Source organism: Lactuca virosa, chromosome 5 (genome assembly GCF_052849685.1).
Source record: "Lactuca virosa cultivar CGN04683 chromosome 5, Lactuca_virosa_CGN04683_v6, whole genome shotgun sequence".
In the NCBI taxonomy this organism is placed as follows: Eukaryota; Viridiplantae; Streptophyta; class Magnoliopsida; order Asterales; family Asteraceae; genus Lactuca; species Lactuca virosa.
The window spans coordinates 170,936,117-171,008,205 of NC_136430.1; positions in this window are offsets into that span (position 1 = coordinate 170,936,117).

The window sequence follows — 72,089 nt, forward strand, 5'->3', positions numbered from 1 at the left end:
CCCAAGGTACATTGGACCATTCAAGATCCTTGCTAGGATCGGTCCTGTAGCATACAAACTCCAGTTACCACGAGAACTCAGCAACGTCCATCCCGTCTTCCACGTGTCAAACCTAAAGAAATGTATGTCCGACGAGACACTTGTGATTCCTCTCAATGAGATCGCACTAGACGAAGGCCTACACTTTGTGGACGAAACTGTTGAAATCATGGACCGGAAAGTCAAACGTACGAAGCAGAGTCGCATCCTGATAGTAAAGGTCCGCTGGAATGCCAAGCGGGGACCTGAATTCACTTGGGAGCGCGAGGATTCAATGAAGCAGAAGTAACCCCATCTCTTTCCAAGTTCATGATTTGTAATCCATTCTTGAACTCGGGACGAAATTCCCTCTAACGGGGGGATGATGTGACAACCCGGAACTTCTATCTTGTACACTTAGTCGATTCAATCAATGTTAAACTTGTTTTGTTGACTTCTTGTGTTGTTTAAGGGTTCATTTAAGCATTCTAAGCTAGAGTATAGCCAAGGTTGAGGTTAGGAATGAGTCGGCAAGTCGTATAGTGACAAAACCGGGCCATACACACCTTTAGGAGGAGTGTACGGCCGTACACATGGGTGTGCGGCCGCACACCCACCTCATGGCAGCACACGCACTCTTATACAAAGAGTAGACCCCTTCCCTTTCATTCCTTTAACACCTTGGCAGAACACAACACCATTTCTCTCAAGCTTCTTCAACCACAAACCCTCCAGAGCTTCAAAAACGTGAGTAATCCATCCCTTAGCTTGTTGTGCTTGAAGAACCACTTGATCTAAGCCTTGAATCATCGAGTCCCGTCATGTTCTTCATCTCTTTGAAGGAGTGTGGCCACACACCCACATAAGGTGGCCTCACACTCCTAAAAGACCCTCCAAAGTGGGAGTTTGACTTCCATATTTGAGTTGGACATGACCCTAGCCTTGCTACACCTTGGAATTGGCATTTTGGACACAAACTTGAAGGGTGTACAACCGCACACCCCTGTGTACAGCCACACACACCTTTGTGCAACAGCACACTCCTGTGTGTGGGAGCACACTCCTTTGTGTGGCAGCACACTCCCTTGTGTGGCAGCACACTCCTGTGTGTGGTAGCACACTCCCTTGTGCGGCATCACACACCTTTATGCGACCACACACACACCCTAGGACCACAAACGCATTTCTAAGACCCTTAACTTGTACTAACACTAAGTATGCACCTAGAACACTTCATGGATGCAAGTATAGACCTTGAAAACACCTCAAAAGCACCCTCTATCATGAGTGTACTGCCGCACACCCCTTAGGCAGCACACCCATGGCCGCATACACCTTTAAGGTGGCCATACACCTCCCTCATTCAGTCCTTTAAGGTCCTAGCACTTAGTGCGAGTAGTCCCAAGTTCTTAGAGTGGTTCTCCATCACATGTAGTAGGGAAATACCTTCATTCGACTCATTTATGTGTCATTACATGTTAATTAGGATCAAATCGTGTTCAAGGCTTCACTTGAACATCCCGCATTCCGTATCGATCCTTCATTCAATCGCCCGAGATGAGTTCATACCCCTACATTTTCCGTGTTTTTAATGTTTTCAGGGGGGAATACAAGCCAAACTTAAAGTATTTTATTAAGTTTTAAACTTATTAATACAGTCCAATGATTTCCATGTTTAGTAACATATTCAGATATTTTATCCCTTTTTGTAAGATGTTGAGCAAAAGGGAAACTTTTATTTTGGAAATCTAACTTCATAGCTTTCAGAAAGGTTTTTACAAAGCATTTTTCATATCAATTCTAATAAACTATAATGGGTATAGTTTGGGATAACCCTCTAGGCAGTTTTTACCAAATCAGATTTCGTGGATGAATATGTATAAACTATGGCAGACTTAGTTTATGTTATATATTTTCTCAGGAGTATAAAGTACAATTATTCAAGGATATCTATTGTTTTATACTGTTTCTAGCTGGTAAACTAGATTATACATAATTGTGAGGCTCTACTTCAATACTATACCCTTAGGTGTACATGGATAAATCCTTTTAGTATAACCAGAGTCTCCTTGAGGGAGAGTGTGAGATTTGTGAATAGATCTATTCGGGACTGACAATCCCACACCTGAACTGCTAGCTACAGTTAGGCAGGCATGCCTGAGGTGAACAAATGTCATTTAGCTTAACGCCTGAAGAACGTTGTAAAGGTCTCTCGGTCATATGAAGCATGGTTATACGACTCGCAAATAAGTATAAACTAACTTTGGTTTACAGAATCTACTCTTCATTGTTTTATTTTGAGTAATAAAACTACTTTCGTATATATTGATAATAATCAGGGATTTCTACACTTGCATCTCTACCTCTAGGACGGATAACCTGTTTTTAGGGAAAATATAGGATTTTCCTAGGATAACACTGGCATTCTAAAAACTGATGGCTTATTATTCTACTAACGGATATTCATATTCATTCCATGACTCCTTGGATTGTGCATATCTTGTACAAATCTGGAAGTCATGGAAGGAATTGGTTTTCAAACATGCTTTTTATAAGAAAATATGAGATTTTCTTGAGGAACACTTTTAAAAAGAATCAAAGAACATTTTCCTCCAAAACTAAATGCTTATGAACTCACCAGCTTTATGCTGATAGTCTTTCAAAACTGCTTGTATTCTCAGGAAATCAGTAGACAGGTACTTCTTGGATTTTGAGAAGTCGGAGCAATAAGAGTCATGTTTCTTTTTATATTTTACATACTTTTGATGTATTTAAAACAAGTTTCAAACTGATGTAAACATTTTTCATATATGTATCCATTGTATTGGTTGTGTTGCTATGATTGCTATTATACACTGGTTGTGATGCTAAACATGACGTCAACCATTCCCGAACGTTTCCGTCGTTCCGGTTTGGGGGTGTGACAGTGATGCAAGTGAGCGTAGGTTTCTTCCAATACTCAGAACTTATGAGCACTCATGAATGTTGTAGCAACCATTGCTATGGCTAAACATCTTTAGTCATCTACAAGCCCAATTCATGACAGTCTTAAGTCATACCTACTTCCGACGTATGACCGACTGTGGAAGTTTGAATAACTTAGTCATTCGGAAAGAATAACCTAGTTATTATGGAAGTCAAAACATACAAAGTGAAACACAAGAATAATTGAATCCAATATGGTCTCAACACTTATGAGTATAAATAAAACACCTTTTATTCATCACCATATTGATTACACATTATTCTGTTTCGATTTATCAACTTAACACTTGAATTAAAACAATAGTTGTCCCATGCTCCAAGCATGTACACTATGTTTTCTAAACAATAGTCATGCCATACTCCAAGTATGCAAACTATGTTTGTCTATGATCCTTACTTTGTGAAGTAGATCAATTGAACATGATTCCAATGATGCTCATTTCACAATCCCAAATCCTTATCGTAAATGTAAGAATATCAAATTCGTGTCATTTACTGTAAGCTGTTAGATTTTAAACTTCATATGCATTGATCCTGTTGCAATGACTATGCACAAAAGTCACAAAGACCCGACAACAGACAATACAAAGTATTCCAGTGGAGATCAATTCCATGGAAACGAAGTCTCACATTCAAAGTACATTCCTTTGAATATCCTTATTGCATAGAAGTTTCTAACTTTCTCACAGATTCTTAAAATCCAACTCCCAATATGGAAAACATTTCAATATTCTCATTTTGACTATAACTTCTAAACAAGACCTACTTCTTTTCAGAATATGTCAATGTGGCTCTTTCCAAAATTTAACATCATACTTCCAACTGTCCATGAGAAACCAATCTTAGGTAAACCTCAGATTGTATTGCTTAATCATTTCAGTCATATCCGGTTCTATTCCTTTTTCCCCCTTAATGCTCTAGGCATTTTTGAAAATTTAGAACAAATAAATATTATAGCACATGTGATCGACCCTATACCCGAAGCATATGGGACACGATTAATGATTTCTCACATAAAGACATGATACTAGATCAGTCTTTTGCTACAATATTTTTATTTGCCATGTTTTCAAAAATCGACTAAGAAGAGGGATGCCGTAATCATAATCGAAATTTGAGAACGCAATATATATAAAATTCCCTTATGTTGAATCATTCTAACATAAAATTCATATGTATATATATATATATATATATATATATATATATATATATATATATATATATATATATATATATATATATATATTCTTGACTAAGGATGATTAAAATCTCAATCCAAACTTTTAGGATTTGAAATGAAGTATAATCTCCTCTCCCTTAATTATAGCAAAACAACCTTTCCCAAGCGAAACTTTTGTTTTCTATAATTAACAACACTTATCATAATTGATTATGCTCTCACTAGCATAATAATTATTTAGCACAACAATTATGCTCCCACTAGCTTTGACCTATACTCAGAAATCGACTTCTAGAAATCAATACTTTATTGACTTTCATCACCAAAGTTCAGACTTCTGATACGAGATGCTTCGACAAAACTTTATCTAAGCTTCTCAGACTCATACATCTTTCCTTAGATAGCTCACATGTGTGTCTAAAAAATTATGAAGAGGGATGTCGTAATCATAATGTTTAGACCTTTTTGCCATTTCTCACAAGTCCATGTTAGTGTGCCGGTTAACCACATACGCTCCACTAACGAACTTGAGAATGTAAATTTCACAATTGCTATCTACTTAAAATCTACCTAGTGAAAGCGTTCCCTCACCATCATTTTCATGAATCGGAAAGAAACCTTATGACACTTAGATTTTATGGTGTATGTGTTCCTATCCATGGGAATTTGTCAAAACCATAATCACAAGACAAGGTTAGTGACAAACTCAAACTCATATGAATTGAACTCGATCAATCTTGATTTCTTTCCTCTTGGTAGCACAAAGGCCTACCATTACTTCCAAGTTGTTATGCACACAATTGAGAACTCACAGAACTCACATACATAGTCAACTTTACCGGAATAGGCACGGAAACAAGAATTATGTCAACATGATAGGTTACAAACCTCAAGTCGTGTGCTAGCGATAAACTACAGGTTTTATCCTTGATTAACTCTTGAAACTTTCAAGACCTTTAAGACTCCCACTGTCCTCTTGACATATAAGTTTCTATTTTTCAAGAACCATTCCTTGACAGCCAAACAGATATTCAAGAGTCAGTGCGGATTCCTATCAAGATAAACACTTCACATAATTGGTCTCAGTTGGTCTTTGTTTTATCCAAGACATCACAACTTACCAATTTCAAATGTTTAAGAGTAGAAAAGATTTTACTCTATATTTAATAAGTGTTTTAAACCTTTCTTTATGTCACTCAAGGCTACCATCTTGGAGTATAACTCCAAGAATTGTTTTGGAATGGAGTATGATTCATCTTCTTGATTTTAACCATTTCAACAATTCATGAATCCTCTTCTTATCCATACAAATGCACTAAAATGTCCTTAGAGAATCAAATTGTGATATGATTCCATAATCATTAAGATGATCATAAAACATGATACTAAAGTACTCTCCCATCTTTTCAGATTTGAGAAACTTTTATCTTTCTGCCTAATATGATTCTTCCCATTCGCCCTGCCATACATTGAAACTTTTCCAATGTTTCAGAATTGTACTTAAACTTGTAGGTACAACCATATTTACTAAACTTTAGTAAATCATGACGAATAGTCTTATCGATCTTTATGGTGGACTTTGACCTGCACACACCCAGTGTACCCGATCCTTTAGTCTTTCACCTGACTCACATATACATGTGGTCAGGAAATTAGTCTTAACTTTCCAAAAATGAAAATTCTCATTCATCATGCAATACGATCTGCATGATTCCAAGTTTCGGTCCAATTAAAACTTGGGTGATGAGAATCTTTCCTTATTTGGTAAATTTAGACACTACCACAGATGAAAGAATCAAATTCATTATTGCTAGAAACATACAAACATTAACTTTCCATAAATGCCATTGCATGGAGATATAAAATAAAGTAAAACAAAAAATTTTATTTATTCATAAAATGCGGAAAAAACTTTTTCCTTACAATGCAACTTGAAATGGAAACTATGCTATTTTCCTAGCAATCTATCATAACTCCTAAATAGTAGCTCAAGAATCCGATCTTCGAACCATGCGATTGAAATCCATCTTCGCGATCTGATTCAGCATACTCTTCTTTTAAGCTTCCTTCCCTTTGCTTGATCCTGCAAAACATTAAAATGCAACCCAGTCACATCATGTATTAAGAATCAACAATTAAGAACTTAACAGAGTTAGATAGTCGACTTACCTGAAGCAGAACCATACATTCTGACTAAAGATCTTAGGTAGTCAGGGCAGCTTCGATTCCAATGTCCCTTTCTTCGCAATAGAAACACACAGGCTCATCTGATCCAGCACATAGAGCAATCTCAGAAATGGCCTTTCTCTTATGATCATCACTTTTAACCATGGCCAATTCCATCCCTTTAGGAGGAGGAATCATTTCTGGGATGTATATGTCAGCTTGGGAGGCAGACCTTCCAATCAAAGTTGCTTGACCATTGCGCCAAATCATTGTTGATTCAGCAGGAATTAGCAAATAGGTAAGATCTATTAGGGTCATGTCGAGATCTGTCACATAGTAGTCTTTAACAAACTCACTATATGACTCAGGAAGTGACTGAAGAACCCAGTAAATAGCCAACTTCCTTGGGAACCCGACACCCATCATCCTTAGCCTATCAATGTGTGCCTTCATCTCCTTGTGCACACACTAGCTTTCCATCCTTGTGTTTATTATACAATAGGACTTTAGTGAGTTTGAAATTTTCAAGTCTTCGAGCTTGTGAGTCGGGGAGAATAATTGGAGGAGGTGGAGGAAGTGAAGCATGATGTTGTGGGACATCATCTTCAAGAGGAAAGCTTTTTCCAAGAGATTTGGGAAGATCATATTTGTCTGAACCAGACATCTACAATGGGAGAGATTCAAGTTAGTTGATTTAAAATCCTTAATATAACACCTAATATGAAATATTAAGGCTAGGACCCAACACAATATTTTATAACTTGGAAGAGGGATGTCGTAGTCCAAGCTATAGAATATTTGAAGGTAGGTGAATGATGATTCACCAATTTCCACCATGAAAAACGAAATAATATATTAGGTTTTAATTGGATTTGAAATTCCTAGATCTTTTGAGATTCATTGAACTTTTCAATGACATGTTGCAATCTCGAATGTGCCCTTCAGATTTTGTGATTGGGATGCCAAGGATCACAAAACAAGGTGTGAATAACCATGCAAATTCACTTGGTACCCTTAATATTATCACCTAATCAATGTGCCGGTTAACCACACGCTCTCCACCGATCTATGATAAACATTAAGTCACCCTTTGCCATCCTTACTAGTCCAAGTTAGTGTGCCGGTTAACCACACACGCTCCACCAACGACTTGGTAAGGTACAAAGTGTAAATTTCATGGGTTAGCACCAAATTCACATTTTCCTAAAGTAACTAAGATTTGGGATTTATAAAAGGTTTAGTTAATTTATATTCATCATTATACTTTTAATGAGAATTATAGTCCTTGTCCTACCCGTTCAGCTAACGACCCTCCACCAGTCAATGAAGCGGTGGGTGAGAGTGGACACCCATTAAGCTGCCATTTTATAGGCAACAACCTTATACCCCCTTATAGACCGGCTGCGTGAATGAGGCCTACTAACGGTAAGACTGACTTGCTCTTAAACACACATATATATATATATATATATATATATATATATATATATATATATATATATATATATATATATATATATTATTAACTTATAATACTATAAAGTATAAGGGTTGAATTTTAACTTTTAAAACTCTAATGGTTGGAACTAAAGTGTGTGTGAGACTTTACAAATTCCAAAACTTGAGGGCAAGTTTTGAACAATTCAAGAACTTTTGGATTTTCATAACTTATGAGTTTTAATTAAGTATTAAAAAAAACTTTTAATGAAGAGACTCTTGGACATCCATAACTTGAGGACAAGTTATGGAGTCCATAAAACTATTTATGATGAAAAAGAATCTTCAACTTGTGTAACCTATGGTTTTTAATGGGCTTTAAAAGACAAACTTCTGGTAATCCATAACTTGAGGACAAATTATGGATTCCATTAAAACACATCAAGATCAAGAATTAACTAACAAACAATTTGCGAATAATTCCTATGATCTAACAAAACTCATAAGTTCATGAACACTCATATCAACAATTTCAAGAATCATATGAACACATACAAAACTTGAAATTTTGATAATAGCCTTTGAAATTGGATTAGCATAATCATTACAATATCAAAAACATGTTTTATAAGTCCAAAACAGTTTAGTGTAATGATTCTAGACCAATTCCAGCTTAAAAACTCGAAAAACTGCACTCTGGCCTGCTACTCGTCAAGTGCATGAACCTACTCGACGAGTAGGATGAAGATATGCTTGGACTCGTCGAGTCCCCCCATGGACTCGGCGAGTCCATTGTCCAGACAGCAAGATTTTTCGATTTTTCAACAGTTTGCATCAAGTATTCAAGAAAACAAGCCTAGGCTCTGATACCACTGTTGGGTTATGAGCATTTGAACACTCTTATGGTGTACATGCAACCCTATAAACCTTGGATCTATGTTTTCTATAAAATACATGCAAATAAGAATTTCCAAGGTTTACATCCTAACTATCATGGCATGTGGAACTTGAATCATAAAATTACTAGTAGAATGACATACCTTTTAGTAGTGGTTGATTGCTTGAAGTTTGAGAGCCTAGCACCAATAGTGTGGATGCCTCAAATGGAAATCACAAATCACCACAAACTTTGGAAAACTCTTGAGAGAATAATGCACACTCTTGAAATCGGCCACTACTCTTGTTCACACACAACTAATGCCAAATCAAGTGCCAAAGACTCCTTTATATAGTGTGGAGGATTAGGGTTACATCCATGTAAACCCTAATACCCATGACTCTTCCTTTCCAAGGATCCATGGGTTAAAAGCTCCATGGACCATCCATGGACTCCCATGCAAGCCTAGCCCATACTAAATAAGCATTAGTCCACACTATATAAATACAAGAGCCCATATTTAATTAGTCACCTTTTGATCACTAAATTAATTCTTAATTAATTTAAGATCAATACTAATTAAATAATATGATTTCATATTAATATATTATACCTTATAATATATTAATAAATCATAAACATAGTATTCTCAAAAGATTATCCATATAAATTGTTCGGGTGAAGTGCAACCCAAATAGACCATGCCGGGTCGGGTCAAGTGCATCTCAAATATTGTTATGGACTTAGACACCTTATCCAACAAGTTTTTACTTTCAGTTTAGGCACCCTATCTGTTTAATATAATATCTTAGTGTAGGTAGGTAAGGTACTCTTCTTTCTTTATTTTTTTTATTGCATTTGAAGATAATGTACAAAAAATTCGATTGTAACACAAGTTTTTGTTTCTTTTTTATGTTTTTGAACAGGTTGATGATACACCTGAGTACTTGACAAACATAAGAAGGTATATTTGAGGCAACATGTGATTATAAAGAGGTAGTTCTAAGTGAGTTCAATTTTTACAGCTTTAGTGTTTGATGACTTAATGCCATGTTTATGATTTATTCACTAAACCTGATTTAAAATGTTAATTATGATAATTGGAATATAGTTAGGATGCCATGGAAGAAAAAACCATACCCATGCTGCCCTTAATCACTTGCAGATCCAAAAGTGATGTTATAGGGAGAATGGACGGCTTTACCCTTGGTTATATTCTTATATTCTAACGAGTATGATTTTAATCGATTGAACATCATTAGAGGTTTTCTGCATCCCATATTTCGAGCTGTGTGTATATCTTGACCATTTTGCCTTTGATTCTAATTGGTTTTCTACTCCTTATCTTATTAGTGTACACATTTTTTGATAGATGAACGACTACATTGCAATCCCATCCTTCTGCATGATTATTTCATGTCCCGTGACTATGCCATATTAGGTCTCAGCATGTAAGCCTTTTAACATATGATATTATGTTCATGGTGGTTGCTTCATATTCTTCTGAGTTCTGATTATAAAAATTAGCTGCATATTTTTTCGTAGATATAGGTCCAGGACAATGACATATACAGATGATAAAATTAAGGTAAATGTGTGAAGCTGGTTTTCTCTTGGCATTCAGAAGCAACACAAAGCAATATCACCCTGATCAAAATCAAGAAAATAAAGGTCCAAACAGACCTCATTTCCACCACAAGTTGAATAAATTGTAATGTTTTTTTCTTTTGTACAGAAAGCTGACATTGCTGAAGTAAGGTTCAAGGAGGTAGGGATGAGCATCGGTCCGGACCGGACCGATAACCGATTTAGTGGGAAATAGAGAACCAAGAACCGGAATGGTTTTAGTTTCGGTTTCTGATCAGTTCGATTCAGTTCCGGTTGTGATTCATACATATCTTATTTTCCTGTTGATATGTTGATATCAGGTTGTATTATTGAATGTAGGAAAATATACACTTTTCAACACTCTCACAAAGTTGTCTATACCAGCCAAGAGCTTTCCATTTTGTACAGTTGAAACTAACGAGGCGCGCTTATATCATTACTTCAAGCCCAAGAGTGAGGTATGGTTGTGAAGAAATCAACATGGCATTGTTTTAGGGACAACACTGGGTAGACTTGAGACCTGACCCTCCATTTGATGCTCTCAATTTTATACCAATGGAATTTTACATCACATAAATCTTGATGGTATAGTTTTAAAATTTTTACTTCAAAAAAACTTGAATTTGGTAGAAGTTGGATTTTTACTTCACCAAGCTTCTTTAAGAACAAACGAAAATCAATAAACTTTAAAGAAATCATGGAGGCGTTAATGGATTGGTGGAACATGAAGCGAAGTAAATAACTCATATATATCAAATACACTTGGAATCGAATATATTTCTCCTAGGATTATATTGCGTTTGTTTTGATATTATTATAAAGAAATCTTGATTTTTATTTTATTTTGTTGGGTTTTGTTTCTAGCGTTTTAATTGTGGACTTCGATTATATTTTTATGGTTTAGATTAATTTAAGTTTTTTTACTTTTTTTTTATTTTAGGCTTCAATTTTATAATTTTGATTCAAATTATGTTTAGGTATGTATATTTTTCATGATGATCGACTAAGGTGATCATATACTTAGCAACGATTTATATAGCCGCGTAAATTTAAATTAGAAAGAACTTATCACGGTTTTCAAAAATAGTTACAACAAAGTAACTTATCAAAAAATATAGTTAGTAGAATTAAAATGTTAAAAGTGCCGCTTCACATGTTATTTTTGTAATAACAATGCTGCATAATTTTTCCAAGTAAAACAGTAATATAGTGGACTCTATTTCATTTAGTTTTTGGTTCTACTAACCAAAATTATTAGAGGGTAAACTAATTATAAAGCCAATTAACTTCTATAACTTTTTTACCGAAATAATAGTATAGCTTTTTATTTATCTTTTAGTATATCTTATTTTCTCCTGTTATTTACTCATTTAGCAATGTTTTATCTTTATAAGATAATGAAAAAGGGTATAGTAAATACAAAAAAGTTCAAATATATCAAAATGGATGCTTTTTAGGAACTTACAAACATTGCCCCATGAACATATGAGATATGAGTACATCTGATTATATAATTATAAACACAATTACAAACTCATGCCATAAATAATTTCATAATCTCATAATCCTTGTGAATTAGTTTGGATGTAGGTATAGAAACCTATAATAAACAACTAACATGGATTTTTTGTGATATATCGACAAATTCCAGATTTTCAAAACGATATGACAAAGAATTACCACAAAAAAACAACAATGAAAGAACAAAGAAATAGCCGATTATACAAACGACGTGTACCTTTTTAGCCAATTATTTGTTACTTGATATTAGTAATTTTAGTAGAATTACTTGGTTCTAATTTTTAAAATTAAAAATAGTTCGATTATAAAGTCATGTATCGCATGTGCATATTTGACATTAGTAATTATAGCAAGATATACGCCGGTTGAATGGAAATTGATTGTCGCAGATAAAACTCTAATGTTGGATATACGCCAGATATTATTATGATTATATTTATCTATATTTAAATATAATACATTAAATGATTAAGCCGTTTATTTTTATCGATTATTTGATGTATCATGCTAAAAATAACGTCAAAATTGGATTATATTGTCTTGGACATGTACTTTATTAAAGATCACAGAACTTTTTTTTGAATTTTTTTATCAAAAAATCGCAACTTTTAGGTCAAAATCGCTGAAAAAAAATTTTGAAATTTTTTTTTTTACAAAAAAAAAATCTTTATTTATTTATTTATTTTTCAACGAAATTGTAAAAAATGCTGCGATTTTTTGATAAAAAAATTCAAAAAAAAGTTTTGTGATGTCTTGGTATTTTTTTATGCATTTTTATGATTTTTAGGTTTTTTTTAGGGTTTTTTTGTTTTCCAAATAACCCTTCCCTATATATATATATATATATATATATATATATATATATATATATATATATATATATATATATATATATATATATATATATATATATATAGGGAAGGGTTATTTGAAAAACAAAAAAAACCCTAAAAATCATAAAAATGCATAAAAAAAAATACTTAGAGATAACAAAACTTTTTTTTTGAAAAATCGCGGCTTTCTATACAAATTCGTTGAAACAATTTTGAAATTTTTTTTTATAAAAAAAAATTGATTTTTTCAGCGAATTTTAACAAAAAGTTGTGACTTTTTATAAAAAAAAATTCAAAAAATAGATTTGTGATCTCTAAGTATCTTTTTTTATGCATTTTTTATGCATTTTTAGGGATTTTTGTTTTCCATAGAACCTAAACCTATATATATATATATATATATATATATATATATATATATATATATATATATATATATATAGGGAAGGGTTACTCATAAAAATGAATAAAAAAAATACTTAGAGATCACAAACTTTTTTTTGACGTTATATTCTTAAAAATCGCAACTTTTTATATAATTTCGCTGAAAATTTTTTTGAAAAAAAAAACCAAAAAAAAAAATTTGAAAAAAAATTTCGATTTTAATATTTTTTCAGTGAAATCATATAAAAAGTTGTGAGTTTTAAGAATATAAAGTCAAAAAAAAAATTATGTATATATACACACACAAGATACATATTTATACATAGGAATATTTATTTAAAAACAAAAAACATATATTTCTAAATTTTTATTTATATAAATACATAATTTAGACACATTGTTTTACGAATATCTATACATATGTATACTTAAAAAAAGTTTTTTTTAAAATATTAACACATTTTTTAAACATATGTATTCATAAAACTACATGTTTGTAAGTTTTTTTTAAAATATTAACACATTTTTTAACAATTATGTTCTTTTCGTACTTGGTTGAGTGCTTGGCTTTTGTCGTAGACATCCGTGTTTGAGTCTTGTCTTTTACATTTTTTGTTCCAAGTTTCCATGCTTATGGTGATTTACATTTGTTTTTCCAAGTTTCCATGCATATGGTGAGGTTAAGTATAAATAAATAAACAATTTATTATCACATGTTATCTTCTCATTGATTCATTTTAATTGACATCTCACTAAATTGTTTATTCAAAAGAAATATTAAAATCAATTAGAATAATTATCTTAATAAATGTCAGCTATAAATTTGGTTCCTGTAGCAAATCACGCACCAAATTTAATCTATTACATTCAAATTTCAAAATCATTCATAATGTATCTCCAAACTATGATAATTTCTATATCTTAGCAAGTTTTCTCATATACGGTAATCAATTGCAAATATATGTATAGTTTAACCTATTTAATACATTTTACCTCTCAGAATCGGGATTACTTTGTCGTATCTTGAAATAGTTTCTTCTCCATAATCCTCCTCACGTATAGCAGTAACTAATGAAGGTTATATGTTTTAATTACTATTTAAAATGTACAATACAAATCTATTAATGTTTATATTCATCGAACATATACGATTCTACTTTGTTGTCTACATTATTGTTGTAATCCATTCTATCTTTCTGTGTCGATTGTTAGTACAATTTAAAATACAACTTTCCATTCATGTTTGATTTTCTTTGAAAATGGTATTATTTTGCATGATATTCTAAAAAATCAATTTGATTATGAAGTTCGTGGTATGTATGTTTGTAATAAACGCATGTAGATTAGGGTCTTCTTGTGTCTGCTAAATATTATTGGTGGAGGTAGTGGTTCTATTTCAGAATCAATCCTAATGGAAAGCTTGTCTGTTGACCATGGAAAAAAGTCAAAGCTCCGATTTACCATCTACCCATCCCAGGTGATTATCCAAAAATTTCACTTAATGATCCATTAAACACTGAGAATTCAATATAAACCCTTTTTCTTAATTGGGTTGAAATATTGATAATACCATCTTTTGTTTCTTGATAAAAATGGCATTTTTATAGTTGCCAAGGAGCCTTACAACAATTTTGTCAGTAACATTCTCTTCTTCTATATTGACCTTCATTCCATTCATATGGTAAATGAATTTGGTGCTAAATGAATTAGATTATTCAACATATATTTGTGGGAACAGAAAATAAGTTCATTGTTCCTTTGAAAAACTTCAAAATGTAGTGATAAAGCATAAAACTCACCATTGTTTATTAATACATTCTTGCTGATTTTTACATATTCTCCGTCTGTAGGAGCCAACAAACCATTATTGTTAGCTGACTCAAGAGTCTTGATGAAACCTGGTCAGGCTGTTATAATTGAGGTTATATTTAAGCACAACTTTTTTTCTAAAGTGTTATTTATATCATTTTTGTAAAATAAAAGAAGATAAAGTACATTGCTATTTATTGACATGTGTTGAAATGCTCATGCTTTTGAGATTTTTATATGATATAGTATTTCATTTACATTTTTATAAGTTTGATTATATGTAATTTTGGTTAAAGAACGAAGAGCTTGTGGACTAAAGATTAAATGTAAGAGTAAAGTAGAAAGTAAAAAAGAAGTTTGATAATTAACTGTCAGAAGGCAATTTACAGCCTAATGATCCAATAATTCGGTTTTCTCTTTCATTCAACGGAGTGTTTAACCACGTATATGAAGATTTTTTTAGTTTGGGATTTGGTAGTGAATTTTAGCGTTTTCTTGGCTTTACGATCATATTAACATTTTATCATTTCGTTTGCTTAGTAATTCGATGTTGAAAGCATGAATCATTACATATCAGACATGTTACGTTTTTTTTAACGTTTTGACATAATGTTGTTATTGAGGTTCATTAATGGCTCTGCCATAACTACAATACCCTTCACTTCCATTGTGTTTAATCTATTTTTTTTTGTTAATTTACTGGAAGTTCATATGACTAAGCATGCTACTTTGCACAAGGGTAAATCGGTAAATTGAAAAAAAAGCTCATTTGTCTTTTTTAATTTTTTTTTGTTTATTTATTTTTATTTTTTAGATTTATGTACTCATCACATCTTACTTATATGTTTTAAAACAAGTATTAAAAGAAATAAAATTAGGATGCTAAAATTGTATCGATATCATACATATATGTTTTAAAAACATTTTGAACCAATAATGGCAGCTAACTATAATTTTGAACATGGGAAATATGGGAACATGGCGCTTTGGTCCTTTTATTAAGTGCAAAAGTACATTGCTAAGTACAGTGCTATTTCGGAGAAAAAAAATGAAAAATAGGATGTTATTTCTAGAGTTTCTGCAATTATTTCAATTGTTTAAGTACTCCCACGGAATCTGTAGCAAAGAAACCCAATTCAGAGTTCACTTTTTCATGCAATTGTAATTTTGAAAAGGGGAAATCTTGGAAGGGTCATTTTGGTCCTTTTATTATGAAACAATGTAATTTTTTAAAATTTTTTTAATTCACATAATTGCTGAATTGCTTTAACACTTCCGGTTTGCACATGAATTGGTTCTTTTAGACTATACTTAACACTTTCAAATTGTTCCTGATTTTTTTTGTCATAAACGAATAGAAAAGAAAAGGTTTTTTTGTCTTTTTTTTTTCCTTCATTTTTGCACATCTTTCTTGTTGGGATCCTTATTGTTAATAAAAAATGTGTTGTGTTTAATCTCTTTGTTGTTAATTTACTGGAAGTTCATATGAATTCGCATGTTAAAAAAAATACTTTTAATAAAAAAAATCAACATGTAGCCCTTGGTCATGTCGACAAATTCATAAACAAACATAAAAGAATCTATAATGATATTATGTTATAAAAACGAAAGTGATCCCATAACAGAATCTTACTTACATGTTTTAAAAACATTTTGAACCCATGTAGGTTACACCTTATATTAAACTATTTTTTAAATAAACTCGTGTAGTACACTAAACAAAAGTCAAGCACAATCGCTGTCAAATGTTGGTTTGTTTTTTAGACAACTATTGTTTACTCATGGACAGTTGTATGTTGCATTGTCCAGAGTTAAATGCAGAGACGGATTGGAAATATTAATTTTTAGACAACCATTGTTTACTCACGGGTCTTACACCCAATCTCTCTCTTTTAATAAATGAAACCTTAACCTGCCACATGTCAACTTTCTACACCATATTTTTCCACATGGCTTTATTTTATGCATCATGTTTTCACTTTCCCTCTCATTCCAAAAACTACTTCTTTTCGGTTTACAACTTTCCATCTCAAAAGCCTAAAAATAAGCCATTAGCTTCGACTCCACTAATGTAGAAAATACCATTTTTATACATTTAAGATATTGTATAAATAAACTTACATAAAAAAGCCACTAACTCCGGCTCCATTACTGCAAGACTTGTTGTTGGGCTGCAAGAAATGAAAGAAGTCAAGAACTACATTTTTATACATGGATAAAATGTTTGAAATAGTAACATACTTTTATTATTATGTTAATTATAACATCATACTTTAATTTCTTCATATTAGAACATTGTACTTTGAGAATGCTACCCACTTGAAAGTATAATATTGCAGTTAAAAGAAATGAAAGTGAGATGTTATAAACCTAATAATTGTGTAACACCCAGTACATGTATTATTTACATTTTGGTCCCTTACATATTGAATTACTGCTTTTGGACCTTATTATTATGGAATTTGGAGGAAGGAGGGACCATTTCTGCCAACCTTAGATTTTGGAAGCGAAGCCCGAACGCGGGGCGTTCCCCTGAGGAACACGTTACGTTCCCGCGTTGAATGCAAACCCTAATTTTAGGCTTTGGGACTTATATAAACAACATTATGATCCAAGCCCTGGCCTCCTTACCAGCCTCTCAACCTCATAAAACCCTAGATAGCCTGCTTTTCTCATTCTTATGTGTGTGTGGCCTTGTGAAGCTTGTTTTGGAGCTTAGAAGCTTGGAAGAAGGAAGGAGAAGCTAGTGAAGAGGAACTTGAGTATCTTGAGCTCATAGATCCGGGATATCATCATCATTTGGGACTCTTTGAAGGTATAAAGTTCACAACTTTCCTCAAGTATGCTTAGATCTAGTGTGATGATGTTTTGGACGTTTTTAGTCCCAAGAATGGATCTTTATGACTCATATTCGTTTATAGGCCTAGGGTTGCCACCCTTGATGATAATGGTGTCCCTACATCAGTAAAGTTTCGATCTTTGAGGTCTTAATGGGTTCATGGAAGAGTTAGGACCACATTTATGGAAGTTGATTGCTATTCCTTGAGATTTGGACTTAAAGGGGACATGCAAAGTCACCCACTCCGTGAATTTATCATTCTAGAGGTCCTAGATAGCTTGGATCTGTGTTTGGATAACATGGCTTAAGCATTAAGTGCTTAATGGACCGTTTTTGAAAACAGGACGCGAACGCCCTGCGTTGGTCTTGGGAATGCGCTGCGTTCCTACTAGGGCTCGCGATCTGAACCAAGGAGGAACGCCCAGCGTTCCACGAGGGAACGTCCTGCGTTCGTTGTGACTGTGGGCCTTTTTGGGACATTTCCTTAGACTAGTTGATTATGGACCTTAGTGGATTATCCTCTAGCCTGATAATGGATTTTAATGCATATTGGAGTTGAGCGAAGGCCCATATGAGAAGTTGGGCCCAATTTAGAAAATTGGGCCATTAGTGGGCTTGGTGAGAATATATGGATTTGGGCCTTCATGTTATGGATTTGGGCTTTGGTCATGGGTCCATTTAGATCAGGGGTAAAATGGTCATTTTACCCTAAGAAGGATTGTTTGGATTTTGACTAAGTGTTATTTGGTAATGATAGCTCGGGGAGTCGTGGGAGCAGCCGATAAAGATTCCGTACCGAGAGATTTAACAGCTAGCTTCGTGAGGTGAGTTTTCCTCCTAGGAACGGGTCTAAGGCACCAATGCCGACCCATTTATGTATATTAGCGATGTCGGGGTTAGCCCGATGTAGTTCTATGTTTCTAGAGTTCGGTCCAATGCCGGGGCAAGCCCGAGGAATTTTGTATGCTTGATATCTTCGTGATTCTTGCATGTGTTTGTTTATGTGTTCCAGACTTCGGTCCGATGCCGGGGCAAGCCCGAGGAATGTTTAGCTTATACGTTATGTGTATGTACTCTGGGCTTCGGTCCGATGTCGGGGAAAGCCTGAGGAATGTTTATATGTTTATGATATGTGTCTATGTTATATGCTTGTTGATATGTGATATGTATACCGGACTTCGGTCCGATGCCAGGCGGGGCCCGATGTCGGACTTTGGTCCAATGCCGGGCGGGGCCTGATGCCGGACTTCGGTCCGATGTCGGGCGGGGCTCGATGTAGCGGGCGAGGCCCAATGTATGTTATTATGTGATTATGTGTATGATATGTGGTAGTTTGGGGAGACTCACTAAGTTTCGTGCTTACAATTTTTAGTTTTGGTTTCAGGTACTTCCGGTAGCAAAGGGAAGAGCTCGGGATGATCGCGGTCCACCCACCATTTGTTTAGCCTGGGATGTTTTTACTCTGTTATGTTAGACATATTTTTATGACATTTGAGATACATGATCTATGGTTTTTATATGATGTTTGGATAATTAAGGTTTATCAATGATTTAAAAATGAAATTTTTGGACCATATTTTTTGGATGTTTCAAGTTGGTATCAGAGCCTTGGTTTGAGGGATTCATGCACACTCTCGGGTATGTATGAACTCAAACTAAGGACTTGGTATGAAAATTTTCAAAAGAAAATCATTTTTATCAAAAGAACTTTAAAAAGAGAAATGAATTTTGAAAAGAGAAAACGTTGTGGTGCACGCAATCAGCCAAGCTCAAGTAAGTACTCCCAAATTACCCATACAAGTTTATGTTATGATATGTGTATGAGAACTGCATGCTAGATTTGATGGGTTTTCAGCATTCTAACACTCCTATGGTGTACATGCAACCCTAGAAACCTTGGATCTATGTTTGACTATGATACATGCAAATAATTATTTTTCCAAGGTTCTTATCCTATCTAGCATGGCATGGGGAACTTGAATCAAATAAAGTTAGTAGAATTACTTACCTTTCTAGTTGTAGTTGATTGCTTGGAGTTTTAGAGCCTAGCACCAATAGTGTGGATGCCTCAAATGGAAATCACAAATCACCACAAACTTGGAACTTTGAGAGAATAGTAATCACCTTCTTGAAATCGGCCCTCTTACTTTACTCACCACAACTTGTGTGATTTCAAGAACCAAAGCCTCCTTTATATAGTGTGGTGGATTAGGGTTACATCCATGTAAACCCTAATACCCATGTCTTTTCATTTCCATGAGATCCATGGGTTAAAGCTCCATGGAGTATCCATGGACTTTCCATGCAAGCCTAGCCCATTCCAAATAAGCATTAGCCCGCACTATATAAATACAAGAGCCCATATTTAATTAGTCATACTTTTGATCTCTAAATTAATTCTAGATTAATTATAGATCAATACTAATTAAATAATATGATTTTATATTAATATATTAGGACTTATAATATATTAATAAATCATAACTGATACTATCAAACGATTATCCATAAATTGTTCGGGTGAAGTGCAACCCAAATGGACCATGTCGGGTCGGGTCAAGTACATACCAAATATAGTTATGGACTTAGAGACTATATCCAACAGTCTCCCACTTGGATAAGTCTAATAACTATAGTTGCAAGTATGACTTCAGGAACCGATCAGCAATCGTAGCTCTTTAAACTCTGTTGAACTATGAAGCGCCATTTTAGATAAGTGATCATATAATCCTTTGTTCTAGATATCAGCCTGACAAATACATGGAACATGGTCTTGCTTATTGTCCAGCATTTGTTTCCCGATTCCGATTTGTTTGACATAGAACTTAACTGAACACATCAATTTAGTTATGACTGGGCCCGGTACATAGGTCAAAACAAAATCATCGAGGGGCCCAGATATCGCTTCTAATCCTAGAAGGAACAGATAAACTTCGACTCATATGTTTGCTATACTACTTGTTGAATTACACACAAAAGCACGGTTTATAACATCGAGTTACCAATGCGTTTTCGTGCAATCAATGCATAACCAACTCATAGGCAACAAATCATATCTCTAGGTTTGAAGACTTATATGATATTACCGTCTCACGATCACTCGAGATAAATTCCATGAAGTGATACAAGTGAACGTGGGTTGAATCCAATACTCAGAACTTATGAGCACTCATGAGTGCTGTAGCCCCGCTTTGTCTAACATCTTAGACCTCTACAAGCCAACCCATGACAGTCTTGATTCATATCTACTTCCAACATATGACCGACTGTGGAGAGTTTGAATAATATGATATAAACCATAACATAATTATTCTGGGAGTCAAAACATGCAAAAAGAAATAATAGTAAACGATTGACAAGAGATAGCAACACTTTACTCATAAATAACAACTTTTATTTATCATCAAATGTCAATTACATTTTACAAATTTCAAGATTATCTAACTACTAAAACTAATATCATCCTTCAGCCCTATGCTCCGAGCATGCTGGAGATGCTTAGCCCGAGTCAGTCCCTTCGTGAGGGGATCTGCTGGGTTCTCATCCGATGATACCCTCTTTGCCACGAGGATTCCTTCTTCTATTCGATGTCTGATGAAGTGATATTTTCTGTTAATGTGTCTGGATCTCCCATGATCTCTTGGTTCCTTGGCTAAGGCAACCGCACTATTGCTGTCACAGAAAATCTCCATTGGCTCCTTTATAGCTGGTACAACTCCAAGGTCTCCGATGAAGTTCTTTAGCCATATAGCCTCCTTTGCTGCCTCGCTTGCTGCTATATACTCTGATTCACAAGTGGAATCAGCCACTGTCTCCTGCTTGGAACTTTTCCAAGTAATTGCCCCTCCGTTTAGACTAAAGACCCAGCCCGACTGAGGGCGGAAATTATCCATGTCAGTCTGAAAGCTAGCATCACTGTACCCTACAACTCTCAAGTCCTCACTGCCACCGAGGGTAAGGACCCAGTCCTTAGTCCTCCGTAGGTACTTGAGGATATTCTTTACCGTAGTCCAGTGTGCCTTGCCAGGGTTCCCTTGATACCTACTAACCATGCTCAAAGCAAAGGCTACATCAGGTCGAGTACACGTCATAGCATACATGATCGATCCTATAGCTGAAGCATAAGGTATTCGACTCATTTCTGCTATCTCAGCCTCAGTACTAGGGCTTTGTGTCTTACTTAATCTGGCGTTACTCTGGATGGGTAACTCTCCTTTCTTGGATTTATGCATGTTGAACCTTTTCAACACTTTGTCCACATAGGTGCTTTGACTAAGTCCAATTAGTCCTTTACTCCTCTTTCTCAAAATCCTTATCCCTAGGATATAGGCAGCTTCTCCAAGGTCCTTCATAGCGAAACACTTCCCAAGCCAGGACTTTACTTCCTGCAGGGTTGGGATGTCATTTCCTATGAGTAGTATGTCATCCACATACATTACCAAAAAGCTGACTATACTCCCACTAGCCTTGATATAGACACAAGATTCATCTTCACTCCTTGAAAAGCCAAATTCTTTGACTTTCTCATCAAAGCAAAGATTCCATCTGCGAGGTGCCTGTTTTAATCCATAAATGGATTTCTCGAGCTTACACACTCTACTAGGGTACTCTGTATTGAGAAAACCCTCTGGCTGAACCATGTAAACATCTTCAGCCAACTTTCCATTAAGGAAAGCGGTTTTGACATCCATTTGCCGTATTTCATAATCATGAAATGCAGCAATGGCTAACAGAACCCTAATAGACTTAATTTTGGCCACTGGTGAAAAGGTCTCATCATAATCAACTCCCGGAGTTTGAGAATAAGCCTTTGCAACCAGTCATGCCTTATAAGTGTGTACATTACCATCCATGTGGGTCTTCTTCTTGAAGATCCATTTGCACCCAACTATCTTACGATCAGGTACATTGTCAACCAAGTTCCAAACTTGATTGTCATACATGGACTGTATCTCGCTATCCATAGCCTCTTTCCATTTAGCAGCCTCAGGGCCTGCCATGGCTTCTGTGTAGCTGTTAGGCTCATCCAGATTTACCAGTGTGTTATTACTGATAAGTGTCTCACCTTCTGCAGTAATATGAAAACCATAATAATGCTCAGGTGCATTGCTAACTCTGGTGGAACGCCTCAGAGGTATAGATTCTTCAGTCGGCTCAACAGGAGTTTCCTCCTCAGGTTGAGGGCTAGGGTTTGAGGTTCCTTCACCACTTGACTCTTGAATTTCCTCAAGGTCAAGTTGCCTCCCACTGTCTCCTTGGCTCATGAATTCTCTCTCTCGAAAGAATCCTCTTCTTGCTACAAAGACCACATTATCACTGGGTCTGTAGAAGATGTAACCAAAGGATTTATGTGGGTAGGCAATGAAAATACACCTTTCGCTTCGGGGTTCGAGCTTATAGTGAGCCTCGCGTCTCACGAAAGCCTCGCAACCCCAAATCTTGATGTGGTCTAGATTGGGAACTTTTCCAGTCCACACCTCGTGAGGTGTTTTGGCAACCTTCTTTGTAGGGACTAGATTAAGGATATGGGCGGCAGTCTCTAAGGCATACCCCCAAAATGAGATTGGTAGCGAAGCTCGACTCATCATGGAACGAACCATGTCCAACAAGGTCCGATTGCGCCTCTCAGCTACACCATTCAACTGTGGTGTCCTAGGAGGTGTCAATTGTGAGACAATCCCACATTCCTTAAGATAGTCAAGGAACTCAGTACTAAGATACTCACCACCACGATCGGATCGAAGCATCTTAATGTTCCTGCCCAACTGATTCTCCACTTCTTGCTTAAACTCTTTGAATTTCTCAAAGGTTTCTGACTTATGCTTGATTAAGTAGACATATCCATATCTACTAAAATCATCAGTAAAAGTCACATAGAACCGATTAGCATCTCTTGTGGCGGTTCTGAAGGGTCCACACACATCCGTGTGTATGAGGTCCAACAAACCTTCACCCCTAGCACAAGTGCCAGTAAAAGGTGACTTTGTCATTTTACCAAGCAAACAAGATTCACAACTATCATCTGACTTTAGGTCAAATGACTCCAAGACTCCATCCTTTTGGAGTTGGCCTATGCATTTCTTGCTTACATGTCCAAGACGACAATGCCATAAGGATGCTTTATCTAAGCTAGTGGAAGAGTTAATACACAATACATTATTTCCTAGATTATCTACAACAGATACAGTTTCATACACGCCATCACAAAGTAATGCTTTAAAATAAAGAACATTATTAAAGAAAGCATCAATACTACCATTATTATTATCAAAATAAAAGGTAAATATACAATGCATGAAAGGAAATAACATTTCTTGCCATTTCTGGCGAATAATAACATTTATTCAAATCTAATGTAAACCCACTATTTAGCACTAAGGAATAAACTCCTATCTTGGTGACAGGTGAAACTTTCCTGTTTCCCATGATCAAGTTTATCTTTCCCTGCTCCACATTCTCACTTCTTTTTAGTCCCTGCAAATCACAACATATGTGAATACCACAACCTGTATCAAGGACCCAAGACTTAGAATGAGGTGAGTTATTAGACAATATAGTGTATATACCTGCTTGGTTGGGTTTTACTTTCCCATCCTTCAAATCTTGCTGGTACTTTGGGCAGTTTCGCTTCCAGTGCGACTTTTCATGGCAATAGAAGCATTCAGCCTCATTAGGGTTAGCTTCTGAAGAGGAGCCTTCAAGGGTCTTACCCTTGGTACCCTTAGAAGGGTTCTTTCTCTTCTTCCCTTTGCCATGCCCGATTGCCAAGACATTGGCCGCAGTTGGAGTAGGAGTATGAGTAGTAACAACCGACTTACCCTTTAGACCACTTTCGGCGGTCTTCAAGAGTCCTTGAAGTTTGCTGAGGGTGACTTCTTCCTTGTTCATGTGATATGTCATGCGGAATTGATCATAACACGATGGCAAGGAGTGCAAAATGATGTCTATTGCTAACTCCTCAGGGAAGTTCACATTCAGCTTCAGTAAACGGTCCACATACCTTTGCATTTTCTGCATGTGGCCCGTGATGGGTTCACCATCCTTCATTTGGGTTGTTATCATGGAGGAGATTATTTCATATCGCTCTTGACGAGCACTTTGATGGTAGCGGTCCATCAAGTCCTGGTGCATCTCAAAAGGATAATAGTCCTCATAGGACTTTTGGAGCTCGGCTGTCATTGTGGCCATCATGATGCATGCCACTTTTGTAGCATCTCTTTTATGTACCTCATATTCAGCAAGCTCTTCAGGAGTAGCAGTTGGCTCGGGTACCTTCAGCTCCTTGTCGAGAACATATTCTTTGTTCTCATAGCGAGTGACCATCCTGATGTTTCTGATCCAATCTGTAAAGTTGGACCCATCAAAGATGACTCTCCCACAAAGATTCATGAGAGAGAAGGAGTTAGAAGGGTTTGAGCCAGAAGCATTGTTATTGGAAGACATCTGAAAAGAAGAGGGAATAGATTAGATTAGATATAGAGATAGTCCTTAACAAAACACCCAAATGTAATATTAAGGCTAGGACCCAACACAATATTTTATAACTTAGAAGAGGGATGCCGTAATCTAAGCTATAAGATATTTGAAGGTAGGTGAATAATGATTCACCAATTTCCACCATGAAAAACGAAATATTTAATTAGGTTTTAATTGGTTTAGAAACTCCTAGATTCTTTGAGATTCATTGAACTTTCTTCAATGGCATGTTTCAATCTCGATTGTGCCCTTCAAGTTTTGTGACTGGGATGCCGATGATCACAAAACAAGGTGTGAAGTAACCATGCAAATTACTTGGTACCCTTAATGTATTACCCCTCAATCGATGTGCCGGTTAACCACACACACTCCATTGATACTATGATAAACATTAAGTCACCCTTTACCTACCTTGTTAAGTTCAAGTTAGTGTGCCGGTTAACCACACACGCTCCACTAACGACTTAAACAAAGTGTAAAGTGTAATTTCATGGATTAGCACCTTATTCACATTTTCCTAAAATAACTAAGATTGGGAATTCAATAAAGTTTATTTACTTTAGTATTATCATTGTACTTTTAATGAGAATTTATAAGTCCTTGTCCTACCCGTTCGACTAACTACCCTCCACCGATCAAGGAAGCGGTGGGTGAGAGTGGACACCCATTAAGTTGCCATTTTATAGGCAACAACCTTATACCCCCCTTATAGACCGGCTTCGTGAATGAGGCGTACTAGCGGTAAGACGACTTGATCTTATACATATATAAATATTATTACACTTATAATATTATAAAGTATAAGGGTTGAATTTTAACTTTTAAAATTCTAGGGGTTGGAACTAAAGTTTTTAATATGACTTTACATGTTCCAAAACTTGAGGGCAAGTTTTGTAAGCTTTCAAAACTTTTCATTTCTCATAACTTATGAGTTAATGGTTATTAAAAATGAAGACTCTTCATTTTTTGTAACCTATGTGTTCATTTAATGGTTATTTATAAATGTGACTTTTGGTTATCCATAACTTAAGAACTAGTTATGGACTCCATTAAAACACATAAAGATCAAGAATTAATCTAATCAATTATTAGCACATAATTTCTATGATCTTCTAAACTCATATGTTTATGAATGTTCATATCAAAAATTTCAAGAATCGTAAGTACATATACAAAACTTGAAATTTTGATACGAGCTTCTGAACAAAACTTCGATTTTCAAGTTTTATTTATTTTTTTTTTTTTTTATTTTTTTTTTTTTCATCAAGTATCAAATAAACAAACCAGGCTCTGATACCACTGATGGGTTTTCAGCATTCTAACACTCTTATGGTGTACATGCAACCCTAGAAACTGTCACACCCCAAAACCGAGAACGGCGGAATACGTTCTGGGGTGGAGGACGTCATGTACAGTATCATAACAAAGCATAATAGTAAAGACAAGCAACAACATCCATTGCATTAAGATAATAATTGTAATACAAACGTGTTCAGTACAAATGTTAGACACCAAAAATACAATCAAAATAAAGTGGAGTCTTATGTGTGCTCCGTCTTCTCAAAAGCTGCATCCGTACCTGCCTACTGATGACCTGAGAATACAAGTTATTTTGAAAACGTTTATCAGCATAAAGCTGGTGAGTTCATAAGTATTTAGTGTCATTTCCTGTATAAAAATATTCACAATTATACATTGTAAAAGAAAGTTTCGGTGTTCAAAAATAGTATGAGCCCTAGAAAACCCAATGTTTTCCAGAAAAAGTAGTCTTCACCAAGACCCGATGGTTTGTTTGTTCCTTTGATAATGTACAAGTTTTCCCAATAGTTATTAGTTTGGAAATATAGTTTTAGACTTTATTCATGTATAGTAAAGAGAAAAATGTTTTACCCCAACAGTATCACTGTCAGCCATATGTAATGAAATGCAGGCTCCAGGTAGTATTAAATGTACAATACTCCTCAGGGAGTCTGTTGCCTTTAATTCTTAAAGTATTAATTAAAGGTTTGAATGTGAACTCGTACGTAACCATGCTGATTGACGATCGAATCCCTTTGACCCTCCGAGTCATATGTAGTGATGTGACATTTTGTCACCCCTGGGCCTAGACGGCTCGGACTGTAGCTAGCAGTCGGGATGTGGGAGTGTCTGTCCCATATAGATCTATACACATAATGCCCGCTCTCCCTCCAGGAGACTCTGGTTACGCGGTGATAGCACAAAGATGTGTCGTATCGAGAAATAGTATGCCACATTCTATTTTAGTAAGTTCTCTTGTATAGTATGTATTGTTCTCTTTGTATAGCATATAGTGTTCTCTTTGTATAGTATGTAATGTTCTCCTTGTATAGTATATAGTGTTCTCTTGTATAGTACATAGCATATATGGACTCACAATTGAACTGACTCTGGTAGTTGTCATGGTAATAGCAGCACTGAGTAGTAATCCTTAACTATACCTATTATAGTTAAATAGTAATGTTGGTTGTATGTCCTTGATATTCAAATGCATTGAACTGATATGAAAACTTTTATATCTGACACAAATATATAAGATATATAACTAAGAATTCAACGAGAGTCGGACTAATAACAAAATACCCTAAGCCCACAATCAAACAAGAACAGGAAATAAGGTGAGCTATTAGTCCTAAGTCCTTCAAGTCTTACTTATATAAATATATCGGTGTAGATATGGTTTGAGAATAAAAATTAGTTTAAACGGATTTTGGAAAATAGTTTTATAGTGATTTAACACGAAAATGAATTTGGTAAGCATTTGAAAACAGTTTAATTGGCAATATAGTTGAAAATATAGAAAATCCCTTTTTGGTGGTAAAAACAGTTAATAGTGTAGAAAATCCTTTTGGTTGCAAGTTATAATTCACATGCGATTGTTACTATAACTTATTTGGTTCAACTTGTATTCCCCCCCATAAAACAGTTAAAAACATTTAAAAAGGTTCATTTAGGGGTATGAACTCACCTGTAGTGAGTGAAGTGGATGGAAACGCCGGGTAGGATGCTAGGTGTCAAGTGAGGACTTGAACACACACACGGATCCTATGTAACATGTAGTGATGTATAAAGTATCTAATTAGTTGTGTAATCACTAATTAAGTGAGTAAAGGCACTTTAATGTATGAAAACACTTTGTTTCAAGTGTTAGGAGTGCTAAAGGTTGTATCTAAGGAGTGTATGGCCTCACTATGGAGTTTACACTTCACTTGGCCACACTTAAGTGTGTTTACGGTTGGGAGACCATTTCCCCCATGAGTTTACGGCCGTAAAGTCATGGAAATGGTGAGTTTGTGTGTCTAAAGGTCTCATGCATCACAAGGAAGGTTCCTAGGATCAATTCAAGGGCTTGGGAAGTGATTAGGGTTCAATTGGGTACTCCCTTGGAGTTTACGGTCCTTGGACCACTCCTTGGGAGTTTACGGTCGTAAACTCTAGGGTTTACGGCCGTAAACCCTTGACCACTTCAACCATTTCATATTTTAGGGTCCTAAGCTCATCTACACTAGTTTCTAGTTCATCAAACAAGCTAAGGAAGGGTTTAGGGGCATCAAAACACCATTTGAGGTGTTTACGGTTTTGGGTTTACGGTTCTTGAATGTTCAAGAACCGTAAACTCGAGTTTATGGCCAAAAAGTCATGATCTTGGGTTCCTTTGTCCATGCATGCAAGTATCTAAGCTATATCTAAGCATTAGAGAAGGTTTGGAAGTGTTTTGGGGCTTCAAAACCCTCACATAGGAGTTTACGGTTTTGGGAGGCTCCCTAAACCGTAAACACATGCATGTTGGGGTATTTGGATGATCCAACTCGAAATAGCATGAATACCAAGCTAGAAAATCAAGTTAGGGGGTTTACCTTTGATTTTTGAGGCTTGGAAGTGGTGATCCTTGGCCAAACTCGATTTTAGAGAGAGAAGGTAGAGAGAGAAAGCTCCAAGGTGGGGAAAAGACTCTAAAGGTGGACACTCCTCCTTTATATATGGCTGCCTAGTGGGGACCCACCATACACTGTCGTTTAAACGGAGCTAAATGTTTTTACCCGGTAAACTAACCGTAACCCGACTTAGATGCTTTTATTCCGTCATTAAATATATATTATTTTAATAACTCAAAATAAATTATTTTAATAAATAAAAGTTAGCGGAAAATTTTAATAGAACTAACTTTTATTAATGGAAACGGGTTACAGTGACGGAGTAAATTTCGGGTTGTCACATCATCCCCCCGTTAGAGGGAATTTCGTCCCGAAATTCAGAATTCAAGTAGTTACGTTATTACAACACAACTAAGCAAAGAGATGAGGATAGTTAAGTTTCATTTGATCCTCGGGCTCCCAAGTGAACTCTGGTCCTCGTTTGGCGTTCCAACGAACCTTCATAATCGGGATGCGGCTTTGCTTCGTTCGTTTGACCTCTCGGTCCATGATCTCCACAGGTTCTTCCACGAAGTTGAGGCTCTCATTGATCTTGATTTCATCGAGTGGAATTATGAGAGTCTCTTCGGATAGGCACTTTTTCAAGTTCGAGACGTGGAAGGTAGGATGCACATTACTAAGTTCGCGGGGTAGATTGAGTTTGTAAGCTACGGGGCCGATTCTAGCGAGAATCTCAAAAGGCCCTATGTATCTTGGATTCAGCTTTCCGCGCTTTCCAAAGCGTATCAAGCCTTTCCAGGGTGAGACTTTCAAAAGGACTCGGTCTCCCACCTGGAATTCCAAGGGTTTCCTCCGTTTGTGTGCGTAGCTTTTCTGTCGGTCTCTTGAGGCTTTAAGTCGTGCTCGGATTTGTACGATCTTTTCGGTGGTTTCGCGGATGATTTCTGGACCGGTGAGAGTGCTGTCAGGAACTCGTCCCTTAGCTAATTGAGTGTCGCCTACCTCGGCCCAGCACAGAGGGGATCTGCACTTCCGGCCGTATAGGGCTTCGAATGGGGCAGCTTTGATGCTTGTGTGATAACTGTTGTTGTAGGAAAACTCGACTAGGGGTAAGTGGGTATCCCAGGCCTTACCAAAGTCGATTACACAGGCTCGCAGCATATCCTCCAAGGTTTGAATAGTTCTCTCACTTTGTCCATCGGTTTGAGGATGGTATGCTGTGCTCATATCCAGCTTAGTTCCAAGAGCCTTCTGTAGTGACTGCCAGAACCTCGAGGTGAACCTGCTATCCCAATCGGAAATAATGGACACAGGTACACCGTGCAGTCGGACTACCTCTTGGATGTAAATTCGCGTAAGTCTCTCCATTTTGAAATTTTCCTTGATAGGAAGGAAGTGGGCGGATTTGGTTAGCCGGTCGACAATTACCCAAATGGTGTCGTACCCACTCGGAGATTTGGGCAATTTGGTAATGAAATCCATAGTAATTCTCTCCCACTTCCATTCAGGTATCTCTGGCTGTTGGAGAAGACCCGAGGGTTTATGGTATTCGACCTTGACCTTAGCGCAAGTAAGGCACTTATTCACGAAGGTAGCGATTTTCACTTTCATGTTAGGCCACCAGTACGATTTCTTGAGATCCAGGTACATCTTATCTGAACCTAGGTGAATGGAATATCGAGTGTTGTGCGCTTCTTTCATGACCAAGTCTCTGAAGCCACCGTGTCGCGGTGTCCAGATCCGGTCCATGAGGTAGTAAGCTCCGTCATCCTTGACTACCAGATTCTTATCCATTCCTCGCAGGGACTCTCCCGCCACATTTTCCGGTTTCAAAGCTTCAAGCTGTGCTCCTTTAATTTGTGCGGGTAGATGCGAATGGATAGTCATGGTTAGGGACTTGAGTCTTCGCCCAGAATATTCCTTCCGACTTAGGGCGTCTGCTACTACATTGGCTTTACCCGGGTGGTAACGAATTTCACATTCGTAGTCATTGAGTAGCTCGACCCACCGTCGTTGTCTCATGTTGAGCTCCTTCTGGTTGAAGATGTGCTGGAGGCTTTTGTGGTCGGTATAGATGATGCTCTTTGTACCATACAGATAGTGTCTCCATATCTTTAGGGCGAACACGACCGCTCCTAGCTCGAGGTCGTGCGTGGTGTAGTTGACTTCGTGTGTCTTCAGCTGTCTTGAGGAGTAGGCGATGACCATACCTCGTTGCATCAGAACACAGCCGAGCCCCTGATTGGATGCATCGCAATATACTACGAAGTCTTCTGTCCCTTCGGGGAGGGACAGTATCGGCGCGGTGCACAAGGCTCGCTTCAGGGTTCGGAATGCCTTCTCTTGTTTTTCTTCCCAGTCAAAGGCCACGCCTTTCTGGGTCAATGCCGTAAGAGGCTTCGAAATCCGAGAGAAATTCTGAATGAATCTTCGGTAGTAGCCAGCGAGGCCTAGAAATTGGCGAATTTCTGTAGGCGTCTTCGGTGCTGACCAGTCCTCAATAGCTTTAATCTTGGATGGGTCCACGTGGATTCCTTCTTTGCTAACCATGTGTCCTAAGAATTCGACTCTTCGGATCCAAAATTCGCACTTTGAGAACTTTGCATAAAGCTTCTCCGATCGTAGAGTTTCCAGGACCTGTCGCAGATGATCGCTATGCTCTTCCTCACTTCGAGAGTAGATAAGTATGTCATCGATAAAGACGATGAAGAACTGATTCAAGTAAGGACGGCATACTCTATTCATCAAGTCCATGAATACTGCGGGCGCATTGGTCAGTCCGAACGGCATTACTACGAACTCGTAGTGTCCGTAACGAGTTCGGAAGGCTGTTTTCGGAACATCTTCCTCGAGCACTCGTAACTGATGATACCCGGACCTTAGATCAATCTTGGAAAAGTAGCTCGCCCCTTGCAGTTGGTCAAACAAATCGTCTATACGAGGAAGAGGGTAACGATTTTTGACCGTCAGCTTGTTGAGTTCCCTGTAGTCGATGCACATGCGGAACGATCCGTCTTTCTTCTTGACGAACAAGACTGGTGCTCCCCAGGGTGAGAAGCTTGGTCTTATAAAGCCCTTGCTGAGCAGTTCGTTAAGTTGACCGGACAGTTCTTGCATCTCAGCAGGCGCTAGGCGATAAGGCGATTTTGCTACGGGGGTAGCTCCTGGAATTAAATCGATTCTGAACTCGACTTGACGTTTGGGAGGTAGGCCTGGCAGTTCCTCTGGAAAGACGTCGGGAAAATCGCGTACTACGGGGAAGTCTTTTAGGTCTTTCGTTGTCTGTCTCGTGTCGACGACGTGTGCAAGGAATGCACGATATTCCTTACGCAGGTACTTCTGAGCTTGAATACTAGAGATGATACGAAGACTCGTACTGGGTTTGTCTCCGTAGATCGTCAATGTTTCATTGTTGGGCAAGTTCAAACGGATGGCTTTGTCGAAACACAGGATGTCGGTACGGTGGAGACTCAACCAGTCCATGCCTATGATGACATCAAAGCTCTTGATCGCTACTGGTATGAGATCGATAGGAAACGAATGATTATCTAGCGTGAGGGTACAACCTATGTAGATTTCGTTAGAACTTTCCGTCTTGCCGTTAGCCATTTCTACGACGAAGGTTTCTTTCAGTGATTGTGGTGATTGTTTGATTAAGTGTTTAAAGTTTTGATTTACGAAACTTCTTTCTGCCCCACTATCGAATAGAATACAAGCATAATAGTTATCGAGAAGGAACGTACCCGTGACTACGGTGGGGTCTGCTACAGCCTCATTATGGCCAATAGCAAGTAGTCTACCTGCTCCTCCCGCGTTGCCAGTCTTTGGACAATTTCTTTTGAAATGTCCGACTTCGCCACAACCATAGCAGGCCTGGCTTGCTCCCGAACTAGGAATTTGGGAAATGGGTTTGGGAGGTGCTCTGCAAAACCGGACAGTATGGCCCTTCCGGTTGCAATTGGTGCACTGCATCTCACGGCAGGGGCCGTTATGATGGAAAGAGCACTTATCGCACTTGGGTAGATTCCCCGCATATGTTTTGGCGGGCACAGGGGGAGTAGGAGTAGTGGCAGCGTGGACAGCCACTGTTTGTTGGTTATTGGAAGAGGATTGGTTTGATTTGTCCTTCCTTCGGTCTCCACGCTTCCTTTTGTTGTCGGATGTGTGGGTTGGTGCAGAGGTAGTTGTAGTGGTTGTTGATGGAGTGTAAGGGACTTCATGATCAATCAACCTTTGGGCCAATTCCTTGGCACTGTCAAAGGTCGCAGGTTGTGATGCTAGAACATTCCCTCGATATGGGGGTACTAATCGCCAGATGTATCGTTCGATTTTCTTGCTTTCGGTGGGCGCCACGTTTGGGCACAGAGCCACCAAGTCGCAGAACCTGGCCGTATAGGCTACGATGTCGGAACCCTGCATTTTGAGGTTCCAGAGTTCTTCCTCAACTTTCTGAATTTCGCCCCTCGGGCAGTACTCCCTCGTCATGAGGTCCTTCAGTGTGTCCCAGCCCATGGCGTTGGCTGTGACCAGGGAGAGTGATTTGACATGGCCATTTCACCACGTCAAGGCCCTTTGGGTGAAGGTGCAAGCAACAAATTTTATCTTGCTTCCTTCGGGGCATGAGCACATTTCGAAGATCGCTTCGGTTCTCTCAATCCATTGGGACAGTGCAAGAATCCCTCCGGTTCCATTGAAGTAAGTAGGTTTGCAGCTGATGAAATCCTTATAGGTGCACTCTCATGCACGTGGGTGGATTTCACCATGGCTGGAGTTTGTGCCAGTTCCCGTTCCACTAACACCACCAGAGTTGATTTGCGCCAGCGCGGCGGTCATAGCTGCAGTCACCGCTGCTTGAAACATCACCGGGTCGAACTGCGGTGGGGGAGGTGGTGGTGGTGTTTGATCCACAGGCGTGCGTCTGGTCGGACGCTTGCGAGGAGGCATCTTTTACTGAAAATTTTTAAAAGATGATGACAATAGTGAGAATCAATTGCAAGTACGGTGAGAGTGTTTCATGGGTTAAACCGCCATCGTCCAACAATTAGATAGATGCATATCAATAGAGTAAGAAAACACAAGAGCATGAACTTCCAAATAGATTAGACAACTGCCAATATTACTGGTATTACTGATGTAAAATGAGTTCAGGGAACACGATCTAACAATTGGTCTTACATCAAACCATAAGGAGAATGTTAACAGTTTAGAGGGCTAGTTATAGTACTTTCAAAGTTAGGAATGTTTACAGGCATGTACTCTATTGACTATAGAAAAGAAGGCTATTCCTTAATCAAAAGGGAAGGATGATTTGGCATCTCTTACTGGCGACGGGTATCCTTTGGGCAAACCCTAAGATTAGCCGGTTGGCGAACAACTCCCTGAAGATGTCGCTCGTGCGTCCTCTGACGCGCTCGGAGTTCCTAGACTTCCGCTCGGGATGCAGTTATGCTGTCTATGCGAGAATGGGGAAAGAAAAGTTGATAGGCGCGCTAATCTATGATACTTATAAGATGATCGTTATTAGTCGACCCAATACTTGCATAGTGCATACCAATTACATGTAACCGAAGCGGAATAGACCTTCGAATAAGTGACCCTAACTCCAAGCCCGTAATCAAACAAGAACAGGAAATGAAGCAAAGGTCACAGATTCTAAGTCTATAACGCCTTAGTCATATGTAACCGTGGTGTATCCACTTAGCAACTATTGCCCTACTAGTAATGACCTTTTTAGTTCTCACATAAGTTGTAACTAGAATGCAGAATACTCCTATAGTATTCTTGTTCTGATGTTCTTGTAGTAGTATATGTAAGTTTTAGACTTGTTGCAACACCACAACCATTCTTAGGCACATGCTAGCCACTCCTAGGAAAATGTAGTTGATCAGGCTACATCCGCCTAGTTTTGGCCATATGTCTCTAAGCCTAACTGTGCTGTTCAACAATCTTAATACTTTTGTTCTGTTCTAGTATGATACTGACCCTTTGTATGAATGAATGTATATATATACTTAGTTAAATATTTTATTATTTAAAAGTATATATTCTTGTTCAGAGTGTTTTAGTCCCGATGTGTTTATAGTTTGTATATCTTTTATGGGTTGATATACTTGATTCACTATAAACAGTGCTCTGATACCAATCTGTCACACCCCAAAACCGAGAACGGCGGAATACGTTCTGGGGTGGAGGACGTCATGTACAGTATCATAACAAAGCATAATAGTAAAGACAAGCAACAACATCCATTGCATTAAGATAATAATTGTAATACAAACGTGTTCAATACAAATGTTAGACACCAAAAATACAATCAAAATAAAGTGGAGTCTTATGTGTGCTCCGTCTTCTCAAAAGCTGCATCCGTACCTGCCTACTGATGACCTGAGAATACAAGTTATTTTGAAAACGTTTATCAGCATAAAGTTGGTGAGTTCATAAGTATTTAGTGTCATTTCCTGTATAAAAATATTCACAATTATACATTGTAAAAGAAAGTTTCGGTGTTCGAAAATAGTATGAGCCCTAGAAAACCCTATGTTTTCCAGAAAAAGTAGTCTTCACCAAGACCCGATGGTTTGTTTGTTCCTTTGATAATGTACAAGTTTTCCCAATAGTTATTAGTTTGGAAATATAGTTTTAGACTTTATTCATGTATAGTAAAGAGAAAAATGTTTTACCCCAACAGTATCACTGTCAGCCATATGTAATGAAATGCAGGCTCCAGGCAGTATTAAATGTACAATACTCCTCAGGGAGTCTGTTGCCTTTAATTCTTAAAGTATTAATTAAAGGTTTGAATGTGAACTCGTACGTAACCATGCTGATTGACGATCGAATCCCTTTGACCCTCCGAGTCATATGTAGTGATGTGACATTTTGTCACCCCTGGGCCTAGACGGCTCGGACTGTAGCTAGCAGTCGGGATGTGGGAGTGTCTGTCCCGTATAGATCTATACACATAATGCCCGCTCTCCCTCCAGGAGACTCTGGTTACGCGGTGATAGCACAAAGATGTGTCGTATCGAGAAATAGTATGCCACATTCTATTTTAGTAAGTTCTTTTGTATAGTATGTATTGTTCTCTTTGTATAGCATATAGTGTTCTCTTTGTATAGTATGTAATGTTCTCCTTGTATAGTATATAGTGTTCTCTTGTATAGTACATAGCATATATGGACTCACAATTGAACTGACTCTGGTAGTTGTCATGGTAATAGCAGCACTGAGTAGTAATCCTTAACTATACCTATTATAGTTAAATAGTAATGTTGGTTGTATGTCCTTGATATTCAAAGGCATTGAACTGATATGAAAACTTTTATATCTGACACAAATATATAAGATATATAACTAAGAATTCAACGAGAGTCGGACTAATAACAAAATACCCTAAGCCCACAATCAAACAAGAACAGGAAATAAGGTGAGCTATTAGTCCTAAGTCCTTCAAGTCTTACTTATATAAATATATCGGTGTAGATATGGTTTGAGAATAAAAATTAGTTTAAACGAATTTTGGAAAATAGTTTTATAGTGATTTAACACGAAAATGAATTTGGTAAGCATTTGAAAACAGTTTAATTGGCAATATAGTTGAAAATATAGAAAATCCCTTTTTGGTGGTAAAAACAGTTAATAGTGTAGAAAATCCTTTTGGTTGCAAGTTATAATTCACATGCGATTGTTACTATAACTTATTTGGTTCAACTTGTATTCCCCCCCATAAAACAGTTAAAAACATTTAAAAAGGTTCATTTAGGGGTATGAACTCACCTGTAGTGAGTGAAGTGGATGGAAACGCCGGGTAGGATGCTAGGTGTCAAGTGAGGACTTGAACACACACACGGATCCTATGTAACATGTAGTGATGTATAAAGTATCTAATTAGTTGTGTAATCACTAATTAAGTGAGTAAAGGCACTTTAATGTATGAAAACACTTTGTTTCAAGTGTTAGGAGTGCTAAAGGTTGTATCTAAGGAGTGTATGGCCTCACTATGGAGTTTACACTTCACTTGGCCACACTTAAGTGTGTTTACGGTTGGGAGACCATTTCCCCCATGAGTTTACGGCCGTAAACTCATGGAAATGGTGAGTTTGTGTGTCTAAAGGTCTCATGCATCACAAGGAAGGTTCCTAGGATCAATTCAAGGGCTTGGGAAGTGATTAGGGTTCAATTGGGTACTCCCTTGGAGTTTACGGTCCTTGGACCACTCCTTGGGAGTTTACGGTCGTAAACTCTAGGGTTTACGGCCGTAAACCCTTGACCAATTCAACCATTTCATGTTTTAGGGTCCTAAGCTCATCTACACTAGTTTCTAGTTCATCAAACAAGCTAAGGAAGGGTTTAGGGGCATCAAAACACCATTTGAGGTGTTTACGGTTTTGGGTTTACGGTTCTTGAATGTTCAAGAACCGTAAACTCGAGTTTATGGCCAAAAAGTCATGATCTTGGGTTCCTTTGTCCATGCATGCAAGTATCTAAGCTATATCTAAGCATTAGAGAAGGTTTGGAAGTGTTTTGGGGCTTCAAAACCCTCACATAGGAGTTTACGGTTTTGGGAGGCTCCCTAAACCGTAAACACATGCATGTTGGGGTATTTGGATGATCCAACTCGAAATAGCATGAATACCAAGCTAGAAAATCAAGTTAGGGGGTTTACCTTTGATTTTTGAGGCTTGGAAGCGGTGATCCTTGGCCAAACTCGATTTTAGAGAGAGAAGGTAGAGAGAGAAAGCTCCAAGGTGGGGAAAAGACTCTAAAGGTGGACACTCCTCCTTTATATATGGCTGCCTAGTGGGGACCCACCATACACTGTCGTTTAAACGGAGCTAAATGTTTTTACCCAGTAAACTAACCGTAACCCGACTTAGATGCTTTTATTCCGTCATTAAATATATATTATTTTAATAACTCAAAATAAATTATTTTAATAAATAAAAGTTAGCGGAAAATTTTAATAGAACTAACTTTTATTAATGGAAACGGGTTACAGTGACGGAGTAAATTTCGGGTTGTCACATCATCCCCCCGTTAGAGGGAATTTCGTCCCGAAATTCAGAATTCAAGTAGTTACGTTATTACAACACAACTAAGCAAAGAGATGAGGATAGTTAAGTTTCATTTGATCCTCGGGCTCCCAAGTGAACTATGGTCCTCGTTTGGCGTTCCAACGAACCTTCACAATTGGGATGCGGCTTTGCTTCGTTCGTTTGACCTCTCGGTCCATGATCTCCACAGGTTCTTCCACGAAGTTGAGGCTCTCATTGATCTCGATTTCATCGAGTGGAATTATGAGAGTCTCTTCGGATAGGCACTTTTTCAATTTCGAGACGTGGAAGGTAGGATGCACATTACTAAGTTCACGGGGTAGATTGAGTTTGTAAGCTACGGGGCCGATTCTAGCGAGAATCTCAAAAGGCCCTATGTATCTTGGATTCAGCTTTCCGCGCTTTCCGAAGCGTATCAAGCCTTTCCAGGGTGAGACTTTCAAAAGGACTCGGTCTCCCACCTGGAATTCCAAGGGTTTCCTCCGTTTGTCTGCGTAGCTTTTCTGTCGGTCTCTTGAGGCTTTAAGTCGTGCTCGGATTTGTACGATCTTTTCGGTGGTTTCGCGGATGATTTCTGGACCGGTGAGAGTGCTGTCAGGAACTCGTCCCTTAGCTAATTGAGTGTCGCCTACCTCGGCCCAGCACATAGGGGATCTGCACTTCCGGCCGTATAGGGCTTCGAATGGGGCAGCTTTGATGCTTGTGTGATAACTGTTGTTGTAGGAAAACTCGACTAGGGTAAGTGGGTATCCCAGGCCTTACCAAAGTCGATTACACAGGCTCGCAGCATATCCTCCAAGGTTTGAATAGTTCTCTCACTTTGTCCATCGGTTTGAGGATGGTATGCTGTGCTCATATCCAGCTTAGTTCCAAGAGCCTTCTATAGTGACTGCCAGAACCTCAAGGTGAACCTGCTATCCCGATCGGAAATAATGGACACAGGTACACCGTGCAGTCGGACTACCTCTTGGATGTAAATTCGCGTAAGTCTCTCCATTTTGAAATTTTCCTTGATAGGAAGGAAGTGGGCGGATTTGGTTAGCCGGTCGACAATTACCCAAATGGTGTCGTACCCACTCGGAGATTTGGGCAATTTGGTAATGAAATCCATAGTAATTCTCTCCCACTTCCATTCAGGTATCTCTGGCTGTTGGAGAAGACCCGAGGGTTTCTGGTATTCGACCTTGACCTTAGCGCAAGTAAGGCACTTATTCACGAAGGTAGCGATTTGCGCTTTCATGTTAGGCCACCAGTACGATTTCTTGAGATCCAGGTACATCTTATCTGAACCTGGGTGAATGGAATATCGAGTGTTGTGCGCTTCTTTCATGACCAAGTCTCTGAAGCCACCGTGCCGCGGTGTCCAGATCCGGTCCATGAGGTAGTAAGCTCCGTCATCCTTGACTACCAGATTCTTATCCATTCCTCGCAGGGACTCTCCCGCCACATTTTCCGGTTTCAAAGCTTCAAGCTGTGCTCCTTTAATTTGTGCGGGTAGATGCGAATGGATAGTCATGGTTAGGGACTTGACTCTTCGCCCAGAATATTCCTTCCAACTTAGGGCGTCTGCTACTACATTGGTTTTACCCGGGTGGTAACGAATTTAACATTCGTAGTCATTGAGTAGCTCGACCCACCGTCGTTGTCTCATGTTGAGCTCCTTCTGGTTGAAGATGTGCTGGAGGCTTTTGTGGTCGGTATAGATGATGCTCTTTGTACCATACAGATAGTGTCTCCATATCTTTAGGGCGAACACGACCGCTCCTAGCTCGAGGTCGTGCGTGGTGTAGTTGACTTCGTGTGTCTTCAGCTGTCTTGAGGCGTAGGCGATGACCTTACCTCGTTGCATCAGAACACAGCCGAGCCCCTGATCGGATGCATCGCAATATACTACGAAGTCTTCTGTCCCTTCGGGGAGGGACAGTATCGGCGCGGTGCACAAGGCTCGCTTCAGGGTTCGGAATGCCTTCTCTTGTTTTTCTTCCCAGTCAAAGGCCACGCCTTTCTGGGTCAATGTCGTAAGAGGCTTCGAAATCCGAGAGAAATTCTGAATGAATCTTCGGTAGTAGCCAGCGAGGCCTAGAAATTGGCGAATTTCTGTAGGCGTCTTCGGTGCTGACCAGTCCTCAATAGCTTTAATCTTGGATGGGTCCACGTGGATTCCTTCTTTGCTAACCACGTGTCCAAAGAATTCGACTCTTCGGATCCAAAATTCGCACTTTGAGAACTTTGCATAAAGCTTCTCCGATCGTAGAGTTTCTAGGACCTGTCGCAGATGATCGCTATGCTCTTCCTCACTTCGAGAGTAGATAAGTATGTCATCGATAAAGACGATGAAGAACTGATTCAAGTAAGGACGGCATACTCTATTCATCAAGTCCATGAATACTGCGGGCGCATTGGTCAGTCCGAACGGCATTACTACGAACTCGTAGTGTCCGTAACGAGTTCGGAAGGCTGTTTTCGGAACATCTTCCTCGAGCACTCGTAACTGATGATACCCGGACCTTAGATCAATCTTGGAAAAGTAGCTCGCCCCTTGCAGTTGGTCAAACAAATCGTCTATACGAGGAAGAGGGTAACGATTTTTGACCGTCAGCTTGTTGAGTTCCCTGTAGTCGATGCACATGCGGAACGATCCGTCTTTCTTCTTGACGAACAAGACTGGTGCTCCCCCGGGTGAGAAGCTTGGTCTTATAAAGCCCTTGCTGAGCAGTTCGTTAAGTTGACCGGACAGTTCTTGCATCTCAGCAGGCGCTAGGCGATAAGGCGATTTTGCTACGGGGGTAGCTCCTGGAATTAAATCGATTCTGAACTCGACTTGACGTTTGGGAGGTAGGCCTGGCAGTTCCTCTGGAAAGACGTCGGGAAAATCGCGTACTACGGGGAAGTCTTTTAGGTCTTTCGTTTTCTGGCTCGTGTCGACGACGTGTGCAAGGAATGCACGATATTCCTTACGCAGGTACTTATGAGCTTGAATACTAGAGATGATACGAAGACTCGTACTGGGTTTGTCTCCGTAGATCATCATTGTTTCATTGTTGGGCAAGTTCAAACGGATGGCTTTGTCGAAACACAGGATGTCGGTACGGTGGAGACTCAACCAGTCCATGCCTATGATGACATCAAAGCTCTTGATCGCTACTGGTATGAGATCGATAGGAAACGAATGATTATCTAGCGTGAGGGTACAACCTATGTAGATTTCGTTAGAACTTTCCGTCTTGCCGTTAGCCATTTCTACGACGAAGGTTTCTTTCAGTGATTGTGGTGATTGTTTGATTAAGTGTTTAAAGTTTTGATTTACGAAACTTCTTTCTGCCCCACTATCGAATAGAATACAAGCATAATAGTTATCGAGAAGGAACGTACCCGTGACTACGGTGGGGTCTGCTACAGCCTCATTATGGCCAATAGCAAGTAGTCTACCTGCTCCTCCCGCGTTGCCAGTCTTTGGACAGTTTCTTTTGAAATGTCCGACTTCGCCACAACCATAGCAGGCCTGGCTTGCTCCCGAACTAGGAATTTGGGAAATGGGTTTGGGAGGTGCTCTGCAAAACCAGACAGTATGGCCCTTCCGGTTGCAATTGGTGCACTGCATCTCACGGCAGGGGCCGTTATGATGGAAAGAGCACTTATCGCACTTGGGTAGATTCCCCGCATATGTTTTGGCGGGCACAGGGGCAGTAGGAGTAGTGGCAGCGTGGACAGCCACTGTTTGTTGGTTATTGGAAGAGGATTGGTTTGATTTGCCCTTCCTTCGGTCTCCACGCTTCCTTTTGTTGTCGGATGTGTGGGTTGGTGCAGAGGTAGTTGTAGTGGTTGTTGATGGAGTGTAAGGGACTTCATGATCAATCAACCTCTAGGCCAATTCCTTGGCACTGTCAAAGGTCGCAGGTTGTGATGCTAGAACATTCCCTCGATATGGGGGTACTAATCCCCAGATGTATCGTTCGATTTTCTTGCTTTCGGTGGGCACCACGTTTGGGCACAGAGCCACCAAGTCGCAGAACCTGGCCGTATAGGCTACGATGTCGGAACCCTGCATTTTGAGGTTCCAGAGTTCTTCCTCAAGTTTCTGAATTTCGCCCCTCGGGCAGTACTCCCTCGTCATGAGGTCCTTCAGTGTGTCCCAGCCCATGGCGTTGGCTGTGACCAGGGAGAGTGATTTGACATGGCCATTTCACCACGTCAAGGCCCTTTGGGTGAAGGTGCAAGCAGCAAATTTTATCTTGCTTCCTGCGGGGCATGAGCACATTTCGAAGATCGCTTCGGTTCTCTCAATCCATTGGGACAGTGCAAGAATCCCTCCGGTTCCATTGAAGTAAGTAGGTTTGCAGCTGATGAAATCCTTATAGGTGCACTCTCGTGCACGTGGGTGGATTTCACCATGGCTGGAGTTTGTGCCAGTTCCCGTTCCACTAACACCACCAGAGTTGATTTGCGCCAGCGCGGCGGTCATAGCTGCAGTCACCGCTGCTTGAAACATCACCGGGTCGAACTGCGGTGGGGGAGGTGGTGGTGGTGTTTGATCCACAGGCGTGCGTCTGGTCGGACGCTTGCGAGGAGGCATCTTTTACTGAAAATTTTTAAAAGATGATGACAACAGTGAGAATCAATTGCAAGTACGGTGAGAGTGTTTCATGGGTTAAACCGCCATCGTCCAACAATTAGATAGATGCATATCAATAGAGTAAGAAAACACAAGAGGATGAACTTCCAAATAGATTAGACAACTGCCAATATTACTGGTATTACTGATGTAAAATGAGTTCAGGGAACACGATCTAACAATTGGTCTTACATCAAACCATAAGGAGAATGTTAACAGTTTAGAGGGCTAGTTATAGTACTTTCAAAGTTAGGAATGTTTACAGGCATGTACTCTATTGACTATAGAAAAGAAGGCTATTCCTTAATCAAAAGGGAAGGATGATTTGGCATCTCTTACTGGTATAGTTTGGGATTTTCTAAACATGACGAGTACAGAAACTTTCACTACTAAACATATGCACTAAGACAGAAATAGTTTACAGTTACATCACTACTTTATCAAGGTTTTCATAACTGTAATTATCACTATATACGGTATACATACGGATTTTCACTACGATAGAACGCTACTACACTACATGTAAACTAGATTGTACGATACTGTGAGGCGCTACTTCACTACTGTACCCTTAGGTGTACAGGGATAAATCCTACCATAGTATAACCAGAGTCTCCTGGAGGGAGAGCGTGAGATTTGTGAATAAATCTATTCGGGACTGACAATCCCACATATGGACTGCTAGCTACAGTTAGGCGGGTACGCCTGAGATGTACAAATGTCATTTAACTCGACGCCTAAAGAACGTTGGAAAGGTCTCTAGTCATATCAAGCATGGTTATACGACTCACATTATGTATAAATCACCTTTAGTTTACAACCTGGCACTCTTCAACAGTTTTATTTTTACTAAATAGAACTGATACACACTACGTATACTGGCTAAAGCCAGGGTTTTCAAACATAACCGATTATGCAATGGTTTCACATACAAAATACTTATACTCCATGATTAGTTTTAGCTAATCACATGAGGTAGTATTTTCGCATATCACTACAGTTTTCAGTAACGAACATTCATGGCTTTATAAGAAATCAATAACGCTACCTTTTCACTAAAGAAAATATCGGATTTTCTTGGAAACATACAGATATTCATGGTTTATTACAGAACTGATAACACTACATTTTCACTAAGGAAAATATCAGATTTTCTTGAAACTATACAAATATTTTCCGAACTCATCAACGATTTTCACTACAAACCACCGCTTATGAACTCACCAGCTTTATGCTGATACTCTTTCAAACTGCTTGTATTCTCAGGAAATCAGTAGACAGGTACTTGCTGGATTTTCGAGGAACTGGAGCAATAAGAGTTTTATGTTTATACTATACAAAGCTGTTGAATGTAATTCAAACAAAGTTTCAGACAAAGTTTCAACTGATGTAAACGTTTTTATTTAAGTATTCACTGTAATGGTTGTGTTGCTATGATTGCTGTTATTCATTGGTTGTGATGATACACATGACGTCCTTCGCCCCGAAACGTTTCCGCCATTGGTTTCGGGGTGTGAAAACACCATTGCGACTACTAGATGGTTGGTGGATGTCGCCAATGCATTCCGCACAAGCAGATGTCCCGAGGGAGACAATGTTCAACTTGCGTCCTGTCTTCTGAAGGACAGGGAACGTGACTGGTGGGAGGAGATCGGACATGCCATTGGTGATGATGCAGCTCTTGATGCTATGACTTGGAGTGACTTTTTGGACAGGTTGAGGGCCGAGTTTACACCTGTGATAGAGGTGCAACAACTTGCTAAGGATTTCCCGGATCTCCAGCAGATAACAGAGACGGTGACCGAGATCACCGCGATGTTCAGGGAGAAGGCCCTTCTCATTCCGTAGTACGTGGCGGACGAGGAGATGAAAAAGGCCCGATATCATGAGATGTTGCGGAGTGATATCCGCTGTAACACCTCGAAATTTTTGCAGGTATTTTTGAACCCTATTCTCTCTTTACTTTGTCGATTATAGCCCTTGGGATTGGGAATGGATAGCCAAGACAAGTTTAAGGGCAAAGTTTGCAAATTTGGGCCATAAAGGGGGTACGCTGCACGTACATAAGAGTACGCAAGGCGTATTAAGGTCCGCCTTAGTACGCTGGGCGTACTGATGTCTGGGTGAAACCCTAATATTTAGGGTTTGGGGCCTGTATAAGGAACATAATGTGCACTAACACCCTTTTACCTCATCCTCCACAGATCAAACTCGTCTCTCTCAAACCCTAGCCTCCCCTTTGTGTGTTAAGCTCATTTTGGTGTGTTCTTGAAGGCCTTAAGAGGAAACCATTGCATCAAAGAGTTGAAGGAAGAGACCAAGCTTGTAGATCTGAAGTTAGTTTTTTCTAAAGAAGCTCCTAAAGGTATAAAGTTCCAAACTTTATGCTTATATGCTTAGATCTCATCATTTTACTTTATTAGAAGCATTTCTTGTCCCAAAAGCCATAAAGTGGTGTATTTTGTGTTGTAGACGTAAAGAGCTGTCCTTCCAGGCTCTTGAAATGACTTTGTGTAATAAAAATGAGGTCCCATAGGTTGTAGGTGTCCCATGAAAGATAAATAAGGTCTTAATGGATTAAGACCAAGCATTTGGGACTTTATGGACGTCCAAAGTGATAAAGTTCGTGACTTTATGGACCCTGGACATGTTAGGCCTCTGGATATGAGATTAGGACGTAAGTGCTTAAGCCATTAAGCACTTAATAAAGTTTTGTCAAAATATGGAGTACGCCCAACGTAAATCCAGTATGCCCAGCGTACTGGGTCAACCACCCCGATGGTGGTCAACATCTAGTCGCGTACGCCCAACGTACCAGAGTAATACGCCTCGCGTACGTCCTCTGTTGGGCCTTTGATATTTGGGCTTTGGGTATTGGGCTGTTTATGGACTAAAGGGACTTGGTCCTTTGCTGGACTTAGTGAGTAAGGTGTTTTGGGCCAGTTAATGGTAGTGGATCATGGGTTTAGGCCCAATAAGGAGTTTGGGCCCAATTTAGTAAATTGGGCCAATAGTGGACTTATATATATATGGACTTCCAAGTTGAGGGCTTGGGGTGGGACGTTGGTCGACAAAAGGAAATGGACTTAATAAATTATGAGAACACTTAGTCAAGGGAGTAAGCATGGGTACTAACTTAGTAATTATTATTATGTGACTGTTCGGGATTCCCGATGAGACATCAGTAAGAGAAGTACAGTATTTCAGTACTACTTGCGAGGTGAGTTACCTCACTATACTAAGGGGTCTAAGGCACCAAGGCCATCACATTTGATATGTTATCCTAGCAGTGTTAGAAGTTGAGTATGAGTTAGTGTTGCATGCTAGTGGTTATCCAGTTAGGTAGATGTGTAGGACTACCCGTGTTGTTATATGATTATCTGAATACTTAGTAGTTATGCTATATTTTGATATGTTATGTGGGATGGGTTGAGGATGTACTGCTTCGTGCGGTGACCAACAAACACTAGGAGCATTCCAGATACGAGCTGTGGGCCCGGTAGGCAATCCAGACTCGTACTGTGGGCTCGATGGCAATCCAGATGTGAGCTATGGGCCCGGTAGGCAATCCAGACTCACACTGTGGGCCCAGGGGTATTCCAGTCTGTAAAGCTGTGGACCCAGTACATGCTGTTATTTGTATATGTATTATGTGCAGTGTATCGGTATTTTGGGGAACTCACTAAGCCTCGGGCTTACAGTTTCAACTTATTGTTTCAGGTACATCAGGGGATCGCGACAAGGCAAAGACATGATCGTACAGCTCCTCATATTTATGTTTATGTTTCTGGGATACTCTGATATTATACCTTTTGAAAACAAGTTTTTTAATAACTAATGGTTCTTGGATTGTTTGAAAAGTTTTAAATTGGGCATGATTTGTATGTGTGTTACAAGTTGGTATCAGAGCCTTGGTTTGAGTGAATTGGAGGAACACTCGTGTAACTCCAGTCTAAAATCAAGGAAAGGATTTTCAAAATGATTTTTCAAAAGGTTTTCAAAATAAGTAAAGGAGGATGCAGGGTGTACGATCAGCCGGAGCCAGTAAGTAGATCCCAAAATACCATACAGTTATTTGATATTGCAATGTGTTAGAACAACATGCTAGTACTAGGCTAGGGATCTTCAGGAATTGCATGATAGAATTGCCTGCTTATATGATGCCTGATAGCCTAGGGTTTTCCTTATATGAAATTGACATCATTACTGTAGTTGCTTAGTGTATACATCATGGCCGTACATAATTAAGATCTTATAGCCTGAGAATGTTTGATTTGGCCTTATGTTTTGTTCTTGTCTGATTGAGAGCTTAGGGTAGGATTGGATATTCGAGAGTCTATAGGGTCCAGCGTTATGTATGGCTAGCATACACTAGTGTTGCAGGGTTGGTGGAAGTTTCATGGATGGGTGAGTTGTGTGAGGCCGGGAGGCCAGTGTTGAGATATTCAGTATTGCTCTAGGAGTGAGGATTGAGTACTTGTCAGATTATGTATATAGTTAGGGAGTTGTGGTGATACTTGAGACAAATATGGGTAGGTGTGGAAGGTAGTATGGGCCCGTACTACTGAAAGCACAGGACCCATACGCGTATCAAGGAAGTCACAACCTCTAGGGTTTAGTCGAGAGTTGGTTCCCAGTTCTTATATGTATTATATGATATCTTGTGGTATGTTTCAGAATGGTGATGACGAGACGCTTTATGGCAGGATCCGGTTTGGGATCAGGATCAGGAGACAGAGGCCAGGAGGGGCCAACAACACCTAAACCTGCGGTGCAGATGGGTACAGAGGAGTTGGATGCCAGGATTCGAGAAATCCTGCACGATGAGGTTGCTGCCATGTTCCGGGCTCAGCTACCGGAGATGTTTGGGTCTATTAAGACCGCTATGGTTGAGTACTTTGACGAGCGTTACGCAGCCCTTGCAGAGACGACTGCCGCTGCAGCTGCATCGACTGTAACAACGGTAGGAGGAGGTGGAGCCAGTCGGGGCTTCCAGTACCGGGACTTCGGTAACACGAAGCCCCCGACATTCGATGGTACCCAGGATCCGATTAGAGCAATGAGGTGGTTATCCGACGTGGAGGGCAGTTTCTTCACGTGGTCATGTCCTACTGACCAGAAGGTTAGATGTGCCCTGAACCTGCTGAGGCTCGGGGCCAAGGACTGGTGGAGATTGACGATAGGGTCGTACACTGATGATCAGAGAGCTGCTGTTACTTGGGAGCAGTGCAGGGATATGTTCCGCGCTCGATACATTCCTCGGGTTGAGCGGGAACGATTGGCTCAGGAGTTTTTGAGTTTGAGACAGGAGGGAGAGTTGGTGATGGAGATCACCCGGGTATTCACGGAGAGGGCGATGTTCTGCATAGAGTTTGCATCGGAGCAGGCTCAGATGACACATTATCTGAGCATGCTCAAGACTAACATTCGTTAGTTTGTCGCCACACAACGATGCGATACTCTACTGGAGTTACAGGAGGCTGATAGGCGGCATGAGTTGGAGATTGAGATGCAGATGAGGGAGCAGCGACAAGCCTCGACACAGTCACAGCCGGCACCAAAGCGGTCTAAGACCGCTGATTCTAGGGTTGGGAGCCAGCAGAGCCGCACTTGTGGAAAGTGCGGCAAGGGTCATTGTGGGGTTTGTCGAGCTGGTAGTGGGCGCCACAAGTGTGGCAAGGAGGGGAATTATACGAAGGATTGCCGCCAACCCGTCCCGGTTTCGAGTATGAGGTTGTGTTATCACTGTGATTAGGTTGGCCACATGAAGGCCAACTGTCCATTGCTTGCCGCTAAGCCGGCACAGACTCCCGCTCCAGCTACATTGAGGATTACAGATGGGAGGCCAGTTAGGGCAGAGCCACCAAAGGCTCAGGGGCGTGCGTTCCAGTTTACAGCAGAGGAGGCCAGAACAGCACCGGATGTGGTTGCTGGTATGTTTTTATCCTCTATCTCATTTATTATATCTGTTTTATGCTTATCTGTTGTACCTGTGATTAGGTACGTTTTTAGTGAACTCCTTGCCTGCTTTGGTTTTATTTGACTCAGGGCGAGTCGATCTTTCGTATCTCAAACTTTTAGTAGGGAGTTTGGTATGCTAGTGGGCGAGCTAGAGTGTCCGTTGCGACTCTCTATCGCCAACGAACACATGGTTTCTGCTTCCTCGGTCTATCGAGAATGCGAGTTGGAGATCTTTGGAGTATCCTTTCCGATAGATTTGATACCTATTCCCATGGGGGAGGTGTGCGTGATCATAGGGATGGATTGGGTTATCCGTTTTGGTGCCATCATAGATTGCAAGGGCCAGAGAGTGGTAGTTCGAACCCCAAGTGCGGGAGAACTGATTGTTTATGGCGAGGGCACTAGAGTGGGTTCAGGGTTTTGTTCAGCTGCCAGGGCTCGACAGTACATTCAACACAGGTGTGCGGGTTATTTAGCATATGTGGTGGATACACGGGACATGGATCAGACTCCGGTTTCAGAGGTTCCAGTGGTTAGAGAGTTTGCTGATGTGTTTCCGGAGGAATTGCCCGGAGTGCCTCCGGAGAGACAGGTCGAGTTCAGGATCGACCTAGTGCCAGGTGCGGCCCCTATCACCAAGGCGTCGTACCGATTGGCACCACCAGAGATGCAGGAGCTGTCATCACAGCTGCAGGAGTTGCTGGGAAAGCAGTTCATTCGTACGAGCATTTCTCCATGGGGAGCACCGATCCTCTTCGTCAGGAAGAAGGACGGCTCGCACCGGATGTGCATTGATTATAGGGAGTTGAACAAGTTGACGGTGAAGAACTGTTATTCGCTTCCGAGGATAGACGACCTCTTTGATCAGTTGCAGGGGACATCTTGGTTCTCCAAGATAGATTTGAGGTCGGGGTATCATCAGGTCAGGGTCAGAGAGGAGGACGTGGAGAAGACCGCGTTCCGAACTCGTTATGGACATTATGAGTTCGTGGTGGTGCTATTTGGGCTCACCAACGCGCCAGCAGTATTCATGAACCTGATGAATCGGGTCTGCAGACCGCTGCTCGATCGCTCGGTCATAGTGTTTATCGATGATATATTGGTGTATTCCAAGACCCGATAACAACATGAGGAGCATCTCAGGGAGTTGTTGGGAGTTCTGAGATGAGAGCGGCTATATGCCAAGTTCTCGAAATGTGAGTTTTGGTTACGGGAGGTCCAGTTCCTCGGGCACGTCGTTAACCAGGACAGGATTTTGGTCGATCCGGCCAAAATCGAGGCAGTCATGCAGTGGGAGGTTCCGAAATCTCCCTCAGATATCAGGAGTTTTATGGGATTGGCAGGGTACTACCAGAGATTCATACAAGATTTTTTCCAAGATTGCAGTACCCCTCACTCGTCTGACGAGGAAGGGGGTGGATTTCCAGTGGGGCCCTGAGCAGCAGAGGGCGTTTGAGACCCTCCGTCGGCATTTGTGTGAGGCTCCGGTTTTCACTCTTCCCGAGGGAGTCGAGGATTTGTCGTATTCTGTGATGCGTCCATCACAGGTTTAGGGGCAGTCCTCATGCAGAGAGGAAGAGTAATAGCATACGCATCGCGGCAGCTGAAGCCGCATGAGGCGAGATACCCTACGCATGATTTAGAGCTGGCAGCGGTGGTGTTCGCTCTCAAGATATGGAGACATTACCTGTATGGGGTCCGTTATACCTTTTACACGGATCACAAGAGCTTGAGACATATCATGGATCAGCCAAACCTGAACATGAGGTAGCGCAAGTGGCTGGATGTAGTCAAGGACTACGATTGCGAGATCCTTTACCACCCTGGTAAAGCGAATGTGGTTGCGGATGCCTTGAGCCGCAAGTCAGCTGGGTCTTCCACCCCAGCGAGATGTATGAGGATAGCGGTGGATTCTCTGCTTGTGAGTTTGATCAGAGATGATCAGGCTGAGGGCATGCGGCCAGAGAACTGGAAGCTGGAGAGGATCAGGGGTGAGAACACCCGGTTTGTGCAGGATAGCCGGGGATTATTAACCCGATGCGGTCGGGTGTGGGTACCGATGTCTGGTGGGGTCAGACAGACAGTCATGGAGGAGGCTCATAAGTCTCACTTCTCTATTCACTCGGGGGCCACCAAGATGTACCGAGATTTGAGTTTGAACTAATGGTGGCCGTGCATGAAGCGAGAAATCGCTTGGTATGTCGAGAGGTGCTTGACCTGTACGATGGTCAAGGCCGAGCATCAGAGGCCGCATGGTAAGTTGCAGCCCCTGAAGATCCCCATGTGGAAATGGGAACAGATCACGATGGATTTTATTACCAAGTTGCCGAGAACGGCGAAGGGGTTTGATGTTATATGGGTCATCGTGTATCGATTGACCAAGAGTGCCCATTTCTTGGCCATACGGGAGAGTTCATCTGCTGAGAAGTTGGCCGACATGTACGTCCACGAGATCGGGGCTCGCCATGGGGTTTCGGTCTCCATCGTCTTTGACCGGGATGTTAGGTTTACCTCCCATTTCTGGCAGAAGTTCCACGAGGAACTGGGCACGCGGCTGCACTTTAGTACAACATTCCATCCGCAGACCGATGGTCAGAGCGAGCGGACCATACAGACCCTCGAGGACATGTTGAGGGCTTGTGTTATTGACTTCGATGGGAGCTGGGATTCCCACCTACCCCTTGCAGAGTTCGCCTACAACAATAGCTACCATTCTAGCATTGGCGCTCCGCCTTTCGAGCTGTTGTATGGACGGAGATGTCGCACCCCGGTTTGTTGGGGAGAGGTTGACCACATAGTGATGGGACGGACAGAGGTAGTTTTGCAAACTACCGAGAAGATTCAGCAGATTAGACAGCGACTATAGACCGCTCAGAGTCGGCAGAAGAGTTACGCCGACAGACGCCGATCTGAGTTAGAGTTCCAGGTGGGTGATATGGTGCTCCTGAAGGTCTCACCCTGGAAAGGGGTGATTCGCTTCAGGAAGAGGGGGAAGTTAGGTCCCCGGTACATTGGACCGTTTAGGATTGTTTCCAGGGTTGGCAAGGTGGCATACACAACACTTTCCATGTTTAGCAATTGCGAAAATGCATCATTGATCAGGAGGCAGTAGTATCGCTGGATCATATTCAGGTTGATGAGCGCCTGAATTATGTAGAGAGGCCCGTGTCCATTTTGGAGAGGAAGATGAAGGTTTTGCGGAACAAGGAGATACCTTTGGTAAAGGTACAGTAGGAGCATCGGAGAGGGTCCGAATGGACTTGGTCCTTTGCTGGACTTAGTGAGTAAGGTGTTTTGGGCCAGTTAGTGGTAGTGGATCATGGGTTTTGGCCCAATAAGGAGTTTGGGCCCAATTTAGTAAATTGGGCCAATAGTGGACTTATATATATAGACTTCCAAGTTGAGGGCTTGGAGTGGGACGTTGGTCGACAAAAGGAAATGGACTTAATAAATTGTGAGAACACTTAGTCAAGGGAGTAAGGATGGGTATTAACTTAGTAATTATTATTATGTGACTGTTCGGGATTCCCGGTGAGACATCAGTCAGAGAAGTACAGTATTTCAGTACTACTTGCGAGGTGAGTTACCTCACTATACTAAGGGGTCTAAGGCACCAAGGCCGGCACATTTGATATGTTATCCTAGCAGTGTTAGAAGTTGAGTATGAGTTAGTGTTGCATGCTAGTGGTTATCCAGTTAGGTAGATCTGTAGGACTACCTGTGTTGTTATATGATTATCTGCATGCTTAGTAGTTACGCTATATGTTGATATGTTATGTGGATGGGTTGATGATGTACTGCTTCGTGCGGTGACCAACAAACCCTAGGAGCATTCCAGATACGAGTTGTGGGCCCGGTAGGCAATCCAGACTCGTACTGTGGGCTCGATGGCAATCCAGATGTGAGTTGTGAGCCCGGTAGGCAATCCAGACTCACACTGTGGGCCCAGGGGTATTCCAGTCTGTAAAGCTGTGGACCCAGTACATGCTGTTATTTGTATATGTATTATGTGTGGTGTATCGGTATTTTGGGGAACTCACTAAGCCTCGGGCTTACAGTTTCATTTTGTTGTTTTAGGTACATCAGGGGCTCGCGGCAAGGCGAAGGCGTGATCGTACAACTCCTCATATTTATGTTTATGTTTCTGGGATACTCTGATATTATACCTTTTGAAAACAAGTTTTTTAATAACTAATGGTTCTTGGATTGTTTAAAAAGTTTTAAATTGGGCATGATTTTTATGTGTGTTACATCTGCCAGTTTGTGAGCCGCTCCAGCTGCAAGACGATGGAGGACATGATTGCTAGGGCGAGAGAGAGAGAGAGAGAGAGAGAGAGAGAGAGAGAGAGTTGGATTTGGAGATGGAGAGGAAGAGGAAACCCGAGGGGGTTCAGTCAGGGAGTTCGGGCAAGAAGCCCAAGGTATCAGACCACCGTCCTAGCAGCCAGAAGTGTCGTAGCCGTTGTGGCAAATGCAGCAAGTTGCACGAGGGGACGTGCAAGGCAATGAGTTTAGGCTGCTTCAAGTGCGGCCGAACTGGACATGTGAGTAGAGATTATACAGATACTACCACCACCACGACAGTATCAGATCTGATTTGCTTTCAGTGCAATAAGAGGGGGCACAAGTGGTCCCAATGCCTAAGTTTAGCAGCAGCACGACAGATGCTAGCACCCGCCCCTGCTACATTGAGTATTACCGACGGTCACCAGGGCCAGGCGGATGCGCCAGCGGTGAAGAGCAGAGCCTTCCAGTTGATAGCAGAGGTGACACGAGTAGCTCCCGACGTAGTGACGAGATCGTTCTTAGTGAACGGTATATCAGCCTTGTTACTGTTTGATTCGGGTGCCACCCGATATTTGTGTCGCTCGCGCTCAGCAAGCGATTCATAGGGGCTCCTAGGGAGTTGGAGTGCCCACTTTATGTAGAGATAGCAGACAATAGGACCGTCAGGGTTGCGAGAGTTCACTGAGGATATACACTACAATTATTTAATGAGTAGTTTGATGTGGATCTAGTCCATACTCCCCTGCGAGGGAATAAGGTTATAGTAGGCATGGATTGGTTGAGCCCCAATGGGGCAGTGATCGACTGCGAGCAGAAACTAGTGAGGGTTTGGACTCCTAGTGGGGGAAGGTTATTGATTCAGGGTGAAAGGTCGCAGGGTGGATTGACACTATGATCAGTAGCGAGAGCGAGGCGCTACATTCAACAGGGTTGCGCAGGTTATGTCGCCTATGTCATGGATACCTAGGATAAGGGTAAGGCGACCGTTGATGACATACCGGTAGTGCGAGAGTACCCGGACGTATTCCCGGAGGATTTACCTGGGATACCTCCGGAGAGACATGTTGAGTTTAGGATTGACCTAGTCCCTGGTGCAACTCCGATAGCTAAGGCACCATATCGGTTGGCTCCTCCCGAGATGCAGGAGTTGTCTACGCAGCTGCAGGAGCTGCTAGACAAGGGATTATCAGGCCAAGCAGTTCGCTACGGGGGGCCCCGATCCTGTTTGTGAAGAAAAAGGATGGGTCACATCACATGTTTATAGACAACCGAGAGCTGAATAAGGTAACGGTGAAGAACTGTGATCCCCTCCCGAGGATGGACAATTTGTTTGACCAGCTAGAGGGTGCGTCTTGGTTCTCCAAAATTGATCTGTGATCGGGTTATCACCAGATGCGATTCATGGATGAGGATGTGCAGAAGACAGCTTTTAGGACTCGCTATGGACACTATGAGTTTTTGGTGATGCCGTTTGGTCGCACCAATGCTGCAGCCGCATTTTTGGACCTCATGAACCGCATGTGCTGATCGACGCTAGACCGGTCTGAGATAGTTTTCATTGATGACATCTTGGTTTATTCCAAGACTCAGGACCAGCATGAGGAGCACCCGAGGGAGGTTCTGGAGACTCTGAGGAGGGAGAGACTTTTCGCAAAGTTCTCCAAGTGTGAGTTCTGGTTACGCGAGGTACAGTTTCTGGGGCACCTTGTCAACCAGAAGGGTATTCTGGTCGATCCGGCCAAGATAGAGACCGTGATACAGTGAGAGATTCTGAGGTCTCCAACTGAGATTCGGAGTTTCCTTAGTCTAGCGGGTTATTACCGGAGATTTATTCAGGACTTCTCCAAGATCGTTGTTCCTTTGACCCGACCAACCAAGAAGTCGGTGACCTTCCTCTGGGGGCCTGAGCAGCAGGTAGCTTTCGAGACTCTCAGACAGCGGTTGTGCGAGGCACCGATCCTAACTTTTTCGGAGGGCGTCGATGACTTCTTGATTTACTGTGACACATCAATTACGGGCATGGGTGCGGTATTGATTCATCGGGGTCACGTGATCACTTATGCTTCGAGTCAGCTGAAGTCTCTCGAGGCTAACTATCCGATGCATGATTTGGAGTTGGGGGCGGTGGTGTTCACCCTCAAGATTTGGCGGCATTACCTCTATGGGGTCCATTGTACCATTTACACGGACCATAAGAGTTTGAGGTACGTCATGGATCAGCCGAATCTGAACATGAGGCAGCGTCAGTGGTTAGATGTGGTGAAGGATTATGAATGTGAGATCCTTTACCACCCGGGCAAGGCCAATGTGGTGGCCGATGCCCTGAGCAGCAAGGAAGTGACGGATCCTATTCAAGATATATGCCTGAGGATGACAATGATTACTCCATTGCTGGAGCAGATTAGAGAGGCGCATGTTGATGGCCTGAAGGAAGAGCGCCAAAAATGCAAGCGGATCGTAGGTCGGGTGGCCTCATTTGATTACGACAGCCGAGGGTTGTTGACCCTGCATGGGAGAGTCTGGGTTCCGTAATGGGGCAGAGTACGACAGGTTCTGATGGATGAGGCCCACAAGTCAAGGTTGTCCATCCATCCCGAGGCGATGATGATGTACCGGGATCTTCGCCCTAATTACCGGTGGCCCTGCATGAAGCGGGACGTAGCATGGTATGTAGAGCTATGCTTGACCTGCAGGAAGGTCAAAGCCGAGCACCAGAGACCACAAGGCAAGATGCAGCCGCTAGACATTCCCGTATGGAAATGGAAAGATATCACCATGGATTTCATCACCAAGCTAATGGGTTTTGAGCATTCTAAGACTCCTATGGTGTACATGTAACCCTAGAAACCTTGGGTCTATGTTTTACTAAGATACATGCAAATTTGTTTTCCAAGGTTCTTAACCTCACTAGCATGGCAAGGGGAACTTTAAAACACAATAAGCTAGTAGAGTTACATACCTTTTAGTAGTGGTTGATTACTTGGAGTTTGAGAGCCTAGCACCAATAATGTGGATGCCTCAAAGGGATGTCACAAATCACTACATACCTTGGAAACTTGAGAGAATATTAGAACACTTCTAGAAATTGCCACTCTTAGTTCTCACACACAAAACTAGTGCAAAATCAAGTGCCAAGGAGTCCTTTATATAGTGTGGTGGATTAGGGTTACATCCATGTAAACCCTAATACCCATGACTTTTCATTTCCATGAGATCCATGGGTTAAAGCTCCATGGACTATCCATGGACTTACCATGCAAGCCTAGCCCATTCTAAATAAGCATTAGCCCACACTAAATAAATACAAGAGTCCATATTTAATTCGTCACACTTTTGATCACCAAATTAATTCTAAATTAATTTTAGATCAATACTAATTAAATAATATGATTTCATATTAATATATTACAACTTATAATATATTAATAAATCATAACTTATACTATTCTCAAAAGATTATCCATATAAATTGTTCGGGTGAAGTGCAACCCAAATGGGCAATGCCGGGTCGGGTCAAGTACATCTCAAATATAGTTATGGACTTGGACACCTTATCCAATAGTCTCCCACTTGGATAAGTCTAATAACTATAGTTGCAATTATGACTTCAGGAACCGACCAGAAATCATAGCTCTTAAAACTCTGTTGAACTATGAAGCACCATTTTAGATAAGGGATCATATAATCCTCTGTTCTATATATCAGCCACACAAATACATGGAACAATGTCTTACTTATTGTCCAGCAGTTTGTTTCCCTATTTCCGATTTATTTGACATAGAACTTAGTTCAACACATCAATTTAGTTCTGACCGGGCCCGGTACATGGGTCAACACAAAATCATCGAGGGGCCCAAATATTGCTCCTAATCGAAGAAGGAACATATAAACTTCGACTCATATGCTTGTTCTACTACTTGTTGAATCATACACAAAGGCACGTTTTATAACATCGAGTTACCAATGCGTTTTCGTACAATCAATGTATAACCAACTCATAGTCAACGACTCATATCTTTAGGTTTGAAGACTTATATGATATTACCGTCTCACGATCACTCGAGATAAATTCCATGAAGTGATACAAGTGAGCGTGGCTTGTATCCCATACTCAGAACTTATGAGCACTCATGAGTGTTGTAGCAACTCTTGTTATGTCCAACAGCTTAGACATCTACAAGCCAACTCATGACAATCTTGATTTATATCTACTTCCAAAATATGACTAACTGTGGAGAGTTTGAATAGTATGATATACCATAACACAATTATTCTGGAAGTCAAAACATGCAAAATGAAATGATAGTAAACGATTGACAAAAGATAGCAACACTTTACTTATACATAAACAACAACTTTTATTTATCATCAATTGTCAATTACACTTTACAAATTTCAAAGCTATCTAATTACTGAAACTAATATCATCCTTCAGCCCTATGCGCCTCGCATGCTGGAGATGCTTAACCCTCCCCAGTCCCTTCGTGAGGGGATCTGCTGGATTCTCATCCGATGATACCCTCTTTGCCATGAGGAGTCCCTCTTCTATTCGATGTCTAACGAAATGGTATTTTCTGTCAATGTGTCTGGATCTGCCATGATCTCTCGGTTCCTTGGCTAAGGAAACAACACTATTGCTGTCACAGAAAATTTACATAGGGTCCTTTATAGCTTGTATAACACCAAGGTCTCCAATGAAGTTCTTTAGCCATATAGCCTCCTTTGCTGCCTTGGTTGCCGCTATATACTCTGATTCGCAAGTTGAATGAGCCACTGTCTCCTGCTTGGAACTTTTCCAAGAAATTGCTCCTCCGTTTAAGGTAAAGACCCAGCTGAAGGGTTTTGAGCATTCTACCACCCCTATGGTGTACATGTAACCCTAAATACCTTGGATCTATGTTTTCTCTATTATACATGCAAACTTGAACTTTCCAAGGTATTACCCTAACTAGCATACAATCTTTGATAGTTAGGTAATATAAACAAGTTAGAAGACATACCTTTTTATGGAGCTTGATTCCATGGAGCTTAAGAGCCTAGTGCCTCAAGTGTGACACCTCAAATGGTTCACACAACATCACCAACATCTTGGAATAACTTGAGAGAAAAGGTTCCTATGCTCAAATCGGCTAGCCCTCATGTGTACACACACTAGTGCCAATTTCTTGAGCCATGGGGTCCTTATATATTGTGGCTATTAGGGTTACACCATGTAACTCATTTCTTTCCATATTCTTCAAGCTCTATGGGTTAAAACCTCCATGGAGTATCCATGGGTTACTCCATGGGTTTAGCCCAACATGAAGAATTATGGATCATAAGCCCACATATATAAGAATGAATGATTTACACAATCAATCCCCATATATTTAATTAGTCTCCTTTTGATCACAAAATTAATTCCAAATTAATCCTTGATCAATACTAATTAAATAACATGATTTCATATTAATATATTAGAACTTATAACATATTAACAAATCATAAATATCCTTTTCTCACAAAAGTCTATCCAAATTGTTCCGATGCCATGCAACCCAAATGGACCATGCCAATCGGGTCAAGTGCATACCAATTATAGTTATGGACTTAGACACTAATCCAACACCAGCCTGACTGAGAGCGGAAATTATCCTTATCAGTCTGAACGCTAGCATCACTATACCCTACTACTCTCAAGTCATCACTCCCACCGAGGCTAAGGACCCAATCTTTAGTCCTCCGCAGGTACTTGAGAATGTTCTTTACCGCAGTCTAGTGATCCTTGCCAGGATTCCCCTGATATCTGCTGACCATGCTCAATGCAAAGTCCACATCAGGACGAGTACAAGTCATAGCATACATGATCGAGCCTACAGCAGAAGCATACGGAACTCGACTCATCTTTGCTATCTCAGTCGCTATACTCGGGCTCTGAATCTGACTCAGTCTGGCGTTACTCTGGATCGTTAACTGACCTTTCTTGGAGTTCTGCATGTTGAAACTTTTCAACACTTTATCCATATAGGTGCTCTGACTAAGTCCAATTAGTCTTTTACTCCTGCCTCTCAAAATCCTTATCCCTAGGATATAAGCAGTTTCTCCAAGGTCCTTCATAGCGAAACACTTCCCAAGCCAGGACTTCAATTCTTGTAGAGTTGGGATGTCTTTTCCTATGAGTAGTATGTCATCCAAATACAATACCAAAAAGCTAACTGTAAAACCCATTAGCCTTGACATATACACAGGACTCATCTTCGCTCCTCGAAAAGCCAAACTCTTTGACTTTCTCATCGAAAAAAAGATTCCATCTGCGAGGTGCTTGTTTCAATCCATAGATGGATTTCTCAAGCTTACACACTCTATTTGGGTACACTGCACTGACAAAAACCTCTGGCTGACTCATGTAAACATCCTCAGCCAACTTTCCATTAAGGAAAGCAGTTTTGACATCCATTTTCCATATTTCATAGTCATGAAATGCAGCAATGGCTAGCATAACCCTAATAGACTTAATCTTAGCTACTGGTGAAAAGGTCTCGTCATAATCAACTCCTGGAGTTTGAGAAAAGCCCTTTGCAACCAGTCACACCTTATAAGTGTGTACATTACCATCCATGTCGGTCTTCTTCTTGAAGATCCATTTGCACCCGAATGTCTTACGACCTGGTACATTGTCAACCAAGTTCCAAACTTGATTGTCATACATGGACTGTATCTCGCTTTCCATAGCCTCTTTCCATTTAGCAGCCTCAGGGCCTGCCATGGCTTTCGTGTAGCTGTTAGGTTTATCCAGACTTACCAGTGTGCGATCACTGATAAGTGTATCACCTTCCGTAGTAATATGGAAACCATAGTAATGCTTAGGTGCATTCCTAACTATTGTGGAACGCCTCAGAGGTACAGACCCATCTGTCGGATAAACTTCGACTCATATGCTTTTTCTACTACTTGTTGAATCATATACAAAGGCACGTTTTATAACATCGAGTTACCAATGCGTTTTCGTACAATCAATGTATAACCAACTCATAGGCAACAACTCATATCTCTAGATTTGAAGAATATAAGATATTATCGTCTCATGATCACTCGTAATAAAATCCATGAAGTGAGTCAAATAAGCATGGGTTTAATCCAATACTCATAACTTATGAGCACTCATGAATGTTGCAGCAACTCTTGCTATGTCCCATACCTTGGACATTTACAATCCAACTTCATGATAGTCCTGATTCATATCTACTTCCAACATATGACCGACTGTGGATGGTTTGAATAACTTAGTCATTCAGGAAGAACGACCTAGTTATTCTGAAAGTCAAAACATGCAAAGTGAAACACAAGAATAATCGAATCCAATATGGTCTCAGAACTTATGAATATAAATAAAACACCTTTTATTTATCACCATATTGATTACCCATCATTCATTGCATACTGTTTCAAACTATCAGCTTTATACTTGAATTAAACAATAGTTGTCCCATGCTCCAAGCATGTACACTATGTTTTTCTAAACACTAGTCATGCCATACACTAAGTACGCACACTATGTTTGTCTAAACATTAGTTATGTCATTCACCAAGTATGCACACTAAGTTTGTCTATGATCTTTTACTTTATGAAATAGGTCAATTGAACATAATTCCAACGATTCTCATTTCACAATCCCAAATCCTTACCGCAAATATTCCTGCCATTTTACCGAAATCTGTTAGATTCTAAGCTTATATGCATTGATCCTCTCGTAATGATTATGCACAAAGTCACAAAAGCTTGTCAACAGTCATTACAGAGTATTCCAATGGAGATCATTCCATGGAAACGAAGTCTCAAATTCAAAGTACATTGCTTTGAACATCCTTCTTGCATTAAGTTTCCTAATCTTACACAGATTTAATGAATAACTTCCACCTATGGGAATATTTCCATATTCTTATTTTGACTATCACTTCTGAACAAGAGTTGCCTCTTTCTAGAATATGTCAATATGGTCCTCTCCAAAACTTCACACCATACTTCCAACTGTCCTTGAGAAACCAATATTTGGTAAACCTTAGATTGTCCTTGATAATTGCTTAATCAAATTAGTCATATCTAGTTCTAGTACTTTTTCCCTCTTAATGTTCTAGGCATTTGGAAAAATTTAGAACAGATGAATATTATAGCACATGCAATCGACCCTATATCCGAAGCATATGGGACACGATTCATGATGTCTCACATAAAGACATGATACTCGACCAGTCTTTTCTATAATATTTCAATTTCTATTTGCCATTTTCTCATAATTCAGATTATTAAAAGGGATGCCGTAATCACAATCGAATTTTAGAATGCAAATAATGTTCCCATATATAGAATTTCCTTATTTTGAACCATTTGAACCATTCCAACATAACACTCATATATATACTTGACTAAATTTGATTAAAATCTCACGATCTAAACTTTTAGATTTGAAATGAAGTATAATTTCATCTCCCTTAATTATAGCAAAACAACTTTTTCCCAATTGAAACTTTTTGTTTTCTATAATTAACATTGCTAACTTGCAACACTTATCATAATTATCATGCTCCCACTAACTTGATGATTATTAGCATAAAACTTATGCTCCCACTAGCTTTGACATGTACTTAGAAATCAGCTGGACTTCTAGAAATCAATACTTTATTGACTTTCTTACCAAAGTTCAGCTTTTTGACACGATATGCTTTGATAAAACTTTATCAAAATCATACACCTTTCCTTAGATAACACACATGTGTGTCTAAACAATTTCAGAACTATGAAAAGGGATGTCGTAATCATAGTCTCAATTGTTTAGACCTTTGTCATTCCTAACAAATCCATGTTAGTGTGCCGGTTAACCGCAGACGCTCCACTAACGACTTTGAGAATGCAAATATCACAATTGCTATCTACTTAAAATCTCTTAGTGAAAGCGTTTCCTCACCATCATTTTCATGAATCGGAGAGAAACCTTATGATACTTAGATTTTATGGTGTATGTGTTCCTTTCCATGTGAATTTGTCAAAACCATAATCACAAGACACGGTTAGTGACAAATTCATATGGACTGAACTTGTGTAGTCTTAGCTTATTGCCACCTGGCAGCACAAGGGCCTGCCATTGCTTCCAAGTTGTATGTAACCAATTGAGAACTCTCAGAACTCATATGCAAAGCCAACTTTAACTAGAATGGGCACAGAAATAGGAATATGTCAACATGATAGGTTATAATCCTCAAGTCGTGTGCTAGTGATAAACTACAAGTTTTATTCTTGATTAGATCTTGAAACTCTTTCAGGATCTTTTAGACTCCCACTGTCCTCTTGATATATAAGACTCTCTTGCCAAGACCCATTCCTTGACAAACAAATATTCAAGAGATAGTGGGGATTCTTATCAAGACAAACACTTTGTACAATTGGCCTAAGTTGGTCTCTGTTTTATCCAAAACATCACTACTTACCAATTTCAAATGTACAAGAGTAGAAAACCTTTTACTCTACATTTAACAAGTGTTGATAAACCTTCTTTAAGATGTGTCACTCAAGTTACAATCTTGGAGCATGACTCTAAGACTTGTTTTGGAACGAAGTATGTATCACCTTCTTGATTTCACCATTTCAATAATTCATGACTCCTCTTCTTAACCACAAGAATTCACTAAGATGTCCCTAGAGGATGAATTGTGATATGGTCTCACAATCACTAAGATGATCATAAAACATGATACTAAAGTACTCTCCTATCTTTTCAGATTTGAGAAACTTTTATCTTTCTGCCAAATTTGATTCTTCTCATTCGTTCTGCCATACATCGAAACTTTTCCAATGCTTCAGAATTATACTTAAACTTGTAAGTATAACCGCATTTACTGAACTTCAGTAAATCATGACAAATAATCTTATCGATCTTTGTGGTGGACTTGACCAGTGCACAAGAATGTGTACTCGATCCCTTGGTCCGTCACTTGACTCATATATACATGTGAACAAGGAATTAGTCTTAATTTTCCAAAGGTGAAGATTTTCATTCATCATACTATACAACTTGCATGATTCCAAGTTTCGGTCCAATTGAAACTTGGGTGATGAGAATCTTTCCTTATTTGGTAAATTATGACACTACCACAAACAAAAGAATTAAATCCATTTTCCAGTGTTGCTATCAATGGAATCATATAAACAACAATTTTTTCACAAATGCCACTGTAAGGATATTTAAAATAAATAAAAACGAAACTTTTCTTTTATTTAAAACTTGCGGAAAAACTTATCCTTACAATGCAAATGCATATGGAAAACTATGTTGTTATCTATTCCTAAGCATTCTATCACAACTCTTAAGCAACAACTCAAAAATTCTGATCACCGAACCATGCGATCGAAATCCATCTTCGAATGTTTTGTAATCTATTTTACTAAGGCGCTTTTATTCGAAGCTTATGTGTCTATGCCTTAGTATAGTTTTTGTACGCTTTCTGTTCCCTATAAATAGGGTTATTTACTAGAGTTAGATAAGAGTTTTTACAGACCTGTCTTTGTACTCTGTAAACATTCGAAAGCATAATAGAGCTGATACAAGATCATATTTACATCCGTTGTTCAATCTCGCATTCTTACTTCATTTTATACTCTGATTCGTTTTATAGTTGATTCATTGATTCATCAATTGGTATTAGAGTAGGAATCACATCTGTGATCTGATTTTCACCTATTGAAAAAGTTTTTGAATCAACTTTTTGGTTCAAAATTTCCGCACTTTTTGATAGTGAAAAATTTGTCTAGATTTTAGTTTGTGATTCGATTCTGCATTTGAATTGTTGAATCGAGTGTTCTTCCTGGAATTCCGATTTGATTCAACTAGTTTGTTTTCAAATTTCCAAATTTTCTTCAAAATTTTCAAAATCATCTTCCGTACAACAATGGCGAGCTTCAATCTCAATTCGATGACCTCGTTTTCGCATCTCTTAGGATCATCGACCAAAATTCCAATGCTAATCCCTGAATATTATGATCAGTGGGCTGATCGTATGCATGATTATCTAAATGGTCTTGATGAAGAATTATGGTCATGTATCACTGGAAATGTTAATGTTCCAGTGAATGTTCAAGCAATTGGATCATCTTCTGCAAGTTCTGGTGTTGAAAATCAAACTGATCGTCTGAAGAAACTGCAGAAGAGATGTATGAGGGAATTGCGAGGAGTTTTACCTCCTGTTGTGTACAATTACGTAAGGAGTTGTACAACTGCTAAGGAGATCTGGAACAATCTGAAAGATAAGTTTCAAGGAAGTGAGAAGACGAAAATCAATTCAGTCAAACAGTGTTTGGTCGAACTGAAAGATTTCAGACAAAAAGAAGGAGAAACAATTGAAGTTTACTATGATCGTCTGAACGAGTTAATCTATCGTTGCAATCACTATGGAATTACCAGGACTTCATGGAATTCAATCTCATCTTTGTGATGGGTCTTCGAAAAGAATGGAGAAGTGTGAGTATGATGGTGAAGAACCAGCAAAGTTTTGATACATCAACTCTCAATGATTTGTACAATCAGTTGAAGACACACGAAATTGAGGTTAATGAAATAGCTGAGGAATCGAAGCTGAATATGCGAGGTCCATTGGCACTTGTGTCTAAGATATCTGAGAAAGAACCTGAAAATGGTGATTCAGAGGAAGAAGAGGGATTCATCATCAATTCGGATGATGAGGCAATAGCATTTTACTCGAATAATCGTGTTAAGAAGCTTTTCAAAAAGCCGTTCAATCTGAAGGCTAAGATTGCTGAGGTAAAAGGAAGTGTTGTGAGTAAAACTGTTGTTGAGGAGAAAAAGAAGGTTGAGAAGAAAGATTCGAAGGTGTCTGAAGGAAAGAGTGAGAAGAAGCTGAAAGGTGATGCTGGTATAGATTGTCATTATCGCAATGGAGCAAATCATCTTGCGAATGATTGTATGCTTCGGAAGAAGGATGAGAGGAACAATAAAGTAAAAGATGAGGCTTATTATGCAGAGAGGCTTGAGGAGGTTCGTGCGAAAGCTAACAATTTGTCGCTGGTCGCAAGGGGTGAACAGGATGAGGATGGAACTTATCAAATTTGGTCATCTGGATCAGACGATGAAGAAATGAGGAATCCAACACATGGAGCAATGTATGCGAAGATGGAGGAGGACTCAGATGAAGAGGAATTCGAAGTGAAACGAAGATGCTTCGTATCCAAGGAAGTAGACAAATCTCCAATGACAACAAAGGTACGTAATATTCTTCGAATCTTTTAATATTCCTACACATGCTTATCACTCTGAGCTAATATCTTTTGATGATACTGTTACTTATTTTGATTCAATTGTTGTGTCTGCTAGCAATGAGGCCAACAAGTTGTCCATGGAGTTGTTAGAGACCAAAAAACGATTAGACATGAAAATAAGTAAAGTTTATTGTTTGGAATTACAGATAACGAATATTATGTGTGATAGGGACACTTTATCAAGTGAAGTCAAACTTTTACTAGCACAAAGAAACATATACTATAATTCTGCTAAGAGACTATATGGCAAATTAACTGATTTACATCATTCATGTGAAATAAGTAAACAGCAACATAGAAAATTACTGTCTTTTCTAGCATACGAAAGAGCTAAGGTAGATAATATTTCGTATGATTGTGAGAAGATAATAGCTGAATTTGACAAAGTTCCTGATGATAGATATTAATATGGAATTGTCAAAATTGATGAATGTCTTGATGCGAATGAATTAGTTAACATAGTGAATGATACTTTGACTAAAGCTGAACAAATCCAAATTTTGAAAAAGACTGAGAATTCAACATCTTATTCACAATCTAATTTTGCCGATATTGAAGATAATTCTGACAATATTAGTGAAATTAGTGATCTTGAGGATGTTGATTGTTCTCAGTTGTCTATTGTTCATTTTGCATCAACATTTAAAGGGAAAGAGAAAGTTAAGGACTTGATGGTTAAGAAAGAAACTGATATTCCCTCAACTTCGAAAGTTTGTGATTTGGACTTCGTGGATATCAGAGATAGTCAAACTGATGATAGCGATGATGAAAATGAAGAGAAAATTTCGAAGAAAAGAAATCTTCAAAGGAAGAAGAAATTCCTCGAATTGTGGTTGATCAAGTGTATGGTGATACACAGAAGTTCGAAAACGTGATGAATGAACAAGGTGCTCAATATCTTGAAACGAATACTGTGGTTTATCCAAATTTCAAGTGTACAGATGATGTCATTTTTCCAAATCAAGTATTCGTAACTACTAGAAATGTTGAGAATATCAAACCAGAATTAAAGAAGTTAGTTGAAGAAGATAATTTGAAAACAACTAATGAAGGTTTCTTCGCAAATCAAAGCACAGTTGAAAACAACCTAACAAAGAATTCGTATGTTTTTCAACGTCAAAAACCACAAAGAAAATGGGTTGAAAAATCAAAAATTGAAAAAGAGAATTCAAAACCAGTTGTAATTGAAAATGAAAATGTTGTCAAACTAAACTCCAAGGAATTCAAAGATCAAATTGACAAATTTTCGAAGGAAAATAACATTTCAAAAAGACAAGCGAGGAAGAAAATATTTTGGCAGATTATTGAGTCTCAAAAGATGTCAGATGAAATGACAAAAACAGATTCAACAACTTTTTCAAACAAAAGGAAAAATCCCGCTCAAACAAATAAATACTTGTCTGAATCACAATCATCCAAAAATGTTCTCAAAGCTAAAAATTCCTCTTTTTCAACAAATAATCAACCTTCATCACAATCAAATCATTCAAGGTCTGAAGTGAATAAACAACCAAAGTTTTCGAAAGTTTCAGAAACTAATATTCCAAGAAAATATTCAAATAAATCAAATCCAATTCAAAAATTCTCTCAACGTCAACACTTTAAATCAATTGTTGATACATCTTATGGTCAATCTTTTCTAACCAATCCAAAAGTTGATTTTGTTCCTCAAAAGCCAAATTTTCCTAATCATACGAAGAAACAAACTTTGAAAATTCACATGAAAAAGGGATAACTTGAAGGAAGAACATTGATCATTGGCTTGAAGGCAAAGGAAAAATATATCAGTCGAGTACATTTTCAAAGGAGCAAATTCACGAAGCATATGAGAAGTATTTGAATACTTCATCAAACGGAAGTTCATCTTCTATGGATTCGAACATATCAGTCAAAGCATGGAAACCGGTAATGAAAGCAAAGAATGTACACTCACACTCACAAACTCAGAATACGAAGGGTAATGTCAGTGAACATCCGAAACCATCAAAATCTTATGTTTCGGTTCCTATAAATGATGATGTGAACTTAATTGATAGTCTCAAAACCAAAGTTTGTGATTGGGTTAAAAGTTCTTCATTACATTCAAAATTGAAATCTAATTTCCAAGGACCCAAAAAGCCTTGGGTACCTAAATTTTTCCACTCATTGTAGGTACTATATGATAATAAATGGTACATTGATAGTGGTTGCTCTCGTCACATGACTGGGAAGAAGGAGAATTTACGTGATTTTCAAAGCCTAAAGAATGCTGGAGTTGTGAAATTTGGTAACAATCAAAAATGTCAACTCAAAGGATATGGGAAGATCACGAACGGACAATTCACAGTGAATCATGTTGCGTATGTTGAAGGTCTTCAACATAACTTGATAAGTATTTCCCAACTTGTTGTGGACACTGGCAATCAAGTTCTTTTTAATGAAGAAGGAAGTGTTATTTCGAATGTCAACACTAAAGAAGTTTTACTTAAATCAAAAAGGAAAGGTGACATGTTCACTTTGGACATCAATCCGATAGTAGGCAAACCTACTATATGTCTTCTTTCGAAAGCTACATCAGACTTAAGTTGGCTTTGGCATCGAAGACTTTCGCATCTCAACTTTCGAAACATCAACAAACTTGTTGTACAAGATCTGATAAGAGGTTTACCTGTACTTAAATTTGATAATGATTCTTTATGTGTAGCTTGTGAAGTTGGCAAGCAACATAAACAAGGTCATCCGATTACGATAGATTCGAAAATTGTCGCACCTTTTGAGCTCTTACATATTGATTTGTGTGGTCCATCAACAGTTTCAACACTCAACAAGAAACGGTACATTTTAGTAATTGTTGATGACTTTTCAAGATTTACGTGGGTTTATTTTCTCAGGCTTAAATCCGAAGTTGCACAAATCATGATTGACTTTATCAAAAAGATGGAAACAACATTGAAGAAGATTGTTCGAAAAATTAAGAGTGATCATGGAACTGAATTTAAGAACAATGTTCTTGATTCATTTTTGGTGGACAAAGGGATTTCGCATAATTTTTCGTCTCCATACACACCACAACAAAATGGTGTCGTTGAAAGAAGAAATAGATCTCTATGCGAAGCAACAAGGACTATGTTGGCTTATGTGAATCTTCCACAATACCTTTGGGCTGAAGCAGTATCCACCGCATGTTTTACTTAAAACAGATCGTTCATCCATCGGCATTTTAACATCACTCCATACGAAATTCTCAACAATCAAAAACCTAATGTGAAATTTTTCCATGTTTTTGGATGCAGGTGCTTTATTATGAATCTCAAGGATAATCTTACGAAATTTCAAGCTAAAGCAGATGAAGGGATTTTCTTGGGATATTCGCATAATTCAGTTACATATCGTGTGTTGAACAAAAGAACACGAAAAGTGGAAGAAACTTTTAATCTTACATTTTATGATTACTATGTTAAACAAACTGAAACACATTTTGAAAAGCATCCTATTTTAAAGAAATACAAGATGAATCTGAACCTTCACAAACGTTGGATATTGATTATGATTTAATTTTTGGAATTTTAGATCATGCTGTTGATGCTGAAATTAATGCAAATGATAATCATCTCCCTGAATTAACGAAGCTTACTGATGATTCAACAACAACTTCTCAAGAAATAGGCGAAAGTATGCAAAATAATCCAGTGGAGGGGGAGCACTTGGATTCGAACACTCTAGTTGAGGGAGAGCACTCTTTCGAAGGGGAGAATGAGAGATTGAATGCTGATGTTGAGGGGGAGCATAATGTTGAGGGGGAGCATTTAGAAAACAATGAACATAATAATGATTTGGATGATGTTTGTTCGATTGCAGGTTCAGAGAATGATGATTTATATGAAGATGCACCTTTGGACTTTGATCCAGCTTATCCGCCAATGGAAAAGTGGACAAGAGATCATCCGAAGGATCAAGTAATTGGGAATCCGCAAGAGGGTGTTTTAACAAGAGCTCAAATTCATGCAAAGAATGAGGTATTGGATACTCATCAAGAATTTTGCATGTTCAATGTTTTCATCTCTAAAATTAAACCAAAGACAGTTAAGGTTGCAATGGAACACTCAGATTGGGTTGTTGCGATGCAATCTGAATTGTCTGAACTTGAACGAAACAAGGTTTTGAGATTAATTCCTAAACCTGAAAATGTTTCGATTGTCGGATTAAAATGGATTTTCAAAAACAAAACCGACAAAGATGAAAATATCGTTCGAAACAAAGCCAGACTTGTTGTTAAAGGATATTCACAACAAGAAGGAATTGACTATGAAGAAACTTTTGCCCCTGTCGCAAGACTCGAGGCTGTTCGTATATTTCTGGCTTATGCAGCTCACAAAGACTTTGATGTTTATCAAATGGACGTGAAGTGTGCATTTTTAAATGGAGAGCTTGAAGAAACAGTTTACGTGGAACAACCCCCAGGTTTTTTTAAACAAGAACATCTTGATCATGTTTATATTTTAGATAAGGCAGTTTATGGATTAAAACAAGCACCACGAGCATGAGAATTCGAAGATCCGATGAAAACTAAGTTCGAAATGAGCATGATGGGAAAAATCAATAATTTTCTTGGACTGAATATTCGTCAAAGCAGAGAAGGAATTTTTATTAATCAAGAAAAATATACGAAGAATCTGCTAGAGAAGTTTGGATTGACGAATAGCACAAAGTTACGAGTTCCTATGGCAACTGGCATAAAGTTGACACCTTGGTTAGATAAACCTGCAGTTGAACTAACTCTTTACAGAAGCATGATTGGTTCATTACTTTATCTTACAGCTAGTAGACCTGATATCATGTTCTCTGTGTGTAATTGTGCTAGGTATCAGTCAAATCCACGAGAACCACATCTCACTGCTGTAAAGAATATCTTTCGTTATCTTAAGGGAACAATTTCGTTAGGATTGTGGTATCCGTCGAAAACTAGGTTCTTTGTACAAGCTTATTCAGATGCAGACTTGGGTGGTTGTAATCTTGAAAGAAAAAGCACAAGTGGCGGATGTCAATTTCTCGTTGGCAAATTGGTGAGCTGGCAGTCGAAAAAGCAAACATGTGTATCAATTTCAACTGCTGAAGCAGAATATGTGGCTGCTGCTGCTTCACATCACAATTTATATGGATCCAAAGTCAATTGGTGATTATGCAATTAATATGAAAAAGATTCCATTATATTGTGATTCTCAAAGTGCAATAAGAATTTGTCATAATCCTGTGCAGCATTCGAAGACTAAACATATAGCTCTTCGTTATCATTTCATCAAGGATCACGTGGAGGATGGAAATATTGAAGTACATTTCGTGAAAACAACTGATCAGTTAGCTGATATTTTCACGAAACCTTTAGATGAAAAATCCTTTGTAAAAATTTTAGAAGGACTTAGAATGATCGATGGAAATGTTGTTCCATGCGAAAAAGAAGAATGATGGTTGACCAGGAATGATTCAGAGGCACTGAATAAAAGACAAAGTAATGTCATTCAGCGTTCAGAGGTTACTGTCCATAGTCAACGCTTCGACCCCTTCGAATTCGTAGATTTATTACTTTTCAAGGGTTGATAAAATTTTGTGTATTTGCAACAAGTACATTTCGTTTGTCACTTATTTTTGATAAATCAAACATACAAAAAGATTTTCGTTTGTTTCGTCATTTAATTTTCGAAAAATTCAAAAATACAAAAAGATTTTTGTTTATTTTGTCATTTAATTTTTGAAAATTAAAACTCCAAAAATATTTTTCTTTGTTTTGTCATTTTATTTTCGGAAATTTAAAAATTCCACAAATATTTTCGTTTGTTCTGTCTTTATTTTCGAAAAATCAAAAACATCAAAAAGATTTTCTCTTTATTTCGTTCTTTATTTTCGAAAAATCAAAACAACAAAAATATTTTGTTTCTTATTTCTTTTTAGTACTTTGTTGCAGATATTCATGATGATTCACAGTGGATAATGCTTGCAGTTCCAGGGTCAGGTAAGTCTATCATACGAATCTTTAAATTTTTGAATATTCTGAACTAGTTAAGTTGTCCCTAGAAGCATGCTGCAGCATGTTGTCCAAAGCCTCCATTGACTCAATGTGTGTGTACGAAAGCCTTAATGAAATATTTCATACGAAAATTTCTTCCCAATCAGGCTTGTATTCACATTAGTCTCCTGAGCTACCTGACTCTTCTCACATTGAGTTAAGAGTTTACTGTTTTGTCCAAATATAACAGAGGTACATTTCGTGTCTTTCATCCATCTTTTTCATCCAAAAAAGTTCTTACACGATCACACACGAAGACATATATCCGAGAGGTCTCTGATCCCACCAATCGAGACTTAGACATATCAAAAATCTGTGTTCATGATCTGACATCATGAGACCGTGATGAAAGTGAAACCCAATTTTCTAAACTTTTAAGGAATTAACGGGGAACTATGTTCCAGATTTTCATGAAACCTTTGTTTCAGTACCCAAATTCGAAACTCTAAATCATATTCATTTCGTATGAGTGGTCTTGATCAAACATTCAAAGCCCATAATGTTTGTTACCCAACAAGATCCAACACAAATGTTTTCATGAATATGATTTCCATGTGAGTTTCATTCGAAATCCAAAGTCGCTTAAAATTTTTCAAAGCAAACTTGTCACTGACTACACTGGTCAAACAAGTAATTTTTGTTACAATTTATCACCTTATGTTTAGGTTGATATGTAACGAAATTTTTATAGCTACCCATGAAACCTTATAAAAGAAGCCCTTCGATACTTCTCTTCAAGTATTCAACTGTATTTCACGGGAACATACACAAGCTGTTGATCATCTCTCTTGGTGATTAACGAG